This window comes from Carex rostrata, chromosome 32 (assembly GCF_964058835.1).
Source record: "Carex rostrata chromosome 32, lpCarRost1.2, whole genome shotgun sequence".
Lineage (NCBI taxonomy): Eukaryota > Viridiplantae > Streptophyta > Magnoliopsida > Poales > Cyperaceae > Carex > Carex rostrata.
The window spans coordinates 2,165,642-2,236,538 of record NC_135949.1 but is presented as its reverse complement, the minus strand read 5'-3'; the positions used below and the strand labels follow the sequence as shown (position 1 = coordinate 2,236,538).

Genomic DNA, 70,897 nt, shown 5'->3' with positions numbered 1-70,897 from the left:
TTAATATGGAAGAAATCTTCATATAAGGGCACAAGTGTCATTTTAATTTAAATGAAATCATTTCTATTGTATTATGTATATTTTCAATAAAAAATCTGAGAAGATTTTAATTGTTTTTCATTTTTATTCCGATCAACAAAGTTAAATTGGAATTCATTTCTATTGAATTCTACTAAATTCAAATCTATTGAACTCCAACACCTCTATTATTCCGATCAGACCCTTAATTTATACAGATCTGATACCAGTATATAACCTTACCAGTATTATTACTCCAGTACAGATTTATCTGTGCATTTAAATGTTGTTCTCTTATATTGCGATAATTTTTGTTCTTTCTTTATGTTAATTGAGCTTAGGCCTAAAGCCCAATATTCTTGTTATTCATTATTTCTTTTCATAATTCTGGTAATAGAAGATAGTTGGTACCAGAACCTGGTTATTGTTCAGTTTTTTTCTTTTTAATATGTGCCTTTTCATGTTAAGCCTTGCAGTTGCAATTTTTTCTGAGTCTGAGTCTGAGTCACGTCTCTTCAGGATTTTGAGTTGGGACGACATTTTTATTTTAATTCTAAATAATTCTAAATTTTTAGATTTGTATATGCAGGTATACCTTGAAGGAACCCACTTTATGATCCATGGTTTATGAGACCGATAATCTATGACGTGCGGGCCCAACCCTATCTTGTTGAGAGCATTCCTGGTAGCCGTGATCTGCAGATGGTATTTACTCTGATTTATTTCCACTGTTATTTGTTCTAAAACAATTTATTGTGGATCTTATTTAAAAGGGGCCCCGATAACCCATTAATGGCGTGATTCTGATCCATTTGTTTTATATCAGACAAATTCGTCTGGAAAAACAGGGTTTAAGTCATGAATAACATCAGTTATGGACCTGTATTTATTCTTTGTAATTTACTTAATTTTATTTTTATGAAGCGATCTTCATGTATGTAGTAAGTGCTTTGTTACACTAAATTTACTGTCAAATTCATTGCTTACAATTATGAAGGCTATGCTCAGTACAATTGCTTGTGAGAAATACTTGCATGTGTATAAAAGGCCTTTTTTGAGAAATATTTCTTTTGGCCAGCTCTATTTCAATACAATAAAAGTGTCAATTAAATTGGATTAATTACAAGTAGTTGAAAACTTTTTCTTATAATTTAATTTTTTAGCAATAATTTTTTATCAAGCTCTCTTTTCAGAAATAGTTTACTTTTCCAATGTGGTTTCTAATAATGATCACGAACACAACTAAGGCACTTTCTGTCATTAGGATCAGTTGTTTGTAACAACCGATCTTAATGATACTAATCTGGATCAGTTGTTACAAATAATTGATCCAAATTAGTACCCATTAGGTTCGATTATTTGTAACAACCGGTCCTAATAGTACTAATTTGGGTCGATTGTTACATATAATCGATCCTAATTCAAACTTTTAGTATCGGCTGTTTGACTGAACCAGATTAGTTTCGCATTTGTATCACCTGGATCAGGATCTTCTCTAGGTCCGATCCTAATATGCATAAATATGAGTGTTTTTCCACTAGTGACATCATTGACCTTATCGTCCAACTTGTTGACCAACACCCTCGGCTCGTCCTTGTCAGATCGTATGGCCATCTTCGGTGGGTCTTCTGTGGCAGAACCCGGTGCAGTATAATAGGTGGTGGCGGTGAAAGACCCCTTGGGTTGTGCTCCTTGTGCACCTGACATTGATCTTTTTTTTCTTTTTCTTTTTTGTAACCTGCAAAACTGACACTGATGGAAAAATAGAAATAGCAAGTACTGAAACCTCAACTGTTGAACTAGAGTGAGATTTGATTTGTAGAAATCGAACGAAAGAAAATTGGGAAATATTTTATACGAAGCAGCTACTAACTAAGGGATGATTGGGGGCAATCCAACACGTGGGAGAGTTGACTGACACGTGTCTGTCAGATTTAAGGATAAAGAAACGCGTGTGGTTCTAATTGTAATTGTAATAGCAACGCACTCTGTTTGGGCCCTGACGCTTCATCTTGGGCCTATAATAAAAAATGTATTTTGTTTCAATTTTAAAAATTGAGGGCCGACAGAAAAATTTGTGATGATCGTTCCACTTGGTTCAATAGAAAATTATCACATAAAACAGCCAATTACATCTATTCACACAATAGTTAAAATAATATAATTTGTATTATTTAGAAGAAAATATTATATGATAAACAGCGAGTTGGAATAATATAACATTATACGATACTGTGATATAATAACAGTAGTAGTAATGTAATTAATTTGTATCAGTGTGCTCTACTAATTTCAAAAAAGACGGACAAAAGCACACATTTTTAGAGCAAAGCTAAGGTGTGATGTGCTCACCAAAAAAGTTTGGTGAGCACAACTCTAAAAATATATCGGATAGACTTCAAATTTTGAATTCAAACTATTTAAATTCATGTATTTCATGAGTGATGCATATAGATACAAAATTATAAAAGTTTTGAGTTTATTTGTTACAAGATCAATCGGTCAAAAAAATTAATGTTTTATAAGTTGAGTTATAAATTTTTTATAAAAGTGCTCCACATTTCCGCTCCGTTTCTCTCCAACAATTTAGACCACAAATCGGAAATGCATCAAAAATCGAGTCTAAAACGAGACTTTTTTGTTTGGACCCATCTATTTGTCATTGTAAAAATTTGTTTGGTGAAGTTTAGTTAATTTGTCTGATCAGACAATAAGCATCTTTTTTTTTTTTTTTTTTTTTTTTTGAGGTTTAGTGGTAAAACCCACCAAAAGATATATTTAGTATCAGTCATTTAGTGGTAAAACCCACCAAAAAATATATAATATATATATTTAGTATCAGTCATTTATTAAATAGTCGACACTAATATTTATTAGTATCGGTCATTTATTAAATAGTCGACACTAATACTTATTAGTATTGGTCCTTTTTTAAATTAATAGCCGATACTAATAAGTATTATTGTTGGCTATTTAATAATTACCGATACTAATAAGTATTAGTGTTGGCTATTTAAGAAATAGTATCGGCATTTTATTAAAGAGCCGATACTAATAATGCTTTTAGTATTGGCTATTACTTATTAATTGATACTAATGGTAACTTTTAGTATCGACCGAAATGACCGATACTAATCAGTGGACTATTAGTAATAGCCCGATTAATGTCGCCCGAAGTCTGATACGAATACCCATAAACGACCGATACTAATTCCAAGTTCTCCACTAGTAAAAGGTTTCATCAAAATCTATACTTTCTTGTTGAGTATAACCTTGTTCTACTAATCTAGCTTTATAATTCCTAACTACATTATCGTTTTCATCTCTTTTGTTTTTCAAAATCCATTTGGTACCTATAATCATATGATTTTCAGGTTTTTATACTAGTTTTCAAACATTATTATGCTCAAATTGATCAAGTTCCTCTTGTATGACACATATCCAATTTTCTTCATTATTGTCTTCATTATTGTCTTCCTTAAAGTTTCTCTTGCATGGCACATAAAAAAATATTATAATGCAGTACAATCCTAGTGAACTTGCAATCATAATGGTTCTTAAAAACATTTAAATATACAGTTTCCAATCCGATTAACAGTTCCCTTTTCTACCCATCTTTGATCCTTACTTCCAGTGAACACTGATGCATGCACCAACAGCGAATTACCTTTTCATAGATCTTAACTAAAAAATGATAGTAAGATCAACATAATGATGCATCAAGGAGAATTGCAAACAAAAAAGAACAATAACAATGAATAATGACAACTCTAAATCAAACTCTAACCTGTTTGAAAGGCCTCCTGTGATAGGATGCGATCACATGGTAGTCTTCCGATCTGGTGCATCTGATGTAGGGCTGTAAATGAGCCGAGTTTGAGCGAGTTACCCCCAACTCGAACTCGGCTCGTTTAATAAACGAGCGAGCCAACTCGAGTTGAGATGGTAATAACGAGTTGTAGAGCCAACTCGAACTCGGCTCGTTATCAACTCGAGTTGGCTCACAACTCGTTTATAACTCGTTTAACCAGTGATAGTATTACAAAACAAGTTCAAACTCAGCTCGTTATCAACTCGAGTTGGCTCACAACTCATTTATAACTCGTTTAACCAGTGATAGTATTACAACACAAGTTCAAACATATTTTGCACGAATCTCAAAGCACAAATAACAGTCTAGAGATTCGGATTTGATTATTTTGGAATTTATTGTGACCAATAATTTGCAACTCGAGTTATAAATGAGCGAGTTGGGGCCAACTCGAACTCGGCTCATTTATTAAACGAGTTGGCCAACTCGAGTTGTAAATGAGCTGAGCTATAAATGAGCCGAGTTAAACGAGCTGTAAATGAGCGAGTTACGAGCGAGTTACGAGTTCGAGCTTTTTTGCCCAGCCCTAATCTGATGACGTGCTTTCTGAAGTCATCAAGATCGCTTTGATTGGCATGATATGCTTCCACTTTCGCACCGGCACAATGCGCCAAGCATGCAACTTTGCCAAAAGTTGCCAAAAGGATGAAACTTGTGGGTTACTTTGATTTTTTGTATTTGGTTTAACCATACAAACTGAAATTTACTTGATATCTACTTGAATTACTTTGATTTTTTTTCTATATTAGATTCGACTGATATATTTATCTTGATATATATTTCTATTCAGGAAAAGCTCAAGTATCCATATTACTTTATTTGGCATTCTCCATCATCAAGGCAATCACACATCAAATGATATATATATAAAGAAGAAAATATTAGAAAAATATATAGGTATACCTTTCCACTTTCTTCCGGGATCAATGGATAGAGCATTGTGCACAACACACAAACTGGCAAGGCCGCAATATGCAGGCTCTGATTGAGCATTGTGCACAACACACAAATGGTGTGACTGTCAGATGTCAAAATGAGTGTTTAGTACTAAAGCACTATTGGGCAGACCTGTCAAAATGGTTGTTGAATTAAACTTCACTTCAAGTTAATTCAGAAATAATGAAGATTTGTAAGAGATGAAAATAAGTAGTTGTAAATATGTTTGAAAACTATATTCAATCAGAAGAACTAGCAGAAAGCCCCCCGCAATGCTTAATTTATTTTCTCCCCTTTTGCCATTTTGTTAGAAAAGTTAAGTACAATGCCACAATTCTAATTCCATGATAAAAGCTAAAAATTCAAATTAAATAACACACTTCTAAACCCTCGATCTTAAGCAAATTAACAGAAAATTGGAATACAATTGGATAAGAAAACAGCAAGACAACTAATCGAAGGTAGAGGAGAGAGGAGAGAGGAGAGAGGAGAGAGGAGAGAGGAGTTGACCTTGCCATCATCGGAGGCGAACTCGATCGCTGGCGGAGAAGGTAGGATCCTTCTGTACAGACCCGCTACGGCCATTTCTGATTTCTTCTTTTCAATTTCTCTTTCTATTCCGTTCCCGTTCAATAGTGTAACATCCTAGTTTTCGAAAACTCAGGAAAATAATAATTCTCCAACTTGAAGTGAAATGCATTTAAAGATTTCAATATTAATTTTCTAATACATTTATAGACCTTGTATTTTTGTAATTTGAAATCAATATACTATAAATATATATAGTATTACTATCTTGAGACCCTTCGAGCTTGACTTTTATAAAATAATCTGAAATGCTGAGCTTATTTATAAGCTTATGTATTTCAGAAATTTAAAATTTATACATTGTATACACACACACACACGCACACACACACATAGAAATGATAATGTAACATTTTATTTATTTAATTTCTGATCGTAAAAATATAAATCGCTTTGATTCAGATTTTGTTTGTGAGTTTTCGTAAGTTGGAATTATTTTTATATAAAATATGTAAATTACTTTTACTAGGAGTACTAAATAGAGAAGTTAAATGAAAACATAAAAACTCAGCATGACATACAACTTGGGCTCTTGGGCCTTCATTAAAATCTGAAAAGATAAAATAAATTGTCGGCCTTATTTAAATTATCAAATAACTTACTTAGACTTTTTACATAGATAAACGGTGGAGACCGCTTAGGCACAATTTTCCTTCAACTGGAGACCGACTCATTTTTATTTTACTGTTCTCATCCAGTCCGCCTATTCACCTACCTCACTTGCGTTTCTCTCTTGATACTATCTATTTCCCTCTTGATACATTAATTGAAATTTTGGAGTTGTCAAGAAATTGAAAAGGGTTCTAGCTTGGGTAAAGCAAGAGAAAGAAGTGTACTGGTATGTGCTACTACTTGACACTTGATCTTGACTCATGGTAGTCTTTATCTCTCTTGCTCTTTGTCTTTGCTAGAATTATGCTTGGCTGCCATTAATGGTGCATTATTTTCTATTGTGTGTCACAAACTTTAATTGGTGAATGTTTGTGAGTTAAAATGAGGCTTATTGAGAAGAACTTCAAAAGAGTCTTTGAGTTTGAAATAAATCTAGTTTTGGGCAAATTTGTGAAATATGAAAAAGTTTACAAAATACTATTTGCTAACTCCTCTGATGGTTCAAGTATATTATTTTATTTTCATGCAACCTGATTGGAGAACGACTATTACAAAAAGCAAACAATAGCAATTATATCAAGCAAATTTGGTCATACATGAATAAAAAAGCAGTCGGTGTTTCATACAAAATAATTTATTTCTCATAATACACCATAAATATCGATATAAAAACACAGTACAGAATAAGCAGCAGGTGCTACATTACATCCATTTATTTCTCATTACATCATAAAGATATAAAAACACTCAACAGTATATAGCAGGGGGCAACGACTATTACAAAGACCATTAATTAATTATCAAAAATATTATTGCACAAAATAGATATATTTGATAAATACGTATTAGAGTGTGCTGCAATCTATTTTCTCATAGTGAAGGTTGCCGTTGCTGACATCATAAAGAATTTGCATATCAAACTGCATCCAGTATCCGAGGAAGGATATTCCTTCTAAGGGAAGCAACAACAAGCAACCCACCGTTTCATTTGAATTTGTTCCGAAATAGGAATAGTTATATGGATACATATCAGCACCACCATCAAAGTGCAGCGTCAACTGCGGGATTATCACTTGTTGATCAGAAGGGATGGCAAAGCAGAGGTCTAGGCCATATTCAGTCGACCCATTAATTTGTGAGAAAGAACTCATTTCCTCTACAAATGCTTCCCGCAGAGCATGGTATGCCGAAGTTTCCATGTAAGTCAAGGGATAGGTAGAGGTTAAAACCATTCCACCTGTGCCATTTGGCTGGAGAAGGTAGTTATTGGTTGGGATATCTATATACTTTCCCCCAAGGCTTACTCCCGTAAAATTTACATAGTACAACATGGGAAAACGTGGATTATTAAGAAGATATGTTTTGTTACCTGTACTAGTTTTTAATTGAGCATCTGAGCCCAACATGAAGATACCAGTACCAGAGGAGCCCAAGCAGTAAGAGAATTTCCCATAGTTTCCTTGATTTATCAAGGACAAGTTACCCGACCCCAGCCCGAGAAAACCTAAAGAGGACCCATAATTTCCAGTGTTCACATCACCACATCCAAAGACAAATGGAAATTGTGAAGTACCAAATTTTAATGTGTCATTCACTAGGGAACCCTCAGAGCTCACGACAGTGTCATTGTAATTGTATGTGCAATCTCCACCCGAGCAATTTACATACTCTTTTGAAATTGGGCACTCAGAGTTAAGGCAGGTATAATTTGAAAAGGTGTCAGATAAAGAAGGATCATACACAGGCAAATGAGTTGAACAGGAGTCTGTGCATTTCTGGCACAGCATGAATGTGTAATCGAGTGTGATGTCTACAATGAGTGGGACATTTTGAGGAGTAGTGCCCCCTCCAACAGAGACATTAATGATGAATTTGTTAGCACTTACATCTGGCATCGGGTCATCAGTATTAACTGCATAGCTTACAGCAGAACGGGGTGGTGCAAATAAGCTACTGCAGCTATGTCCAGTAATAAGGCCGACCAAACTACAAATATCATTAACTTTCGATATTATATCCCCGAATATCTCCAAACGTCGCCCCAACCCACTAAGTTTCATAGCACCATAGACTGATTGGGAAGGAAAAAACAAGAGAACTAGAAAAAGAAGTAACTTTGTGTTCATGTTATTTGATATTTTCGTCTCTCTCTAGGAATCTTTTTAATGGATAATACGGAGAGTAATAGGAAGATGGGTATTTATAAGAAATAGATGGGGCCTTTTGAATTCTTCAACGCTCGGGCCAGGAAAATATCTTGCAAAAAAGCACGGTAATTACTCGGCAACTTCTATGAAGTTCCTTGGTAGATATTGAAGTATTGAACACTGAAGAAATTTCTCAGGAGATTTGATGAAAACCAAATTTGTAAAAAGCTAATATAGCCCTTAGAAACTAAATTAACAATGCCTATAGCTAATTACCAGTTTAATGATATAGATTCATAGGGGTTTTTGGAGAGTCTGTGACTCAGTATATATCCCTGGTTGATATCTTGTTTAGGGAACTTATCAGCAGTTTAGGTCTCAGTTGGTAAGATAATGTAAGGACACTTTACAAGTTTCTTGAATGGAACGGACAGTATATGACCTCTTTCTAATTGATTGCTGCAGGAAATGATTAATTGATAATGTTTCTAGCTATATTTTTTCACACTTGAAATTAAATATTTTCAATAAGTTCTTCATGATTTCACTTGGTCGTTTTAATTATGAAAAATCAAATGAATAATTAACTACCATTAATATAAAGAATATACATTTTAGTTAAAAAAAGCTATATATCAATGAAGTTTTTTACATATGGCGCTAGGTGACATTTAAAAGTATTAATATCAAATATTGCAAGTATATATACATATGCATTGAAATATTTATTTGTAGAGAACGGTTAAAATGCACCATTGGTTTTGTGCCCCAACCATACCTCGCGTCTCTATCTCCGTTTATAAAGTTCAAATAGTCAATCTGAACTGTTCATCTTGTTCTACATATTAAAATGTGCTTAGAGACCGAATTTTATATTTTTTGGAATTTTTTTACTATTTTTTGAGATAGGTACAAAATCACTGCATCTGGACCATTCAAAAACAGTGATTTTGTACCTATCTAAAAAAATAGTAAAAAAATTCCAAAAAATATAAAATTTGGTCTCTGAGCACATTTTAATATGTAGAACAAGATGAATGGTTCGGATTGACTGTTTGAACTTTATAAACGAAGATAGAGACGTGGGGTATGGTTGGGGCACAAAACCAATGGTGCATTTTAACCCTACTCTTATTTGTATAACTATTGTACAAAGTTTAATTTTCAGACATTCGATCACATCAAATTACACATCAAGTATTAATATCTTATTTTACAAATATTTATACATGAGTATGGCTAATATAACATCAGTGTCATTTCAGTCTATATAACACTAACTCCAAAACCTATCAAATCGAATTCAAATGTATCCAAACCAATCTACTTTATTAGTTGTGCGTTCAGGGGCGGAACTAGAATTTGAGTATAGGGGGTGCTAAATAATATCGTTATTATTTTTTGGAATCTATGCTATAATTTGTAATATGAAATTGTTGTTTTCAATTTAGGAATTGTCTGATTAGTCAGTGCTATAATAAAATACCATTTGTTTATTGCAATTTCTAATTTGGAAATGATTTTATTTTTGCCATCTTCCAATGCGCAAAGATGGAAGGCCTACTAGTCCAAATAGAAATGAATTTAATTATATTTTTTGAAATTTACATTGAAGCACTCTAATTTTGAATAATTTTATAGGGGGGGGGGGGGCTTATACATGTAAAATGAACTATATAATACTATTTTTATAAACTTGGTAATAAAAAAAAATTAAGTTGGGGTGGCTTAGCACCCCCCAGGTACACCTATGTTTCGCCCCTGTGTGCGTTTAAGGAAAAGAAGTTCTACTTGATGTTATAATCTTTTTCTTTATTTCTTCTTGTTTATTTGAATTGAGAAATACGATTTGCTTCGCTTCATTAGAGATTAGACATTTCCTCTATATATATAGAGAGAGATAGGCTAATGTGCTTTCGGTAGCATATGGGCCAAAATACACACGGTCTAAATTTGAAATTTCAAAATTTAAAAAGTCGATCTGAACCGTTCATCTTGTTCTCCATATTAATATGTGCTTGGAGACCAAATTTTACATTTTTCTCAATTTTTTTACTATTTATTAAGCCACTTTGAAAATTGTTGATCCAACGGTGACTTAACAAAACAGTAAAACCGTTGGATTAGCGATTTTCAAAGTGGCTTAATAAATAGTAAAAAAATTCATAAAAATGTAAAATTTGGTCTCCAAGCACATATTAATATGGAGAACAAGATGAACGGTTCAGATCGACTTTTTGGATTTTGAAATTTCAAATTTGGACTTTGTGTATTTCGGTCCATATGCTACCGAAAGCACATTAGCCTATATATATATATATATATATATAGAGAGAGAGAGAGAGAGAGAGTGACTAATATGCTTTCGGTAACATATGGGCCGAAGTGCTACCGGTTTAAATTTGAAATTTCAAAATTGTTCGCACAGAATATATGCTACAAAGTTTCGGTATAGCAAGCTATACCTTTTAAACCTTTGTTATACTCTGTCAAATCAGATAGCAAGTGTACTATCCTATCGATGAGTATGCTCAGGTATTGATCCATAGGGACGGAAGAAAATGACCAAACTTGTCCTAAAATTACTCAAGATTCTAGAAGTGAGAGAAATTATTTTGGTTTAGTTCTAACAATTCTACTGATTTATGACAAGTTTAAAAGACAATAAAAAGAATTAAAGTTGTTTTCAATTGATAAAAAGACGTTTCCAGGGTTCAGATTTCATTTTTGTTCAGCCCCGAGGCATACGACCCGTACAGATTCCCGTACGGTCCGTAGGGGACCCCGAGTTGATACTGCAGCTGCTGTTTTCTGTGTTGATACTAATGTTTAGGGTTTCTATCGACCAGATCTAGATACCTAACCTCAACTTTCGCATTTTGGCCTAGTACCCGATTACCGGACTCAAATACTTCCCTCTTAGATGCGTTAAACCTCAACTTTCGCATTTTGGCCTAATTTATCTAAGTTACTTGTCGGTTTACTAAAAGTATCCAAGGACTTTCGCCTCAAGGAAAGTTTCACCTTTCGGGTACTCCTTGGTTTCACCCTACTTCATATACTTTATTTGGTTGGATTAAATGTCATAAACTTGGCTCCTAACACTTAGATGTGCGCATTCATCTAACGGAATGACTAATCAATTCAAGCAAGCACAAATAAAGCAATCAAAATACTACACAACAAGGTAAAAACAAAGCATTCAACACAAAATCCAAGTAGCATGCAAACAAAGCCAAACTAGAAACTACATCTTAGCCCTAGAAACAAAGTAAATTAGCTACTCATGTTCACAAGATAACACAAATAACAAGAGATGAAAGAGTTCATGCCAAAACAGTGGAAAATCCGAAGATCCGTTGCAAACTCGCATTTTTCACCTCTCTTCCTCTTCTCCTCCTCTTGTCTTTTTCTCCAAGAAAAGTTGTCCAAGTTTCAGTCAATGAATCCCCTTTTTTTGGTGAGTAATATCTCATTTAATGCCCCAGATCACGTCCAAGAGGCTTCCTTTTCGGCCTCCTTAAATTATGCTCATTTCAGATTCCAGCTGGATTTTCCGAATTAGCGTCCTACGGCCCGTAGGGGACCCCGTACGGGCCGTATGCATGTGCTTTGTCTTGGAGACTTTGTGCCTCTGTTGTGGAACCTTTTGTGTGGTTGGGCAGATCTTGTACGGTCCGTATGGAATGTCATACGAACCGTATGAAAAGTAGTCAGATCCAGTTTTTCGCCATTTTTCCTACAAAACACCAAACAAAGCATAGCAGTACCACATTTCATCGAAATACAAGTACAAAGCCCACTTTTATAGGCTTTAAAACACAGGTTTTAGTGTAAATCAGGGCCGTAATTAAGATATAATATTAAGATATCAAAAATCCAAAAAGTCGATCTGAACAGTTCATCCTGTTCTCTATATTAATATGTGCTTGGAGACCAAATTTTACATTTTTATGAATTTTTTTACTATTTATTAAGTATTTTACAAAATTGTTGATCCAACGGTGGCTTAACAAAATAGTAAAATCAGCAGCCACCGTTGGATCAACAATTTTGTAAAATACTTAATAAGTAGTAAAAAAATTCAGAAAAATGTAAAATTTGGTCTCTAAGCACATATTAATATAGAGAACAAGATGAACAGTTCATATCGACTTTTTCGATTTTGAAATTTTAAATTTGGACCAGTAGCATATGAAAGCATATTAGTCACTCTCTCTCTCTATATATATATATATAAATAGAGAGAGAGAGAGAGAGAGGGGGGGGTTGGCTACTCTACTTACATAAGCATATGAGAGTATATGCTTATAATTTATTTTTTCGTTTTCAAAATCTAAAAAGTCGATCTGAACCGTTAGATGTGATCTCTATATTAAAATGTGCTTCGAGACCATATTTAACATTTTTGAATTTTTTTACTATTTATTAAGCCACTTTAAAATTCGTTGATCCAATGGTAGCTTCTGATTTTACTATTTTGTTAAGCCACCGTTGAATCAGCGATTTTTAAAGTAGCTTAATAAATAGTAAAAAAATTCGAAAATGTTAAATCTGGTCTCGAAGCATATTTTAATATAGAGATCACATCTAATGGTTCAGATCGACTTTTTAGATTTTGAAAACGAAAAAATAAATTATAAGCATATACTCTCATATGTTTATGTAAGTAGAGTAGCCAACCCCTCTCTCTCTTTCTCTATTTATATATATATATAGAGAGAGAGATAGTGACTAATATGCTTTCGGTAGCAAATGGGCCGAAGTGCTACCGGTCCAAATTTAAAATTTCAAAATCCAAAAAGTCGATCTGAACTGTACATCTTGTTCTCCATATTAATATGTGCTTAGAGACCAAATTTTACATTTTTCTGAATTTTTTTACTATTTATTAAGTATTTTACAAAATTGTTGATCCAACGGTGGCTTAACAAAACAGTAAAATCAGCAGCCACCGTTAGATCAACAATTTTGTAAAATACTTAATAAATAGTAAAAAAAATTCAGAAAAATGTAAAATTTGGTATCTAAGCACATATTAATATGGAGAACAAGATGAACAGTTCAGATCGACTTTTTGGATTTTGGATTTTGAAATTTTAAATTTGGACCGGTAGCACTTTGGTCCATTTGCTACCGAAAGCATATTAGTCACTCTCTCTCTCTTTATATATATATATATATATAAATTGAGAGAGAGAGAGGGGGGTTGGCTACTCTACTTACATAAGCATATGAGAGTATATGCTTATAATTTATTTTTTCGTTTTCAAAATCTAAAAAGTCGATCTGAACCGTTATATGTGATCTCTATATTAAAATGTGCTTCGAGACCAGATTTAACATTTTCGAATATTTTTACTATTTATTAAGCCACTTTAAAATTCGCTGATCTAATGGTAGCTTCTGATTTTACTATTTTGTTAAGTGACCGTTGGATCAGCGATTTTCAAAGTGGCTTAATAAATAGTAAAAAAATTCAGAAAAAAATGTAAAATTTGGTCTTCAAACACATTTCAATGTAGAGATCACATCTAACGGTTCAAATCGACTTTTTGGATTTTGAAAATGAAAAAATGAGTTATAAGCATATACCCTCATATGCTTATGTAAGTACAGTAGCCAACCTCTCTCTCTCTCTATATATATATATATATAAAGAGAGAGAGAGAGTGACTAATATGCATTCGGTAGCATATGGGACGAAATGCATACGGTCCAAATTTAAAATTTCAAAATCCAAAAAGTTGATCTGAATCGTTAATCTTGTTCTCCATATTAATATGTGCTTGGAGACCAAATTTTACATTTTTCTGAATTTTTTTACTATCTATTAAGCCACTTTGAAAATTGTTGATCCAACGATGGCCTAACAAAACAGTAAAATCAGCAGCCACCGTTGGATCAACAATTTTCAAAGTGGCTTAATATATAGTAAAAAAATTCAGAAAAATGTAAAATTTGGTCTCCAAGTACATATTAATATGGAGAACAAGATGAACGGTTCAGATCGACTTTTTGAATTTTGAAATTTCAAATTTGGACCGTATGCATTTCGGCCCATATGTTACTGAATGCATATTAGTCACTCTCTCTCTTTATATATATATATAGAGAGAGAGAGAGAGTTGGGCTATGGTGCATTGCAATGTATAACCTCTTTTGTACATCGGACTATAAATCACCGGATTTAAAGTCCAAATAACTGATCCAAACCATTCATCTTGTTCTTCATATTAATATGTATTTGGAGATCAAATTTTATATTTTTTGGAAATTTTTTACTATTTTTTTAGATTTATTGAAAATCGCTGTTTTCGGACAAATTTGGACCATAAAAAAACAGCAATTTTCAATAAATCTAAAAAAATAGTAAAAAATTTCCAAAAAATATAAAATTTGGTCTCCAAATACATATTAATATGAATAACAAGATTAACGGTTTAGATCGGTTATTTAAACTTTAAATCTGATGATTTATAATCCAATGTACAAAAAAAAACTATACATTGCAATGCATCATAGTCCAACTCTCTCTTTCCATATCTATATATATATATATATATATATATATAGAGTAAGGCTTGGGTGCTATGGATAGCATAGAGGGCTACGATGCTACGGCCCAATATTCGAGTTTTCAAAATCCTAACGGTCGATCCGAACCGTTCAACTTGTTCTTCATATTAATATGTGTTTGGAGATCAAATTTTACATTTTTTGGAAATTTTATACTATTTTTTTAGCTAGGTAGAAAATCAAATATCTGAATGGTGCAGAATTTTTTAGATCAAGTGATTTTCTACCTAGATAAAAAAATAGTAAAAAATTTCCAAAAAATGTAAAATTTGGTCTCCAAACACATATTAATATGGAGAACAAGATGAACGGTTTGGATCGACCGTTAGGATTTTGAAAACTCGAATATTGAGCCGTAGTACCGTAGTCCTCTATGCTATCCATAGCACCCAAGCCTTACTCTATATATATATATATATATATATATTTCTTGTCTCCTAGCATTAATGAGTATGGCTAATATAACATCAGTGTCATTTCAGTCTATATAACACTAACTCCAAAACCTATCAAATCGAGTTCAAATGGTGAATCCAAACCGTTCAAACTGAGACTTCATTAGTTGTGCGTTTACATGTAAAATTTATAATTTTTTGAGTTTATTTGGTATCAAGTCAAGCGGTCAAATGTGTGAGTTTTTAAGTTAATTTAATACATTCATTTTTCAATTTTTTTGCCGCTTGATTTGATACTAAAATAACTCGAAAATATAAAAAGTTTGCATGTAAACGCATCACTCATAAAGTAAATTGATTTGAACGGTTTGAATTCGCCATTTGAACTCGATTTGATAGGTTTTGGAGTTAGTGTTATATAGACTTAAATGACACTAATGTTATATTAGCCATACTCAACATTAATTCTTTTGTCCCAGGGAATATATGGTTATTGATTGGACCTTGATCATGCTTGTACTCGTTGATATGAATATGATAAATTAAGCTTGAACTATTCAATAGTGTACGTCATGCCGACATGCTAACGTCATATCACTCGGTGCCGTGTCGCACAACAATGAAATGAGCATAACACGGGTACATACATGACACAAACTGGTTACACAAATTTAGACATGTCGGACAGTGCATGCTTACATGTGTTATATTTTATGCCTTTTCGGTAAAATGCGGAAAAATTGCTTAAATATAGTAATAAGTACAAAAATATGGAAAAATGTCTAGAAATTAGATAATAAATTCAAGTAACTCTTTTTGTTTTCAATTCTTTCTTCTTTTTGTTTACAGCTTGTGATTTTTTTTCTGTATTTTTTATGGCTTGGTATAATTCAGGATATTCTATGTAATAAAAACAAAATATGGAAAAGTATCTTAAAATAAGAAATAAGTTCAAGATATTTTTTTTGTAATTATTATATTTTTGTCACTTCATTTTTCCGGCCTATTTTGTTTTGAAATTTATTCCAACAATTTATAACATTCTAGATGTATATATAGTATTTTTGGGTAAAATTTGGGTGTAAATGAACACCGTGTATGTGTCTCAGGCCGTATATTTTAATGCACTAATGAACATCGTTGGATGTATATATCACGGTGGAAAGAAACACTTTTCGTTTATAAATGGGACAAATTAAACTTATTTGTTCAGAAAATTGAGATAATTGAGGAGTTAGATGAATAAATTTTATGTAATTTTATTTTACGACGAATATAATAATAATATTTTTTCTATACAAATTAAAAATTTTAAGGATAAATGAAAATTTTCTAAGACCTTTTTTTTGTTTCCGAACGCTGTCTCGACCCTTGTGACTTTGGTCTAGGGCTGTAAACGAATCAAATCGAATCAAACTTATTCCAGTTTGAGTTTGAATAAGATTTGAATCGAACTAGTTTGCTTTGTTTCGATTCGAACTAATTTTGAATTGATTTAATTGCGAACTACAAATTTTTCGAATCGAAGTCAATCGAATTACGAACTACAATTTTTTTTTTTGATAACCCTAGTTATACCAGTAGTTTATGCAAAATTAAGTTGTTGATAGAAGAGTTGATTGGTTAATATCAACTTCTCAAAAAAATAAGTGGAAGTTGATCACTGGGACATGACCCGCTACACATTTCGTTGTACCACAAAAAATCTGGAGCAGCTGAAGTTGGAATTGTGTGGTGTTCACACTCTGTACTTCGCTCGCCAAAGATTTTTGTTCAAGATTTTGCTTTATAGAAGAGTTCTATTAGTATTTTGTTATTCAAGAATTGTAAATGAAAATAATGTTTTGTCCTTACGAAATAAATTATTAATTCCTTGGAACCACTCGGATGTGCAGTCAATATAGGAGTACAAGAATTCTTCATGTTTATATATATATATATATACACACACTTGTTTTGAATAAAGAATTGTCAAATTATCAGAGTTTCTTCTCACAAAATCAAACACATGTTAGATTCATGGCAAATTGGCAAATTGGCAAGTAGGCAACGACTTAGACCAGCTGGCATATGCGTCAACATTGACCCAACTATTATAATTAACGGGGGTACTTTCACGTATTTCGTCCTCTAAAATTTATAATATCATATTCACCCTTCTAAATTTAAAAAACTCAAAAACTCAACTATTTTAATTGTTGATTTATCTATCAAATATCACTTGAGATTTATATAGTATTCATTTTACTCTTTATTAAAAAATAAAAAAATATCTAGTATATTTAAGAGAAATATTTAATTTTCTAATTTATTGACGTTAAATAGTATCTAACAAACACACTAACTAATCCGATCAATGGAAAAAAAAAAAAAAAATATGTTCATTTTTCTCATCTGAAATCTGTCTCTCAAAATATATTTGGCAGTTTGTAAGGCGGATAGAAATATCTTCTTTGTGGGATATTGTATGTTCGAAAGTCAGATAAGAGCTCCTTTATAAATATTAAATAGAAGTCTTTTGAGTAAAGATTGGAGGTCAAGTCACCCAACTATTTAATACCCTTATAATTATGACAAAGGATTTCTCTAATCTGAGTTTCGAATTAATGACCTCTTACATAGAGACTATGCGTCTTTGTCACCAGATTAAAGACTAGTTCTCAATATTAAATAGAAGTTAAGGGTGTGTTTGGATGAAACAAGGAAGAGAGCTAACTTTTGATTGGGTTCATTTGTTTTTATTTAGTAGAATAGTAGCTAATCCAACTTTTGAGAATAGTGATTGGGTTCATTTGTTTTTATTTAGTAGCTAATCCAATATCAAATTTGAGAATAGTAGCTAATCCAATATCAAATTTGAGAATAGTAGCTAATCCAACTTTTGATTGGGTTCATTTGTTTTTATTTAGTAGAATAGTGAGCTAACCCATATAAGACAAACAAAGAATAATGAATTAGTGTTATTCTTGCTCCATCTAAACATCAAATAGCTCAAAAGAATAGTGTTATTCTCGAATTAGTGCTATTCTTGCTCCATTCAAATGCACCAAAAGACTAGCTGCAACTTTCACTTTTTTACACATGCCGGACGTCTTTTGAGATGAGAAATGAAATGGGCTAAAAATTGGTTGGCTGATTTGGCTTAATTTAATTATGCAGAATTTAATTTCAAATTGTCTTACTAGATCCATTCTCTTGGGCAACACTAAATTCAAATCATATTAAAGAAAAACAAATGCAAATAACTTTCTGTTGGTAATTACATGAAGATATAGATATGGTATTCGTAACTTAGTTTGGTTAACTAGTTTTGCTTGGTTTCTTTTGTACTCTTTTTTTTTTTTTTTCAGTTTCACCTTTGTAGTTTCCTTTATATATATTTTTTGTTTCGTTTTATGTAAAATCTGACATCTTTGGCGTCATTAATCAATAGAATTTGGAAGCTTGATTTTCAGTTTTTTTTTCTCTTAAAAAAACCTATAATCATGTAACAGAAAGAAAAATGTTCCTTCAAAATTTTCTGAAACCGAAAATAAAGTACTAATTTAGTTTCTTTTTCTTAATTTTAATTCTCCTCTTTGTAAATTCCGCGTTGCATATAAGATTATAAGCTATGATATGATATATATGTAAAATAGTGATTTAATTTTTTTTTCAGAAACAAATGATTTAAAAAATTAGTAAAATAGTAAAAAAATTTCCAAAATTGTTACATTTATATTTTGATCATGTTAAATGATTCGGATCAACTTTTTGAACTTCAAATTTAAAACTATAAGTGTAAAATAATACACTCGCTTTAATTACTTCATGAAACACAATAACCAACTCTATATATAAATAAATAAAACATATTAACCGAGACTCTACACACATTATTTTTTGCACTACAATTTAATTAGTACGATGGTTTCTAGATTTTCCACGGACTTGAACTTTTTCAGTATACGTAAGCATGCATCTAGAACTACTGAAAAATCTAATGAAATGAATTGATTATGGGGTTTATCACAATAATTTCTTGCATGAATTTGGGTGTACTGTGTAATATCCAGATATATTATGCAATAGATATGAAATAAATTATAATTTTTGGGTCAATGATATATGCATATGCGCTGGTCTTGGTCGTTGCCAACTTGCCATAAGAAATGGAACATTTCCTTGTGACCTTATATGGTAAAAAAGTCACAAGAAATTAGCAATAACCATAATTTTTATGGAGATGGATAAGCTGAAATACTTTACTCATGCATGCATTTTTTAGCATTATTATTAATGCCTCTCTGTCCTGATAGGAATAGGGAATATATGGTCATGATGGATTGAACCTCGATCGATATATCATTGTACGTAAATTAGGTGGTGCTCTAGAGCAGAGGCGGAGCGAGGAAGGAACAATGGGGTCAATTAACCTTTAATTTTTTTTACAATTTTTATAATTATATATAATTTTTTATATAATTTAGAGTAAAATGGTATGCTATTGCAAAATTAACTCCCGCTATCTATAGAAAAATTTTATATAATTGACTCCCATGTGTTTAACCCCTATAGTTCGAATGTTTGGCTTCACCCAGCTGAAGAGAGTGAAAAATCTGTAAATAAGAGGTTTAAAGAGTCATAATAAGCTTCAGGACGATACATTAGGGACACCATTAAAAATATTATTTGAAGCCAGTGTTCTAAATAGCTAGATATAACGACACTATAGCTTTTTTGGACCATAAACACTAAGCTATGAGATAAAAGTGTGCTAACTCAGCTACGACCGCTATAGCTATAATAGCTGACCGCTATTACCGCTATATGCGACCTGCTATAGCTACCGCTAAGCTACATTGACTCTTTTTTGGAATTTATATAAACTTATGTCCTTCTATTCTTATTTCTAATGCTACATGGTCTTCTACGATAAGTATGCTAAACCAAATTATGTGTTTTTGTTTTTATTTGTGATTTATTCTCTCATTCTAGTTATATCGAGAAATATTCAAATGTTAATTCTTATTCATTTGTAAAATTATTATCGTTCGTTTCAATTATTATTATTATGGGAAAATTCTTGGTGTACCCATCTAAACTTTTGAAATAGCCAATATCCCCATCAAAAATTAAGTTTCTTTCTTCTATCCCCTTTTAATAATTTAATTTTCTATTTAATTATTTAAAAAATCTAAATGATCTATATGCCCCTTATTATTAAACGGAGATATCCAATACTTTTATTTTTCTTCTAATTAATTTTTTTCTTCAAAAATCCTTCTTCACACGCTAGAGAGAAATCTCTTCCTAAATCGCCAGAAGTGGTCTCTGTGCAGCCGTGCCGCCCCTCCTCCGCTGCTCCCTCATCTCGCGAACCGAAACCATCTCACTCCCTGATGCTGCTATGTCCTCCCACTCTCACAATATTGATCTTCCGACATAGTGCCACCTTGCCGGCGAACCTCTAGCACTCGGACCACCTCACACTCACTTGTGCTCGAATTAATTTATTTAATATGCTACATCAGGCCACAACGACACTGTTAGGCACATAGGTACACTGATTGGCATATGCAAATCCGATTGTTCAACAGTTTTCATGACAAAGGTATAATTGTTCAATTTTCTCAATCTCTTAATCTATGTTCAATTTTCCTGATTTATTGAATCATGTCTTGAGTTATGTTACATGTGTACCTATGTAACTGTGTGCATGATTGGCATATATGTACTGATTTGAATATGTGCATGAGTTTGGTATGATTGGCATATAATTAATTTGCACTAAAATTTCCTCCATTAACTGTTATTATAGATGTTCAAAAGGGTGGTTATGTAAATTTCAAAGGGGTTCCGTACTTATTTTATCGGATTTCAGTTATATCCTAATTTGACTTTTTCTAATTGATGCATCTGAAAAAGTTGGAGCAGAGCTATGTGGTATAAGATACTAATTTTTTTAGTTATTTCAATTGAAGATCATAATCTTTCTTTCATGTATCATTAAAAGAAATGAGCATATTTTTTTGTTGTAATTAACACATTAAGATGTTTTCTACCTTACTAAATAGCACTTGTTCCCTCGTGCCAGTCTAGAACTTTACCTCCATATGAGAAGGCACAACTACTAGTTGAGGCATGTTGTCATAACATTAGTTTGTCTTGTGAGATGGATCTTTAGCTTAAACATTTGGATAGAGTCCCTGAATCTTCAGGGGGGTGATGGTTCGAATCCATCAAGATCCTCAATATCCCGTAATGTTTTTTTGTAACCAGTACTTGGTGCAGCCTGTAGAAGAAACTTATAATTTGAAGTTTGTTGGAAAAGATCCTTTGTTGTTAGTTCTGAAAGCATAGAAAGATTTAATTGCAGTGTGCTTCAGTTAATTTAATTGCCTTGCTGTTAAAGGTGGTTTGATTTTGGGCCAAGATCGGTACCGTTCAGTCAGTACCAGATGCAAAATGCATGGTTTTGGATGTAGCTAGCGGTTTGTTGTGGATGCCAAGTTGAGCCCAATTAATTACTTCAGGAAATTCCTCCAGATTCCGTACCCTCCTACATGATACAATAATTATAAACTTGATCAAATAAATTCATAAAATTTATGGTTATATGATATTTTGATGGTTTCTGGGGAAGAAATTGATGGTATTTGGGAAATGAAATGGGAATATGTGAACTCACTTTGATAGTATTATCCATGGAGTCTCAATAAAGTTTCGTGCCTCCTACAACAGATGAAATGATAGTCAGGCGATGACCCAAAAGAGAAGCGGCAGGCTCGAAACAATTTGTTGGTGTAATGTATGATGTATGATATATCTCCTAGATTTTAGATTTTGCATTGGGTAAGGGTGAACGAGATGTGGGGGGTCGGTGGAGGAGGGACGGCATGGACATCTCTTCCGGCGATTTGTGATTGAGGGGTGAGTGAGATAGCTAATCTCAGACTCTCAGTACGAAGAACAAAAAAAAATTGAAAGGACTGGACTCTGTTTAAAAACAAGGGGGTATAATGGTCATTTAAATTTTAAAATAATTAAATACAAAATTAAATTATTAAAAGGGCATGGAAGAAAGAAAAATTATTTTTGATGGGGATATTGGCTATTTCAAAAGTTTAGATGGGTACACTAGAAATTTTTCCTATTATTATATATCAAATGTTTAAATATGTATATTGACTTCATTTAACATATAAAATTAATTGCTCTTTGTCTATTATAATATGTAATATTATGAAGTATGAACTATTAAATAATGTTACTTTTTAGATTTTTTTTTTCCTTCTTATTTACGTAATTGATAAAAAATATAGGCTTAAATTAGTTGTCATTGTTACATCAATTCTCTAATATTGATTATGTTGATAATTAGTATAAATATATAATATAAAATTTGAAAAGAGAAAATCGCTATGTATGATAGCTTTCTCTATAGCTACGCTATTCGCAATAGCTTTTTTTTTTGTCTCCCCGCTATGCCGCTATAATCGCTACTTAGAACCTTGTTTGAAACTAAAGACTATATATATATATTTATCTGGAGTCAATTCCATCTATGTGAGTTGTTGGTCGATATTTTGCTTCCTTATCCTCTGTGCCATGACCCTTATGGACAGCTTAATTTTTATTGGAGACACTAGTACAAAAAACCTCTTTACTGACTGTTAAAAAACCTCTTTACTGACTGTTATTGAGGCGTCAGTGATGGCGCCGCCAGTATAGATACTCAACACTGACGGGTAAAAAACAGTCAGTGTAGATAGCCTACACTGACGGTTTAAAAAACAGTCACTGTAGAAATCCTACACTGACTGTTTTTAAAAAAAAACAGTCACTGTAGGCACCCAACACTGACTTTTTTTTAAAAAAAACAGTCACTGTAGGCACCCAACACTGACTGTTTTAAAAAAAAAACAGTCACTGTAGGCACCCTACACTGACTGTTTTTAAAAAAAACAGTCACTGTAGACACCCTACACTGACTGTTTTTAAAAAAAACAGTCACTGTAGGCACCCTACACTGACTGTTTTTTTAAAAACAGTCACTGTAGGTACCCTACACTGATGGTTAAAAGACAGTCAGTGTTGGCATAAAAAATTTGGCATAATTATGCTTGTATCGGGCTAGCCTCCATATTTTTGCTAGCCATATATAGTACTATACTACATTCATTGACTGTTAAATAGAAGATCATGCAAATAATGTATACAACATAATCAAAAGACAACACAATTTAATAACATAACATATTCATTCACAAAAAAACCACACTATGGTAAAATTTACATAACACATAGTAACAAAATATGCATTTGAAATTAACAACATTGCATTTGTTATAACTAGTTTAGAAGTTGTCCAAGAAAAATGTACACCATTGTCGTGTTATTGCATGAAGTTGCGTCGATGTATATTTTTCTGTCGGAAAATCACGCTGCATTAATACAATTAAGAAGTTAATTTTATCCAAGTTGTATGAAAAATGAATCAAGTTTAATCATAAAATACATACATTAGGAAAAACATTAAATTGCATAATGGCTAGGTTTTGCATAATGGCTCATGACATAAAATCCATACACCTTGCCACCTTTTTGCCTAGGGCTCTGAAATGCTCAATGTAAGTAAAATAATTACCCGAGAGAGCTCAATCACAAAGAAGGCAAAATATTAAGTATCAAATTAAAACTCAAGTGTACAAGTTCACACCTCAATGAATTGCCACACATTGTGTTGATCCCTCCTTGTGCACTCCTTTGGACTCCATATAAGATTCAAAAATACTGAAATTTTATTAAATGTCAATTAGTTAATTAGTCACATACCAACAGTTAGTGATATGCTAGCTATGCTATGATAAAAATTAAATGGAATGAAATATAAAATGGAATGAAAGATACTAATTACTAAGTACTAACTACATGAACCGAAGTACAAACCTTTCCTGTTCCTGGGGGACCAAATAAAAGAAGAAACCCCCTCGATGGTGATAAAAGCCCTGTAAAGTACCTAAGAAATAGTGAAATACACAAAAATATATATCAAGTACCAGTTTTTATATTCATATTCCATATATAGACCCCTGAGAACCTGTTCATGTTTAAATAGATACTTTTACAAAGAATATATACAAAAAAGGACAAACGACGCTATAGATACAATGGATAATAGACCAGTAATGATACCTTTATGTGAGAAAGAATAAAAGTCGGAGCTTACTTGGGATATCTTATGGGCATCTGGATGGCTTCCTTTAAGAGGAGTTTTGAATACCAAGAATTGAAATTTTGGCTGGTGCAGCTGGTAAGTTGTCAGTAAAAGTTACTGGTACAGTATGCAATTTTGAACAGTACCAAAATCAAAAACGTTAGAAAAATAAGTTAGGGTTTTTCTCAAAATTAAAAGAAAAAAAGATTGGAACTAAGAAATTAAAGGGAATATTAGCCTAGCGATGCTTTTTTTGATTCGGTGGAGCAAGGCAGAGGTGTGCTCGGTTCTCAGAGGATTAGGTGGAGTGTGCTCAGTTCGCAGTTCGCCGAGAGAGCAAGATGGCGGAGCTGTGCTCTGATGAGATGGCGGAGGTGTGCTCGGTTCTCGGAGGAAGACGGCTGGGGAATCTCAGAGGAAGACAGTGGAGGTGTGCTCGGTTCACAGTTTGCCGAGAGAGTAGTTCGCGGAGGTGTGCTCGGTGCTGATCGACACAGTTCGCCAAGAGAGCGGGAGAAGAGCAATTCACCGAGAGAAGGAGCAAATGAATTAGAAGGGGGAAATGAAAATTTTGGCGGCTGATCGGCTTCTATTTCGGAACCAACACTTCAAAATTTTTAATTTTCAATTTTTCGTTTTCTGTTTCCCGGCCAAAACAGAGGACATACACTGACTGTTATTCTATAAAAACAGTCAGTGTATGCTACAGACCAACACCGACGGTTTTGTATATTAAACAGTCACTGTATGTAGGAACCTACACCCACGGTTATTAAAGGTGAACCGTCAGTGTTGGTTTTTTTTTTTTCTTTTTTTTTTTTCTTTTTTTCTTTTTTTTTACTTGGTGCTAACTGCTATATAATAAGATGTACATGATTTGAACTAATTTCGTATCATCTATTGTACCTAGCTAGCTAAAATTATGAGTTTGGAATCCAAACTATTCAATCGAAATTTGAACTAATTTAATCCAATTTAAAAATTTTAAGCTTATTTAATATTTATGTCAATACCAATTGAACGATATGAATTTTTTATGTAGTAATGCAAATTTTGAATTACTATAATATTCGTGTCAATACAAATCAAATGATTTGAATTTTTACAACATTAAAAAAATCGATGAAATATCTAGAGAGATAGGCTCACTGATTAAATAAGAAGTTACATGTGGTTTATTAGAATATATATTTGTACATATGACATAAATTTTGTAAAATATTTAATAATTATATTTTTCTTATTTTAATTAAATTTGTACATGTCGTGACTATTTGATGAACAAATTCAATTTATTATGTATTATTAGTTTTTCGCATGAGCTGTGAAATTTACTAATTAATTAAGAAATTTGGCATTTTTTTCGTAAAAAAAATTATTGAAAATTATTATTAGTAAAATTTACAAGATAGTGAATGTTAAAACGTATTTTTACGTCTTAGTAAATGATTTAGACACATAAAATAGCATGTTAGTACATTCATGTTGTCTTAACAACTCATATGCTATATACCTGTCATGCAACAATAACAAGCTTACGGAATATCAAGCCATCAAATGGCTATAATAACAATACGTCAGATCGCAACTTAGCCATAATCAAATTTAAAATCATTTATGTTGTATATGTTAAGGATTCTCCCTTGATCATTTAAAAATTAACTTTGAATCATTTCATGAAAAATTAACCGTCGATTTATAACGGGAAAATGCACGGTCCACATTTAATGACACTATTTTAAGAGGCAAATAATAATGAAATTGTATAAAATTGATATTTGTAAGTATAATTTGTTTAGCTAATATGCGAAATGTAGATTTTTCTTTTTTGGAATTTTGTGCATATAATTTGCTGTGCAATTATTATCTAATTGGCTACTGGGTTAATCAGAGACCTCTGATTTGTGATGAACTGTTCTAATTTAAAAGGAGGCCTCCATTTTAGTAAATGAATTGTGTGGGGATATCTTCTCTTAGGTAACACTGACCCTTTTATTAAAAAAAACAGTCACTGTAGAGTATACTATCAACACTGACCCTTTTATTAAAAAACAGTCACTGTAGGGTGAGGCAACACTGACCCTTTTATTAAAAAAAACAGTCACTGTAGAGCATACTATCAACACTGACCCTTTTATTAAAAAAACAGTCACTGTAGGGTTAGGCAACACTGACCCTTCCTTTAACACAACAGTCAGTGTTGGTGTATAGCTCAACACTGACGGTTTTTGTGAAAAAACAGTCACTGTAGGGTGAAGCAACATTGACGGTTCCCTTAATACAACAGTCAGTGTTGGTGTACAGCTCAACACTGACTGTTTTTTAATAAAAGGGTCGGTGTAGGTTATGATCAACACTGACGGTTAACAAAAAAAAACAGTCAGTGTTGATTCACTGACGGTTGTTTACAATTGAACAGTCAGTGTTGAAATTCTTCTTATTTACAATTTTGCCACGCAGTTTCTACACTGACTGTTACACGTTAAAACCGTCGGTGATTGAGGGTCAGTGAAAGAGTTTTTTGTACTAGTGAGAAGAGCTAGGGATGAATCACAATAAAAGCTATCACTAGCTCTTCTCCAATAAGGATCATGGGAGACACATTTGGTCATAGCACGTTTAGACACATTTGGTCATGCGAGGCATAGCACGTTTAGGCATATTTAGGGAATAGGAGATTAAATGGTGATTGTTGAATAAACTAACTTAAATTATGATTAAATGATTACGCGAGTCACGCAAGTCACATTTGGTCATAACACGTTTAGGCACGGCGTGACTCCCATGTCTTGACCATTCGCATGCCGTGATCATCCCTTGATATTTTAGTCACAGCACGGTACGTGAAAAATTAACTTGGTCACGGCACGACACGAGACTAAAGTCACAGCGTGTTAGTCACGACATGGCACGACACGGCACGTTTTTTCCACTATGGAGAGTTGAGGAAGGAATGGCATGTGAGGAATTAAATGAAATAGAATGGAATAGAAAGAAAGATCAACATATTAATCTCTTCATTGTGAATAATTAATAAATGAATAATTAATAAAGATAATTAAATTTAACTTTTTTTGTCTTAATTTTTTTTTTGGTTAATGAAAAATTTAATGGTTGTATATTTGCAACAAAGAAATTTAGATAATAATTATATAGGTAAGATATAGAGTTAGATATTTGTATTATTATTTATGAAAATATTTGTAACAAACTTTTTTTTTCCCATCTATTGCACTTCAAATTAAGAAAAATCAATTCTATAAATTATAATCATACAAGGTTAAATCTTTTTTCTCTTGTCATTTTTTACTTCCACCATAATTTTATCAACCAAACACAATTTGATAAAAAAATATATATATTTTATTTCTGTTCTCTCCCTTCCCCTACTCCATTCAAACTAGTTGTAAGCAGAAAAATGCTAAATCTCACTAACAGCTCAAACGTTTAAGTCATTTGCACAGTTAAATTATTTCGTATTTGATTATTTAACTGAAATTTAAACTTCTTTAGACTTTAATAAAATATGCTCAAAATTCTTAGGTCCAATAACACCTAATTCGAGCTAAGCTAGAGTGTGTTGTGCACTTGTGCTTACTAAGAGAGTTAAATGAGTAAAACTCCAAAAATATATCGAACTGAATCTGAAAATAAATTCAAACCGTTGAAACTCATCTACTTCATGAGTGATGTGTATATATATAATTTGGAAGTTTCAAATTCATTTAGTACAAATTCTAGTGGTTAAAAAAATAAATTTTTTATAAGTTATTTTATGCATTTTTTTTTCATTATTTTTTTTATCACTTGACTTTGTATTAAATAAATTTGAAATTTTGAAATTTTTATATATACACACACATCACTCGTGAAGTAAATGAGTTTCGACAGTTTAGTTTGTCATCTAAATAATTTTGATATATTTTTGAATTGTTCTCATCAAACTCTCTCTTAATAAACACAACACTCACTAACTTTGCTCAATTGCTCCATCTAATTCATCACCTTACATTATTTTCCAATTTCAGCCTCAAGATTTAGAAGGCCCGTTTACACTTTACAGCCCGTTTACAACTACAATCAACTCACTCAAAAGCCGTAATATAGTAATACTATCCATTTGAAACTTTGGACCAGATAAGCGAAAGCTAAACAAGATAAAGAATTACTGAAAAAACCCTAAACATGTAGAAGAAAAGGGAATAAATCTGCTGCGATTCCAAAGGATCGCAGGATCCCTGAGATTCTAACCCCATCCGTTCATTTATATTGAGATTTGTGCGTAACAACTAACTTGTTTCGAGATTCGTGCATTCCGTTAAATGAATGGTTGAGATTGGAATAGCAGCATCCTGCGATCCTTTGGAATCGCAGCAGATTTGCTCTTAAAAGAAAACCCATAAACCCCCGTCGGGTCGCAGTCCCTTCCCTTCCCTTCCCCTCCGCTCCCCTCCGCTCCATGGCTCTACACCTCAGGCTCAAACCCCATTCTCACCACCCCCCACTTCCCTCTCTCCGCCTCTTCTCCTCCTCCCCTTTCCCTCCCCCTCCCCCTCCCTCCGACGAATCCCCGCCTGAATCCCAATCCCAATCCCAATCCCAATCCAACGTCTCCTCTTACTTCAGAGACATCAAACAGCGTCTCGGTTCTCCCTCTTCACCTCCCCATCGCATCCCTACCGAACCCCTTCCCCCTCCCTCCTTCTTCAAACCTCAATCTCAAAAGCCCGCTGCTTCCCTCGAAGAAATCCGCAAGAGCCTCGCCAATTTCCGCCTCAACTCCCCTTCCTCCTCTTCCTCCTCACCTCCTTCCTCGTTTTCCCCTCCTAAGTTCCAGGATATTTTAAAAACCAATCTCCAAAACAACCCTCCTGGATCCGGTTCACCCCTTTCATTCGAGTCCATTCGTCAGAATCTTCGACAATCCCGCAGTAGCAATGATTCGTTTTTCAACCTCAAGAGTCTCCAGGAGAGCATCAGGAACCGGGGGCCTCAGACGGGAGCACCGCCTGGATCATCTGTTATTGGATCCGACAGTCAGTTACCGGAAGGGATATTTGGGAGAGAAGCGAGGGAGAGGGATGGGGAGGAAGGAGAGAAAGAGAGCAATGAATTTGCTCATTTTACCAAGGAATATACACACCAGGAGCTTGGAGAGAAGCTCGTGAGGCTGAGGCCAGAAGGGGGAGAGAAAAAGAAAGAAGGGTTCTCTTTGAATGAGTTGAACCAGAGGCTTGTCAAGCTGAGAAAATTGGAGGTGGAGGAGGCCAAATTGAACGATAGTCCTTTCTCGTTTATCAAAGAAACTCTTTACAATATACAAAATCAGGATGCTCAAAAGAGTATGAGGCTTTTTCATTTCCATTTCTTCTTACCTGTTATCATTTTTCAAGTAGATTGCAATTGTGACATCTAATGGTTACAGTATATGAAATACAGTACCAACCAGTAAAAGTTTATTCTGTGTTTCTTTAACAGAAACTAATCAGGCATTGGATATGCACAATTATCTTCTATTTGTTCTATAATGTCCTTATTTCCCTTAAAAAAAACTCTGGATAAGCATCGCATAAATATGGAATCATAATTACATTGTCCCTGTATAAAGACTAAATACCAAACTTTTTCTGATTGATTTGGGTAGTTTTATGAAGTGAAGAAGTGAATTGTCAGAATGCATCTAACACTGAAAATTGACTTACCACTTCAACACTTGAGGAGAGGGCAAATGATTTTAAGAGCGATGGTTGGTTGTAACCAGTTACATACTGATCAGCATATACCCTACAAGCCTTTTATGGTATCATCATTTGTATGTGTATATATTATATTTTCACTTCATATTGATTTGTAACGGTCTCCTTAGAAACATTTTTTTTTATATTTTAAGTAGCTCTAAGAGACATTGACTTGAGAGGCTACAGCTACATAAATTATCAGTACTAATCTACAATTAGGGCAGCAGCGCATGCCTATCCTGACAGCTACATTACCAAAATTAGGCAGGGGATTGAATGTGCTTAATAATTTTTTATCTTAATATAAATATTGTTATTATTATTTTTTGGCAATTAGGGGTGCAGCGCACGCCTATCTTGACAAGCTTAGGAGGTTTGGTTACACCAAAATATATGTATGAGGAACCACAGGAGCAATTATTAGAAAAGGTGTGCTAATGTTTTTCATTATTTTATTTTGTATATTTATATATATTTGTGTGCATGATTCGATTGCAACTTGAGGATATTATTTACAACCTGATTTTTTTTTTTTTGTAGTATTTTCATCCTGATCACATGTCCTCAGCTGAGAAGATGAAATTGCAACTCAAGAAAGTCAGAGATGAGTTCAAGATGTCAGAGTCAGATTGTGGCTCTGCACGAGTTCAAGGTGAATTTTCTTTTGAGAATAATTTCATATTTTCCCTGCAAAACATCAAAATATGTTTAGGGGCAAAATAAGAGATATCATGTGTAGCCTTCTAATTCAAGGGAATATCAGTTAGGCCACTGAGCAGCAGTGATGAGGAACAGTAAATTCTCGTTTTTTGTTGAGTCAAATGGGAAAGGGAACATTTGGACCATTTAATGAGATAAATGATTTTTCACTTTTTTGTTGTATATGGGATAATTTGCAGTTTTGCTCGGGTATATATGACATTGGTTATCTACTTGAAAGAATTATTACTCAAAACACTGTACTTATGTTTTGCAGTTGCTCAGCTTACAACAAAAATCAAGCATCTCTCTAGTGTTCTGAACAAAAAGGTAAACCCTAATCTCCAATAGCATTGATGCACCATATACATCAGATGCTATGATTGAGAATTTTTATATTTATGGCGCTGATGCAGGATAAGCACTCGATAAAGGGACTACAAGAGATGGTACAGAGGAGGAAGAAGCTCCTCAAGTACCTAAGAAGAACAGATTGGGATTCGTACTGCCTTGTACTGTCAAAACTGGGTCTTCGTGACATACCAGAGTACAAGGCACCTGATTACAAAACTTTTCACCAGATCAAACCCAAGTCCAAGTCCAAGAACAAGAAGTCCAAGGGCAGGGCTAGGATGAAGGCATAGACTTTTTTTTATTGTATTTTTTGCTCTATTGTTTCTCCTCTGAATTTTGGTTTCTGGTTTTTTTCACAGAGAACATTTTGCCTTCTTGCTGTTATTCTTTCTCTTTTTTTTTCTCATTACAATAATCAGCGACAATGCAATGTGTTCTTGTCTTTGTAGGCTTAGCGCCTTGCATCAGGTACTAATTCTCATGAGGTATGTCCCTTTTGATCTTTGCCTCGGAGACGTGTATACTTTAGACAGAATGATTGTAGAAATACTTGACCTTTTGTTCTTTGAATTGAATTCTTCATTTTTATTTTGTTCTTTATTGGAGGTGGAAACTGAAGTTCTACATTTTTAGTTTTAATTTTTGTGTTGTTCTATCAAAGATTGTGACTTGATTAGTTCTTCAGCTTGAGGGAAATACATATAATAATATACCAAACGCACAATGGCTGTTAGCATTATGCACTTGAAAGTAAACTTGTAGTTTATAAGATTATATTGTACCATATTTGGGTCCATCTAGATTAAACTTGATTTGTGTGTTTGCTCTTACCATCGAATCGGCAATTGAAGGTTCAGATATGCCTAAATTGATTAAATAAAACCAGTGACAAATGAATTATTCGGGTTCGGTGAGGTGAGGTTAAAATTTTGTGATTCAAGAATAATTCAGGTATAATTCGGGAATGATTTGGAATTATCCGGATCAAAGATCTCGGTCCTACAAGAGAGCAAAAAATTTGTAAAATTTGTGAATTATTCAGGTTTAATTTGGTCAAAATTCGGTCAATTGAATAATTGAGTGTTTGGTTCGGCATCACAAAAAAACGAATTATTTGGATTTAATTCAGATTTAATTCGTGAATTTTGTGATTATGCTACTGATATGTGTACATAGATTATTTTTGCATATCGTCCCATATTATTTGCTTTTGTCATATTTTATCAGTGTCCGTAGAATTATTTTTGCACATTGTCAAATATTATTTGTTTATTAACGGAATACCAAAATATATATAATAGATGTCATATATTATTTTATCAGTATTTTTTTTTTTTGTGATTGTAGGTTTTATAAACGCTATACTTGTCAGTGTATTTTTTTCAATTGAGAAAATTCTATGAATTTTTTGTTGGACGATTTCTGCACTATAACTAATTAAAAATATTGGACGGTAAAGAATAAGTTATTTATTATTATTTTTTTCTCTTTCATTCTTCTTCTTCTTTGAAGTCTTTATTTCCAAATAAGTTGGAATAGATTAGAAATGAAACTCAAGCGGAATCAGCAACACGGGGACTTTTCAGGAGGTCATCTATCCTGTGTAATTTCTACACAATATGTCCTAAGCTAGAAAAAAGGAGGGTTCGTGATAAGCTTGGCGGGATTCAAATCTGCTCATTTTCTTAAATTTTCTTAAGAAAATGAGCACCCTCCTATTCTTTCATCTGAACCGTTTAAAATTGATCACACAGTTTTAATTATTTTTTTTCTCTTATATCAATATAATCTATTAAAACGAATCAGATGTAATTGAAGCCGTGTAATCGATTTTGAACGATTCAGATGAAAGAATAGAAGGGTGTTCCTTTTCTTCAGAAAAAGAAGATATTTGAATCCGGCTTGGCGAGCTAAAAACAGCCTCTTTTTTCTCTTTCATTGGTTATATATATTTTTTTAACAATTTTAACTTAATAAATATCACGATTTAATCATTTATCATTGTTTCTTTAATCGACCAACAACTCGTAACCATCCATATTTCATTTGATTCGTTGCCACCCCTATTCCACACCAACAGCTGCTATTTTCAGACAGCACAGGTTATGGACTGAGTCTCTGAGTGAGAGGATGTCAACTCAATAATACTCTTTGTATTATTTATTAATTTAATCGGTTAAATACATAAATCTCTATGAACACTTTTGGGAAGACTTCATAGAAAAATCTAGCCTTTTGAAGTCAATAAATGTTAGGTGGACGTGTTCTTTCGTAGAAACATTTTTTCTTTTATTTAAATTGAGAAAAAATAATTTAATAGTTGACTTTTATTTAAAATCCGTTTGGAAAACCACTGGTTCTCTTCCTCTATTATACAATTAAAAACAGAAGGAAACCAGATCTTATGTTACCAATCCATTGGAAAATACCGGGTATAAGTTGCAATAGAGAGCAGATTACCATTAGCGCTAAGCATAGTGACAAATGAATTATTCGAGTTCTGTTCGGCGAGGTCAAAAATTTGTGATTCGGAAATAATTCGATTATAATTCGGGAATGATTCGGAATTATCCGGATCAGAGATCTCAGTCCTGCAAGAGAGCAAAAAAAAAAAAAACCCAAAAAACAATATGTTCCGAGGAAAATTCGTTGAATAATTCATAAAATTCACGAAATTTTCGGGTTTAATTCAGTCAAAGTTTGGTCATCCGGGTAATTTGGCGTTCGGTTCAACATCACCAAAAAAACGAATTATTCAGGTTTAATTCGCAAATCTTGTGACTATGGCGCTAAGTCCATGCCCACCAATCAGGGATCCGTAACAGATCTATTTATATGAAATGTGAAATAAACGATCCTGGAAATCCTAATTTCACCACCTAATTGACGAGTTCTAATCCTCTAAAGTAACTCCAATTTTGATTTTCTATTATGACCGTCCGATCAGAATCCTGGCCGGATGGAAAGCAAGGGACCTTTTAATATTCGTGCCAAAACAGATCTGACGATTAAGATCTGAAATCAAAATTTGCGTTACTTTAGGTGAATTCACAGTTGATTGGTTTCCGTACTGGCGTACTCCTTATCGAATTCGAATCCTCTGCATTAACTCAAAAGGGAATCTTTTGAGTTAGTGCATCTGAACCATTTCATCTGCTTTAAATTCGTGCAGACTAGATCCGCACTAATATTTAAGAGTTCCTGTTTTAAAATCAGACGGTTGGATTGGTTCTATTTAAAATCAGACGGTCAAGATGTATTAACTCCAAAGATTCCCTTTTGAGTTAATGCAGAGGATACATGTTCCTTCTTGTCTCCAGTCTGGCAGTCTCTACTTGGTGGTGCCGTGGTGGTGGTGGTTGGATAGTGGATTCTCTCTTCTGGCTTTCTCTTCTCATATCAGAAATTATTCACAAAGTACATGAGATTAGATTACGATATTCGTTCTGATCTGAAATACAACGAGAAATAACTAGCAATGCGATTACTCTCCTATAAGAACGCCACCATCGCTCTGTGCTTCTTCAACCTCCTCGCAACTGTCTTCCTCCTCCTGCGCGGCAACGCCTCGCTCTCACACCGCCACATCTCCGCCTCCTCATCCCGCCGCCTCAGCTCCGGTCAGATCTCACTTTCCTCTTTCCTCTTCCATTTTTTGTTACAGTTTGAGGAGTTAAATCAGTATGGTCTTGTTGATTGCTGGAAGTTTCTTTTGCGGAATTTAGAAAATCTATCTGGTTAAAATTAAGCATAACTGTTGAGTTATAGGATATGGAGATACAAAATAAGAAACTACTGATGTCTTTTTTTTTTCCTTTTTTGGCAAGTTAATCACACCAATTTCCTTTTGCATCTCTAGGATTATTTGCAATAAATGGAAGGAATCAGTCAAAATTGGAATATTATTGAACTCACTAAACTTATTCTACAATAATGTATGGATTTTAGGCATTTACATATACATAATACTATCCAGAAATTTACTTAGCTTCTGATATGATTCCATCCTGATTGTATATACCAATATCAAAGGAGAAATAGTTGGAAAAGACTGTTATTAAACTAAGCAATACAATAAAAGTAGTTGGAAAAGAAAAAACCAAGGTTTTGCAAGCTGAGATTCAACCAGTACAGATCTGGTACCAGTGCCCAACCTTACCAGCATTGTTACTCTAGTACAGTAACCATTGATTTATCTGTGCATTTAAATGTTAGTTAGTATTAGGTGTCACTTTAGATCCATTGTCTACTATGTCAAATCTGTGTTATACAGGTGTGGAGAAGCATCTAAATTTGTTTTGTTGCTTTATGTAGCACAACTTAAATATATATGGGAATCAGAGGAACTACGCCGTGTCATGGAGCCTGTGGATTTAATAAAGAGAGTAAGTTAAATATTCCAATTAATTAGATAATTTTGTTATTTGCCAAGTATTACTAGTGATCTATCTTCATTGGGTTTATCCAGACGTTATCTCTGCTTTTTTTTTGTCTGATTTATGCAAAAATTCCATGTTTAGCCGTTCTATTTTCATAAATGAAGTAGATAAAGGAAATTGAGCAAGAAGCTTTTGCGGATTCAGAAGTGGAAACAGAGAATGCAGAGAAGCAGACAGCTGCTGTTGACCTGTCAAAGCGGTTGCAAGATATGAGAGCAGTAAATGAAGCTAATAGCCAAAAAGGTTAAGTTTATATACATTGTTCTATTTGTTTATATCTTAAAGGTTGAAATCACTAGTCAAATATCAGTTGGGATGGTGGTACCCTCAACTCTATGTTTGTGCAATGCACTTCAATTTTACTTTAAATTAATCCTTTTTTACCTCAAAAGCTGCCTGAGTTACTGAAATTAAGCGGCAATTGCACTAAGAGAATGATAAACACATGAATGATTAAAAAATGCTGCTGAATTTTAAAGGAAATTTCTGATGTTATCATGCTCATAAGGGTCTAAATGAATTGTACTGTATCGGCAATAGTCAGCATGTGCTTCTATCCAACCTGACTGGTATAGGGATAAAACCAGAGACAGAGACAGATCTTTATTCTTGTGCCTCACCTCATTTATTTCAGTACTATGTAGGGCACACTTGTACCAACTTTTACCAGTCTAGCATCGCATTTCCCCACTTCAACTATTGTTTTGTTTTTCATTTTATTTCCTGGATTAGATGTCTAGTAAAATCATTTTTCTGTTCATAACCTCCCTTGAAAAAAATGAACTTGCATGCTGATTTTCTTTTTCCCTAAATGCATTACATGCCTGAAAATTTCAGCTGTGGAGGAATGGCGGAAGCGCAAAATTGAGCGGGCCAGGCAGAGAGAAATTGGGAAGAATGGGACAGCATCAGGTTTAAAATCGTGAGATACTGAGATTAGTAGCAACTATGTAGAGGAATCCAAGATGTAGAAGTTATGTGATGGCATTTCAGAAATTTAATTAACTATAATCGAAACAATGCAGTTATTCACAATGTCCTTCCTAGTTCATCATCTAACTTTTTCAATGTACCAGACATGCCAATTCCTTCTTTTTTTCTTTTCGTATTTGGCAATTTAGCGAAACCTTAGATAAAATTGCTACGTAAAGCATCGTGGAGCCATTATTTTCATGGAATCAGCATCATTATGCATTTGCATTATTTCATGGATTAGCTGAGTGTGTGTGTGTGAGGGGGTGCGGGGGTATAAAAAACAAAAGGGCCTGAACCTTGGTTTATCTCCAAAAAAAAAAAATCTAAATTATGGTCGTGATTTACTTTTTAAGTGAATCTCGATCATTTACAAAATTAACACCAAATCTGACAGTTTTATTTGTTTTACCTTCATGCATTATTTGAGAGACTATAAGAGGCTTCAAATCATAGAACTTGATATTCACAAATAAAACCAAGGATTCTGCTTATTTAACCTTGATTGAAGTTCCACAGCACAAATGGAATATGTAACATAAGAAAAATGAAAAGCGAATGCAACTAAGATTCTGTTAACCTTTTGCCAAATTGATATCTTATCAACTGAATAAATGAAAAGAATGAATTCAGATTACTGACACCAGGCTCAGTTTAGAATTTGACTACAGGATTGAATATACCATAGAAAATAATCAGCATTAAACTGCTGTTCTTTTCATTGTAAATATTGTGATGTACTGCCATTGTAAATAGTTTTTGTTTCTTTAATACAAATTTTATTACTAGGAAAATGCCTGCTACCTCAAAAAGAAGATGGCTGTTCTTTTCCCTAGTTATTGTACCTCTGCAATTCTAATATGAATTATGGCACAGTTGAGCCTCCTATTTGGCTTAAATAGGTTCTTTCTAGTTTTTACAGCCTATTAGAGGCTTTGACCAGTGTGTAGGTATCAGTCGGGTTACAACTGTACCTATATTAGGCATCAAATAGAAAACAAGGAACAATAGGCTTACAACTTTTACCTGATGGTTTTTTTTCTTATCCAGTCAAGAGATTAACTTTACACCCATAACCATACTCAATGAGAGAAATTATTGTGAAATGTCAGAACAGAGAGTTCATCTCTTTTGGGCCACAGGTTGTTGATAATACCTCCAAATCCAATTTGCTGGAAATTGAAAGAGATGTTTCAGTTAGTATCAGTTAAGGGGTGTGTAGTCTTTACAAATGTGTGTGCTCCCGTAGCACAGTGGTTGTTGCGTTTGCTTAGTAAGCAAAAGGTCGCGAGTTCAATCCTCGCCGGGAGCTTCTTTTTTTTTTCAATCTTATTATTGGTTTTCTACATTTTGGAGAGAGAGATATGAGATAATGTTTGTGTGGTTAAGTTTTGTTTCTTACTCCATGATATATTAAATAACTAAGAAGCATATATACAATCTGTCTCTCCATGTGAAATATATTTGGTTGTATTCAACAGTGAATGAGTTTCTCATACAATGGCATATTTGGTTGTTTTTATTGAACTTGACTTCCAGAATTCATAACCAAGAATATTGTTTCATATTAGCCCTGATAAAAGTTTTACAGATGAAAAATGGAAGTGACTGCAACTATAAAGGTTTAGTTAACATTTTGCCAAATTGATATCAAATTAACTGAACAAATGGAAAGAATGAATCTTAGAGTATGCGACATTTATGTTACTAACAGCAGGCTCAGTTTTGACTTTTGAGTATGTAATGCCAGATATATGATATGCAACAGATAACCTTGATTAGAGTTTATATAACCCTTAGTCTCTTTATAATAACCATAAACACATACTAAATAAACATATATTTTAGGATCTTCAATATCCTTATTTTGTTCAAAGAAAAAAAGAAGTCAAAAGGATAGCCTATTATACCTTGTGTCACATAAAAAATTATTATACCTTGTGCCACACAAAAATTTGAATAGAAAACACAAAAATTCTAGCTCACTTTCTCTTCTAAGGCAATTTTTTTTGTCACCAATGTAGCAATCCTTCCCCAATGTTTCATATTCTATTAACAACACAGCTGGGATTGCTAGATCTTGATCACAGTTAAATATGTTTCAGTGAATCCATAATGTACAATACTACCAGATGGGGTTTTCCAGTCAAGAGGTTTCCTTTACACTTGTAAAATTATCCACCACACTCAATGCCAGAGAAATTGTTATGAAATGTCAGAACAAAGTTCATCTATTTTGGGCCACAGGCAGGGACAGATGGTAGTGAATTCATATCCAACACAGTACCAGAATATGGAGAATGAGATCTGAGTTGTCTGTTTTATTCTGGTACGAATCTCAAAGCAGACTCTCATATTCAAAATAGGCTCCAAAATGATTTTGGCTTGGCTGAGAATATTTTGCGCGGTCCGGTACTGTATACGATACTCACTTGATGGTAGTGAGGGGAAAAGGGGGTTAATTTTTGTATGCATTAATACTTTTCAACCCCCTTTATAAAATGAAATTACATTGCACTATATTTTTCAGCCCCTTCAATCTCAATTTTCTTGTTTTGCTCCTGGCCACAGGCTGTTGATAATACATCCAAATACAATTTGCTGGAAATTGAAAGAGATGTTTCAGTTAGTATCAGTTAAGGTGTGTGTAGTCTTTACAAATGTGGGTGCTCCCGTAGCACAGTGGTTGTTGCGTTTGCTTAGTAAGCAAAAGGTCGCGAGTTCAATCCTCGCCGGGAGCTCTTTTTTTTCAAACTTTTTCTTGGTTTTCCACATTTTGGAGAGATATATATGAGATAATGTTTGTGCGGTTCATTTTTGTTTTCTGAACCCATGATATATTAAATAACTAAGAAGTATATATACAATCTGTCTCTCCATGTGAAATATATTTGGTTGTATTATAAAGTGAATGAGTTTCTCATACAATGGCAGATCTTAATCTTTTGAGTAATGGCTGGATAAATCAAATAAATTGTGTAAAATATTCATACATAGAAAATAGTTCGTGTGTTGTGTAACTCTTTTTCTTTTTCTTTAAGGATGGAATAAATGAAATGAGACTGCAAGGTTGACAACCTTGCACATTTCTAATGATCTCAATTCAAATCGCTAGATATTAAGAACTTTGTTCTGAAGTATCACCAAGGAATATGAGTGTATGATGCATCCCATACGAATCGGACGGTTTAGATGACGTGTTATGATTGATAGTAATCAATAATGATACCAAATGCAGATCCAATATGACGATCAAGAGGAGGAATAAAAACCAACAAAAGGAGAGAAGATATAAGCACACTTCAAATCCATTAAAACCAACAAAACTACAAAAATCTAGGAACAAAATTTGCACTCATTGGCTCGTTGCCATCCTTCTTTCCAAATTATGGTCGAGATTTTCATCTTAGGCGAATCCCTATCGTTCGTTTACAAAATAAATATTTTTTATCTGCATGCATTATTCGAGAGACGATAAGAGGCTTCAGATCATGGAATTTGACATTCACAAGTCATAACCAAGAATCTTGTTTCATTTTAGCCCTGAATAAAGTTTCACAGCACATATTGAATATGTAACAAATGAAAAATAAAGTGACTGTAACTAAAAAGGTTGAGTTAATCTTTTTCCAAATTGATATCAAATTAACTGAACAAATGAAAAGAATGAATCTCAGAGCATTCTAACATTCAGATTTCTAACACCAGGCACAGTTCTGAGTATGTAATGCCAGACATCTGACAAATAAACATTTATTTTAAGATCTTCAATATTATTTTGTTCAAAGAAAAATAAAAAGACAAAAAGGCTAGCCTATTATACCTTGTATTACACAAAAATTTGAAATGTAAACACACAAATTCTGACTCTGCTTCATTATTATGCAAATATTTTTTCACCAATGTAGCAATCCTTTCCCCATGTTTCATATTCTATTAACAATACAGCTGGGATTGCTAAATCTTGATCATAGTTCAAATATGTTTCAGTGAATCCATTAAGTACAATATTACCAGATGGGTTTTTCCAGTCAAGAGGTTTATTTTACACTTGTAAACATATACTTCAGTAGAGGCCATCCGCCACGCTCAATGACAAAGAAATTGTTGTGAAATGTCAGAACAGAGTTCATATCTTTTGAGCCACATGCAAGGGCTAATCTCTCTTTATAAATTGAAAGTTTGTGTTTTTTTGTATTCATTAATATTTTTCTGCCTTCTTATAAAATAAAATTACACTATACTATAATTTTCAGCCCCTCCAATCTCAATTTTCTATGACCACAGGTTGTTGATAATACCTCCAAATCCAATTTTCTGGTAATTGAAAGAGATGTTTCAGTTAGTATCAGTTAATGTGGTTGCTCCTGTAGCACAGTGGTTGTTGCGTTTGCTTAGTAAGCAAAAGGTTGCGAGTTCAATCCTCGCCGGGAGCTAATTTTTTTCAAACTTTTTTCTTGGTTTTCCACATTTTGGAGACATGCATATGAGATAATGCTTGTGAGGTTCAGTTTTGTTTCTTCCATGATATATTAAATAATCAAGAAGCACATATACAATCTGTCTCTCCATGTGAAATATATTTGGTTGTATTCACTATTCAAAAATGAATTGGTTCTCATACAATGAAAGATCTTAATCTTTCAAGAAGTGGCTATCTTGAAAGAAACAAATAAATTGTGTAAATTATTCATACTGAAATAATTCATGTGTTGTGTAACAGCTTTGGTTCTTCAATTAATCTTTTCTCTGTTTTCCTTTTCTTTACTTCAGTTCGATCTCCTATTAAAACAACATCCATTTCCAATCGTTCAGAAGTTGATACATTTACAAGCACACTTTGATGCTGATTCAAACTTCAAACAAACATAAATTTGTGAGTGTGAAACACTGTGGGTGCAAAAACCGACTCCAACTGGGGCGTTAACAAAAGGACCGAACATAACCATTCCTTATCTCAACAAAATGGAATCTAAATTGTGATCATGATTTACATTTTAAGCGACTCTCAATCAATTACAATATGAACACCAAATTTGACAAACTTTTTTTTACAATTAGCCTTGATTAAAGTCCCAATGCACATATGGAATATATAACAGAGTAAAATGAAAAGCTACTGCAAGTAGAAATGTTTAGTTAACATTTTGCCAAATTGGTATCAAATCAAAATGAACAAATGAAAAGAATGAATCTCAGAGCTATCCAATGTTCAGATTACAGTACACCTGAGCTCTCTAAAACCAGGCCTAGTTCAGAGCATGCAATGCCAGACATCTGACATATGCAACATATCATTTTGATTCTAGTTTTCTATAACTAAGTATCTTAGAATATCCATAAACCCATGCCAAATGAATATATATATATAAACAAAAGGACAAACAAGTAGCATCTGTGGGGGTCATCCACCATGCTCAATCCTCTTTTGGGCCACAGGCTGTTGATAATAGATAATACCTCCAAATCTAATTTCCTGGAAATTGAAAGAGATGTTTCAGCTAGTACCAATTAAGGGGTGTGTAGTCTTTACAAATGTCGATGCTCCCGTAGCACAGTGGTTGTTGCGTTTGCTTAGTAAGCAAAAGGTCGCGAGTTCAATCCTCGCCGGGAGCTTATTTTTTTATTTGATTTTTCCTTGAATTTCTACATTTTTGAGAAATATATGAGAGTAATGTTTGTGTGGTTCAGTTTTGTTTTCTCATGTAATGGGTATGTGGAGGGTACATTTTTCTTTCTTATGCATGTCAATTTAGATATCTGAGTGTGAAATATATTTGGTTATAATCAACAGTGAATGAGTTTCCAGATCTTAACCTTTATTCTTATTTGGCAGCATAAATATATAATAAAGTACTTATTCCGCAAGTTATGCCAAAAACAAACAAGGTGCATGAGTAGTGTCTGGATAAACCAATAAAATTGTTTACAATATTCATACATTGAGAATAGTTCTGGTTATGAAAAATTATACTTGACAGTTGCTGTCAAGATTTTCAGAAAAAGAAGAGAATAATTCTGGTTTGTTTACCATCCTGCCATCAGCTAGGTCTAAGCACATCTCTTGTTAAAATTATTCTTATACAATATACTCATTATATAAGGACTGAACTGTAAAAGATCCTCCAATATCCCTTCTCTATAAACATCTATCTGGGAAATTGTTTAATGTGACAGCAAAGTTAACTTTCATTTATAGATTACCAGTTGGGGTATCTTCTAGAAGTTAAATAGCTTGAGTATTACTAGAAAAACATGAGCTACAGTGACATTAGGAGAATCGCATGAATAATTTTGACATGCATGCATTACTCTATAAGAGATACAGATTGTAGAACTTGACAATCACAAGTCATAACCGAGGAGATTCTTCATTTAGCTTTGATTATAGTTCCACAGCACATAAGAAATTTGTAACAAAAGAAGAATGGAAAGTGACCACAACTACAAAGGTTTAGTTAACCTTTTGCCAAATTAATATCATCAACAGAACAAAAAAGAAAAAATCTCAGCTATCCAAAATTCAGATTACAGTACACCCAAGCTCTCTAACACTAGGCTCAGATGTGAGCATGCAATGCCAGACATCATGACATATGTGACAGATCACCTTGATTCTAGCTTTATATAACTCTATAGTCTCTTTAGACCCGTAAACGCATGACCAATGGATATATATGTTAGGAGATTCTATATCCTTATTTAAAAGAAAAACACTATTCTACCTTGTATTACATTAAAATTTGTAAAAAAAAAAAAAAAAAATCTGACTTGTCTTCTCTTCCAAGGCAATGTAGCAACCTGTTCCGCATGTAAATCTAGATCACAATTAAAATATGTTTCGGTAATTCACAACTTACACACTATCTGATTCCTGCCGCCACCATGGGGCTCCAGCCTTGTAAGAGAACTCGCCATCACCCCATGAGATGTGTGAAGCTTTGAGGCCGATTGCCAAGTTTGGTTCCTTCCCGTGAGTTGCAATCCACGCTTCAATTGCTTCGTCGTCAGCAACACCGCCGTCATGCTGCCCTCTCCATCTGCCAAAAGGGTTGATGGCAGGGTTGGCCAACTCAGCGGCGGCTGCCGGCATGTACATTGCATCTCCTATAATTGGTGCACCTATAGCAGCAAACTGTGCCCTGATCTGAAACAAGTGCTTTTGATTTAATCATTAAATTTGAACCCAATATTTAGGATTTGAGTATGGACGGGATTGTATAGCACAGCAAAACAAAGTATAAAATTTTTGCCCTTCTTTTTTTTTTTTTGTTATTGTACCTCCGGAATTCTAAAATGAATTAGGGCACTGTTGAGTTTTCTATTTGGCTTATATAATTTCCTCCTACTTTTGAGAGCCTATTTGAGGCTTCTGTACCAGTCGGGTTGGGAAACAACAACATGCAATACTTATGCGCATGTACCTATATTAACCATAGAAGAGTGAGGCTATGGTACTTTGCAAAGCATGGATCGGTCCGTGCTATGGATCCATATCTTAGTTTTCAATGTCTAAATAGTCGATCCGGATTGCTCAACATGATCTCTATATGAATATATACTTGGAGGCCAAATTTTACATTTTTTTTTTGTAGATTTTTTTACTTTCAGATGGTTCAAAAATTTTAGATCTGGTGATTTCCTACCTATCTAAAAAAAAATAAAAAAATTCTAAAAAATATAAATAAATTGGTCTCCAAATACATTTTTATATGGAGATCATTTGAACAGTCGGATCAAATGTTTAAACTTTTTAAATGGAGATATTGATCCATAGCATGGACCATTCCGAGCTTTGCAAAGTACCATAGCCTCACTCTTAAACATAAAAATAAGACAAGGAATGATAGACATACAATAATACCTGATGGGTTTTTCCGGTCAAGAGGTTAACTTTACACTCATAAGCATATTTTTTTAAGGGCCATCCACAATCGTCAATGCCATAAGCTTCTCTTATATTAGCACTTGGCCATGGCACCTCGTTACACTCCAGTACTTCCAACTGGCACAAATGCCATCTTTCCTGTTTTTCTGTTTACACAGGTCACAATATCATTCCTCAGTAGAAGAGAAAAAGGACATTACACAATGAACATGAGACGGCACATGTGATAAGGTTCAAATTAAACTATGGTACAAAGTCATTTATGAATTATTAGAACTAAGTTCCATATTGAGTCTGGCTGGTACAGAAAAGAGCCTGCAGTTGTTTAGGTTTACTCTTGTTCTTTTTTGTTCCATCTGGATTCATTAAATTGTCTCTTTTAACCATGTCATTGTATAGGCCTTTTGGGACAGTTTTTGTTACTCAATAGGAAAACAGTTTTACCACATGCTAATAAGTAGATACCGAAAAGTTTGTAAAATGATACCTCTGGCATAATGTAAACCTAAATGGTTTAGGGGATATATGTTAAACAACATAGACAAGCCCATCAATCCATGCAAAGAATAATAGGAAGGGAGAAAAAGAAGCAAAGATCCTAGTAGTAACCTTCACAAACTAATCTTGGGGCAACGTTAACCGGACGCATGTAATGCGAGATAATTCCAGTTGACACGGGAGCAGAGGCAAGGGCAAGGTAAAGCTTTTTAATTTGTTTTTCCTGTATTATAAAATGTAAATTCAAAACAGGATTCTCTGGTGCTAAAATCATTATTGACAAAAAATGATGCAATAACTAATTGTAATGGCATACCCTCATCAATCCATGGAAATAGGAACAAAATTCTTTTGTTCTGGAAAATACGACACTGCAGAAATGATACCAAAATTCAACAAGTTAAATCACCTGTAAAGATTAAAAGTAAGGAATCAAGAAAGGAAACAAGGAAAAATGGAAAACAAACCAGCCTTCAGTGCAGTTGTCTATTTGGTGCGTAGTTATTAATGGGGCTTCAAAACCCAAGGCACGAGAAGCAAATGTCGCACAGCATTCTTCAATGTTATCTGTTGTGCCTCCCACCTGAAATTGAACAAACAAGTTCAATTATACGAGTAAGAATAAAAGACTTTAAAACATGAACAAAAAAAAAAAAAAACAGAGAGAATTAGAAGCTCTGGAAAAAAGATGAAAACGGAGACAAACTTGTATTAACCAGCTTGTTTCCTCAATTAAGATTAAATAAAGAAAAATCAAACAAAAAGGAAAAAAAAAAAAAATCACGCAAAAAAAGAGCAAACAATTACCTGTCTCACTGGTAGAATACAAATAATTAGAACTACAAACTTTTATCTAATAAAACCAGAGCATATTGATCAAAGTAAATAAAAGAGATGCATACTGAGGTTCCGGCCGGTTTGTCAAGGACCACATACGAATCAGTTATATCTACTACTCTGCTCTTCCAGTCTACTTCATAGCACCTGGTAAAATGGTAAAAGACATTAAAACAAGGAAGGTGCACAATAAAAAATAGCCAAGAGAACTTAATTTTTCAATTTATCACTATAACTTCTCAAGACGGTTTAAGTAGGGGTGTCAATTTGAACTGATCAATTTCAACCAAAATCTCCGGTCAGTTCCAGCTTATGGATCACTACCAACCCATTTAGTACTTTTGCAGTTTAGTTCACATGATTTTAGTTACTCCAATGCCCAATCCAGTTAACATCAGGTGAATGTGAAACTCAATAGTTAAGCACCACAATCTGACCCCAAGTTAGATTGATCCATCAGATTCATGGGTCCGCTATGTACTTCTTGTCAACTGGTGGGCCAGGTCTATGTATTAAAATTGGCAAGTTCACTGACTTGAACCTTTATGAATAATTCATTTTCATACCGTGGGAAGCGTTTTGGGTGACAATGGACCCTCAAATACGTGCCTTCTTCGAGAAATTGGCTTGGATCAGTTACTTTAAATGTCTTCTGTGCTTCTCTGACAGTTTTTCCTTTAATAGATGATCTTTTCTTCAATACTGCAGGGTCTGTTACCTCTTTAAATAGGCGAACTTCTTCAGGTGTTGCAGTTGGAGGAGGCTGTGGGCAAACCAAGGCATAATATACAGCTCCGAAATGTATAAGATCTACAACATACCTTGAAACATAGAACAACTCAATTACTACCCCCAAAGGAAACCTCATAAGCAATCATACAGTGCTTTGGACTAGCAAGCGTGACTTGACCCGAAATGGCCTAACCCAATTAAAGCCCAAAAGAAACTCGATTGTAGTTATTTTGTACAAAAAGGTCTGAACTTCCAATTAGCCTAATATATATCTGAAAAGTCTCCAAAACCTACCAATTTTTATGATTTATTTTTTAAACAAATGAGTCCAAGTCTTGAAAATCAACTTGTGCTAGGTTGTTCAGACCTGATCAGGCTTAGTATAAGTCCTTTCTGAATACTTTATAACTTGGAGGTATGTTCAACCAAATACAGTGACTTAATAGGGAACACCGAAAGTGAAGAGTGGTATCATGTACTTACAAGGGAGGGAGATTCAGAGATTTACTGATAACATCAACAACATTTCCTTCTTTCTTGGCAACCATATGCTCAACCCTCGGAGCCATATTTTCAGAAGGGCACGGCATCAATCTATCATAATCTGGATACCTGCAGAGACACCAGACTTCAAAAAGTTGCAGAATACAGTAATTCAAAGCTAATTGCATGACCCAAACACAAATTGAATCAGTGGTTTCTACTAAACACAAACTGGTACCAGTCATTGGAAGGACCGAGTTGTGTGACAACGACATCTGCAATGGCAGATTTGAGAGGAGCAGCGGCGCTCTTTCTAGCAGCTGCTCTGGAGCATTCCTTCTCGAAACGGCGGCTCTTGAGAAGAGACCGCGTGGAAAGAGAGCGAGAAAGGGATGCACCTCCGCTGGTTCTTGCGCAAGTTACCGCGCGGCGACACGGTGGCAGTAGAGCTGCGCTTAGATAGGAAGCTAGTGAGACTGGGAGCTTCGGCATGGCCACTGCTCTCAGTGAGAGCATTGCTCCAGATTTTTAGCAGATATCACAAAAACTCTGTCATGTAAAGAGGCTGTCGGATCAAAAATCGGGGATCCGTATCCTCCCAGGTACCTGACTCAACACAATTGAAATGGACAGTTCAGAATTACTCTCAGCCGGTCGGGATTCGGGATGACAGAGGGGGCATTCTTTGTGCTTTGAGATGTGTGCCAATCCATTTTCAGACCGTTCGATTCAATTCTACTCAATCAGGTAACCTGAGGGGATGTAGCGATCGGATTGAAAAATCTCATTCAAAATATCGAATACATATACTCTGCATTAACGTACTGTTTGAGTTAATGTTTTCAGCTGTGTGATCAGAATTCAGGCCAATCCGGCGTGTGCCTATACGGCACTAGGCCCTTTAATATTAGTGCGGATTTAAATCTTATGGTGCAGATCTTAACACAAAATTTGAGTTAACTCAGAGAATACGAATTCCAAAAGATCAGTGATCAGAGTGCAGTGTCCAAGGTTCATTTTCCCTAAAGTAACTCAAATTTTGAGATTAAATTGGACCGTCCGATCATAATTACAGACAATCCGACCGTAGTGAAATACACTAGGCCATTAATATTCGTGCCAGAATAGATCAGACGGTGAAGATCTAAAGAAAAAAATTGAGTTACTTTAGAGATCGAATTCATTGTCCAACGGGTGAGGACTGAGGAGACCATGTGGGCCTTTTTTCCGTTGCTATTTGTTTACTCTAACTTTGGGCCGTAATACCCATGTCATGTAATATAATATGTATAAAGTGGATATAAATATAAAAAAGATTGTTATTTAAATGAATAATATTTTTACTATATTTTTTAAATTAGATTATATAAGTTCTCAATTCATTCAATAATTATTCATTGTTTGTTCATTATCTACTAACATTAACGGATAATGTTAGAGTTTAAATAAATATAGAATATAAATAAGTTTTAAATGAGTCCGAATATAAAAATGTTTTCATGCGATTTGTATCATATCATGGACACCCCAGTTTTATAAAAAGAAATTTCTTTGCGGTGCAGAACCGGAGAAGTGAGTTTTATCGTCCGATAAAGCCTCAACAATATTGTCAACTCAATAATTCCGAAAAGATTTAGTAGGTTTAAAAAATTGTGGTTAAGAAATGATGTTAATATAATTTAGAAATAATTTGAAATTATACATTTAGTTCAGATCGCAGATCTTAGTTTCACAATAAGACAAAACAAATATCTACTAAGAAATTGTTTTGTCCAAAAAATAATTCATGTATATAATTCATAAATAATTCAAATATACTGAATAATACACATATTTATTCAACGAGTGGCTCGGAGCTAATATGGTAGTTAGGAGTGTTAGTACAAAATATTTCAAGAATTTCAGAATTTTGTTGTCATTTTTTGTGATTAATTTTATTAGATCAATGACGTATTTTTATTACCAAATAATAATATTATTCTTATTCTCATTTTTGTCGAATAAGAGCCAAATCACTAGCAGTGCATTATTTAGATGAATCGTCAGCAAGACACGTGTTAATTCGATTTCTATCATGCGTAAATTTAAGTGTGATTCATGTATAATATTTGTCAAGTGTAAATTTTATAAAAATTTCATTTTATTCATAATGAAAAAATATTTAGTTAGATTAACCAATAATCATATTTAGTGAACAGTTAGTAACAGGTCAAGATTTTAACAGAGTAGTTTTGACTTCATGCAGCACACATACTATATAATCAGAACATAGTTCGTGTGCTGTACGACGTCAAAACCACTCTGTTAAAACCATTACCCGTTAGACTGCCGGGAAGGGAGCTTGTATTATTAGTAAAACCTCGCGGGTAGGAATCCATATCACTCCATGTACATGAGGTGCAATTGGTGAATCTGGACCGTTCATTTCACTTAGCACGAATCTCAAAGCAGCGCCCCCACAACCTCAACAGCCACTGGATTGAGTTTGACCTGAATGGGATTAATCTGAACGGTCCATTTTTCTCAATTGCACCTCAAGTACCTGGGGTCACACGGAATCCGCGGGTAGGGCACGGATTACTCCAAAAGGTAAAATCGGAAACCCGAAAGGATCCGCATCCGCATTATCCGAAAAACGGATGAGAAAAGGAGGCACAAAAAACCTCCAAAATCTCCTCTCCTATCTTCTTGTCTCAAGCTCTCACACAGCCAGCCATGGCGACCATATCTTACTCTTCCCCTTCTTCTCTCTTCTTCAACCTCGTTAGAACCTCGACTCATTCCACTACTCCTCCCCCCTCCCTCTCTTTCCCTTCTTTTCACTTCCCCCGATCTGTCTCTTTGTCGCACAGATACAGCTCGAAGCCTACCAAAGCTTCTCGAATGGTCGTGAACGCTGTGACAGAGGAAGAAGTTGGTTTAGTTTCGGAAGGAGGAGGAGAAGGGATTGCGCAAGACCCGAGCGAAGATACTGTTTCCGTACCGATCTCTCCTTCTGACGTGCTTGTAATGTACTTCAAGGTACCGCCTTTTGTTAATTTCACTAAATTTTTGTTTCTCCTTCTTCTTTTCTTAGTGTTTAGTTTAATCTGATTTGTGGTGCTTTGTAGGCAGAAGGAGCAATGAGCGATGACGCAGTTCCTAAAGTTAGAGAAAGATTAGAGGTTAGTTTTAATTATTCCTTTTTTCACTTAATATGTGTAAACTTTATTCATTTTTTGTCTTTTAGGCTTTTAGCCTACTAATGAACCAGTAGCGGTGTTCATCGGTTCGGCTCGGTTGAAACTGAACCGAACTAGGCAAACTAAAGTTATAATTCGGTTTCAAAAATAGGACCGAACAGAACCAATTTAGCATTGCAACCGAACCAAACCAAAGTTTTATTTCGGTTTTTTTCGGTTTGTTCGGTTCAAACCGAAATATATTAATTTTTTTTATTTAAAGCAATTGATTTATAATAAACCGAAGTATATTAAGAAATAAACCGGGTATTAAGAAATAAAGTGGGATATTAAGAAATAAACCGAAGTATTTAAAGCAATTGATTAAGAAATAAACTGGGTATTATGAAATAAACCGGTATGGTCCGGACCAAATTCATAATATATAAAAGTTTGGTTGGTTTGGTTATTTCAGTTTTGAAAATTTTCAAACCGAACTAAACCAAAGTTATAATTTAGTTTCATAAAGCAAACCGAACCGAACCATTAAAACGAACCATTTGGTCCAAATTAATTCGGTTCGGTTCAAAACCGACTAAACCGGACCCAATGAACACCCCTATGAACCAGTATTCAATATTAGTGTAGTATGCTTGGATTGCCTTAATTGAACCGATGTATACACCAATTAAACAAAATAAAAAATAACAAATGCAATAGTTCTTTTTGCACTATTTTTGGTTATCTTAGCTTTTTTATTTTGTTTTTGGGGTGTAGGGACAGGAAGGTATTTTTGATTTGGAGGTCACTAATGCAGAGGGTGTTGCTTCTATTGTAGTAAGATTAATAATATCTATCTCGCTATTTCTTTTCTGAAACCGTACCAATTGGCGTATCAAGGGCTTTACATACCAGTACCAATGTCATGGGATAAATTCCTTTATGTACCAGTACCAATTTCTGGTACAGCAATCATTGTGAATTTAACCTGTTTAAGGATAATATGCAAAGTACACCCCCTATTATGCCATATTGGTATAGCAAATATTTCCTAACATTTATTTGATCTTAGATAGTGTATAAAATACCTGGGCAATGCAAATAACATGAAAGTGTCAATGAAGGTCAAGTAATTATTGTAGAAAATGATTATCTTGTCCGTAACATTTCCGCATTTTTTTACCAAAGTTGTTTGACATCATGAACCAGAAAACCAAAAACGTCACTAGTTTTAGATCATAACAATTTGATGGTTCTTATCTTATGATAATAAAGACCTTGACAGAAATAGGCAAATTTTTCAGTGTATAGTGAACACTGAAAATTTGAGAAAATTCCGAATTTGCAAAACCTCATTAGTTTAATGCATACCAACTTTTCTTCAGTTAACAAAAGTGACATCAGTACAAGCAACAGGAGTGGCATCACAATTGGTAGATACATTACAATCTTCAGGGTTCAAATTGCATACTTTGAGCTTAAGCTTTCAAGATGAAGAAGACGAAATTGAGGATGCTTCGATTGAGTTCAAATCGGAGGAGGATTAGATACTCTTTTCCTTTTCCCTTTTTTTCTCTAGATCAATTGGTTTCTGGTTTTTCTTCACTGTACTTTGAATGTGTATTTAATATTTTAATTTCAACATGCAGCTGTCTTTTAGAAATTTTTTGTACTGAGATGTGAAACTTTTTGAGTCCAAAATCATGAAATGGTTTTCTCTTTCACATCAGTTATTGGATTTGGTTGTTTCATTAATGTAATTTGTAAACATGTACTTGCAGTGCACATATAATTTCCTACAATAATAGACAAAATAATTTGGTCACTTTTTTTTATCAATTAAATTTGTAGATACAAATTTTATACTGTGCAAAATGGCTTTCTCTGCAAATTTTTTTAGAAACCATAAATAAAAAAAATAGATTTTATCAAACCAACTTGATTGCTTTGTTTTTTACAAAAACCATAAGAATTGAGATGTCATTTCGGTTCCAGTCGTTTTCACAAATTTCGAAAAAAAAATATGTTAAAAAAATATGAAAATGCCTTGGACTGAATTGCCATTTCGGTCCTGAAAGGAAAAAAAAAAAAAAAAGAATTCGAACTGAAATGGTATTTTAGTTCTTATGTTTTTTGTAAAAAAAAAATAATCATGTTAGTTTCATAAATTTTTTTTTTAATTATGGTTTATAAAAAAAATTCGTCCTTGGCGGCTGTGTTGATTGCTGATGTAATTAAAGAAATATTCTGGTTTTATGTTGAAATTATATGATTTGAAAGTAAGATAAATGAAATTAGAGGAAAAAGAACTCATAAGAGAATATTAGTATTGTTCATACAATAAGAATATATATATGGATTTGTTTATGTTTTAGAAATTAATAAATTCAATTTACAAAAAGGAATTTATTTATTTTTCTTAGAAAAATAGATGAAACCACATCAATAGTACAGTTCTAGTCGGTGCAAATTTCTGGACCACATATTTGTCAGAAAATTGCTGAAACCACACTATTGGTACGATTTCAGTAGTCTTTCCTTAGTAAAACTGCACCATTCATTTATTTCTCGAAAAAAATATAAATCCCTTTACTGAAGATCTGAATTTTTAATTTCTAAAAAAAAAAAATCTAAAACAAAAGTCCAAGGTTTTATTCCGATTGCTGCAAAGGACAAATTCAAATTGTATGTATGCTAAATTTGTTAATTTCAAATTTTATTTAGTGTAAAGTTAACGGTAAAAAAAAAGATTGAAAAAAATTGCAAGATAACTTGTACACTTTTATATTTTTACAACTTGACTTTACAAAGAAAAAATTCAAAAATTTATAAATTGAAATATTATTATCTAATGAATAAAATCTGTTTCATTTAATAAATTTTAGAGTTAATGTCATCAATTACCTTTTTTAGATTAAGGACACACTAGCATTATTTAAAGAAAAAAAAAATTTTGCGAAAAGAACTACGAGTAAAAGATTATGGAATTTATCTGTCAATGGATCGGGTCTAGGGGTGAAAACGGAGCCGGATTATCCGGCGGATATCCGCTCCGTATCCGGATATAATCCGAATCCGGATAATCCGGATTCGGATAATTCCCGGATACGGATTCGGATAATTTTCGGAAATCCATAAAAGATCCGGATACGGATACGGATTCGGAGTCCTAAACGGAGCGGATATCCGGATTATCCGGATTCGGATAATTTGACCAAACCCATATAAAAGAGGAATAAATATTTGCTATAGGTGGGATTTGAACCCATGTCCTCCCATCTCAATGCCTTAAGACCAAGCTTTAAACCACTACACCACAACATCTTTTGTTACCATACACTTATTTGATATATATATATATTATATGAATAGATTATCTTTCATCTCTTATAAGTTCATTAATATTTATATTTAATGTTTTAATTAATATTTGTATTTTAGAAGTTCATATATCTTAATTATCCGACCATTATTCGTTTTATATCCGTATTCGAATCCGTATCCGTGGACTATCCGTTCCGTATCCGTATCCGTTTAAGGCGGATTTGGTTTTGAATTTTGATATCCGTTTACTATCCGTATCCGTATCCGTATCCGCTCATTATCCGACAGATGCGGATATGGTATTAGCATTATCCGCTCCGTATCCGCTCCGTTTTCACCCCTAATCGGGTCGAATTTTAATCAAATCGACATTATTTAGCTTAAAAGTTAAAACGGATTTGACCCGCTCTGACCCAAAACGGGTAAAGAATACTATGAAGTCAATATTACCCGACCCATTTAAGCCTGGAATTACATTATTAATGGATCAAAGCGGATCAAGATAAGGCCCAACATACCTAAATTTAACCCCAAAAAAAAGAAAAATTAAATTGTTGAGAGTGGGATTTGAACCCACGCCCTTTCGGACCAGAACCTTAATCTGGCGCCTTAGACCAACTCGGCCATCTCAACATTTTGTTCATTTATTTGCGAGTTTTCTATAAAATGTTTTTCAGAGATGGTAAACATTATTTTGTCGGATTATTAGTCCCCTAACGTGGTAAGTATTTCTCACATGAAGTGTCTAATCCCAGTTTTATTTTTCTAAATTATAAATAATTTATTCATGAAAAGTTTGAAATTTTCAAAGCTGAAAAAATACATAAAACATGCCATTTTCCGATATCCAAAAAAAAAAAAAGAAGTGTATTTCTGTTTTAGCTTAAAAACCCAACAATTTGACAAATTTAGTTTCAGTCTGTACAGTTTGAATTTGAAATTAATGGAGTGATCAATCCAAAAAAAACATAAAAAAAAAATATTACGGTGATTTTGGAGGAATAAATCAAACTAAATTAAGTGACCAACTTAAAACAAAAATCATATTTGCAATTGAAATAATTACTTTTAGGTTCTTAAGCAGAATTACTAATTTTTGGTGGAGCACAAAGCACCTCTCTCTGTTCATTATTTTGGGTAACTGATTTACACTTTTTGTTGCTTTTTTCTCCTTCTATTTCTGGTTTTGAGTTGAGAGTGCTCGATTAACTTTTTTTTTTTTTTACGAATATTTTTCAATAATTTATTCGGCAATATAATTACAACATAGAAAGATCAATCAACTTCAATAGATTATTATATTATAAAAGATCAATCAGCATGATTATGATTTTCTTTCTTCACTAGAAAAAAATGTTATAATTAGACATGTCATGTCATGGTACGTATAACAATCACGTAATGTGATTCGTGTCACATGACGTGTCGTATCACGTAATGTAATTTTTCTCAATTGAAAATGACATATTATAATATGTCACACAAATTAGTCTTGAGACATATATCTTTCATCTTCTAATAATCTTTGACTTGATATTTTAGTCACTTCTATAATCGTGTCACAAAAACAACAATTTTGAATTATTTTGGTAAGAAGTCGCTTAATGACTATCACGATCCGGATAAAATAATTTTGATTTGATTTATTTTAATTAATTTTGTTTAGTTTCTCATAGTCACAAAATTTGCGGATTATTCACGAATTAAATCCAAATAATTCATTTTTTTGGTGATATCAAACCGAATGCCGAATTATTCAGTTGACCGAACTTTGACTGAATTAAACCTGAATAATTTGCAAATTTTACGAATTATTCGCAAAATTTGGGCTTAGAATGAAATATTCAGCAGTTCGGGCAATTTTTGAGAGCTGATATCTCACGATCTGTTCGGAGATTTTGTATGAAACTTTACAGTCCTGTTCTACGATGTCAAGACTGCATGTCGGTCAATTTTCACGATTTTTGAAGGTGTTTTGCTATGTTAACCAGATATGCAAATTTAATTTGCAAAAAAAAAAAAAAAAAAAAATTCTCGGACCGCCGATAAATTAGGCGGTTCTGAGCTAAAAAAAAAAAAATCTCGGATCGCTTGAAAAATAGGCGGTTTGGAATAAAAATTCCGGACCGCCGAATTTTGAGGCGGTTTGGGCATTTTTAAAATTTTTCCAAAAATCTGGTTATTATTAATAATTTTTTTTTCTTTTTGGGTATTTTTAAAAATGTCGGGCGAATAACAAATGCTAAATTTGAATATTTCATGAAACAAAATATGGAGGCACTTTAGTAATAAATTGTAGAAATTTTTTTAGTTATTTTACATGGAAGTGAGTGGTTTCTATTGTATTTTTTAGTCAAATTCCCAAAAGTGTATGTCCCTATTTAAGAATTTTAATCAGTATAGGTTCTCCTTTTGTTTAATCTTATATTTACTTAGATAGGACACCACCTGTTTGATGAAATGCCAAACTGAGAAGAACCCCATATTTTTCTTTATGGTGTGTGGTCAATGTGTTCATAGTAGTTTACACATGGAGATGCTCTTTACCTCATAGTAGTTTAGTTAGATATGACACCACCTGTTTGATGAAATGCCAAACTGAGAAGAACCCTGTATTTTTCTTTATGCTGTCTGGTCAATTTGTTCATAGTAGTTTACACATGGAGATGCTCTTTACCTCATACCAATGTGTTGCCAATATTCAATTTTTTTTGTATTTTGACCCTAATCAACGTCCCTATATTCATCTTTGATATTTCCCCCTCCATCTTTGGCTTTTTTTGGAATTATATCTTAAGAGTTTCATACCACCATTATCTTTTATGTGCAGGTTTCTATTTGTGCTACTCTCATACTTGATCAAATGCCCCAGTGACAAAAACCTTGCAATTCACCGTACCAACCATTGAGACAACTCCACGTTCTTAGATAATCAAATAACCACCTATAACTAGCCAACTATTTCAGGATGAACTTGCCAAACAATGACAACCCCGACAAAGATGGAACATTTATCAACATGGAAGTAGCATCGGGGACGTACCAGTTTAAATTTCAATACTCCAAAACTAAAAACATCCCCTATAATGATTTCGTCACCTCTCCCATCTTCAAAGTGAATGGTCATGAGTTCAAAATTCTTTACTTCCCTCCAGGCTCTGAACGGATCATACGGATAACGTTGGCAATGCATTACAAATCAGAGAAAGTGCCTGTTACTTTCACGTTCGGACTGTTGGATAAGAATGGCCGGCCTTCTTCTAAGGCATGCACAGGTGTTATAACTCATACCTTTGATCACTTTTTGGATGAATGTGATTTCCCAGATTTCATGAAACGGTCCGAGCTGGAGGCGGACTTTATAAGAGATGGTTGTTTCACACTTGTCTGCAGTATAACTATCTTCAACGAGTTCTACAAGGAAGTGCCGAAGCGGTTTGTTCACGGCATCATGCCGTTTAGCATAGACGAACATTTTGTTCAGCTGTTAGATAGGAAGGAGACTGCTGATGTGAGATTTGAGGTGGAAGGGGAAATCTTCACTGCTCATAGATTGGTACTCGCTGCCCGGTCACCAGTATTCAATGCGGGGCTCTTCGGGATGATGGCTGAGAGAAAAACTGAGATCATATCAATTAAAGATATAAAGCCAGCAGTTTTCAATGCCATGCTCCATTTCATCTACACTGATTCGCTTCCTGATATGTCCAATGAAAATACTCCACATGTTACAATGATTCAGCATTTGTTGGTAGCTGCTGACAGATATGCATTGGATGGGTTGAAGATGTTGTGTGAAGATAGTTTAACGAGGGATATCTCGATTGATTCAGCTCTAAGTACCTTAACACTGGCAGAGGAGCTGGACCTACAAGAACTTAGGGAAATGTGCGTAAGTTTTGTTTGTGACCGAAAAAACCTTGTCATGTTGTCGGTAACCAATGATTATGTGCAGTTGATGGTCCATTATCCGTCCCTGTTGGAGGTAATTAGTTATTGGGTTAGAGGCTAATTTGTGAATTGCAAACCTTGTCCCTCCCTGAAAAAGGTAATTTTTCTGTTCAGTTACATTTTTAAATTTCTGTTTTGTAGCGTTAGTATGTCATCCTACTGTTGGCGTACAAGAAAAGAGAAGATATTTTTAATTAAAATTTAGTGTTAATCACATTGAAAATACTTTTTAATGTTATGAAAGTTAAACAACCAAAGAAATTAACATCATTTACACAAGTAAAAAATTAATTTATTTGAGATGCATCATGCAAACATAATAAAACTTTTGAAATAATTGTGATACAATACATTTTACTTTTGAATGTTCTTCATATATACTTTTTTTTTTTAAAAAGCTTATTATTTAATTTATTACAAGAGTTGGAGAGATTAAACCATTTTGAGTGAAGATGTGTTATCTCTAAATTCTAATAGTCCAGTTTGGGTCCGATGCCCATCGAAAGCAAATCTGGGTTTGATGGGCATAAGAGCCGTCCGATGCTCTCTAAGATTTGTGCGCACAAATCTTAGAATGGTGCACACACGAATATTAAAGCGCATCCGATGGCTATGATGCCCATTGGACCCAAATTTACTTCCGATGGACATCGGACCCAAACTTTTCTCGATCTCTAAAGCTTATTATTTAATTTAATAAAACATAGTCTGGCGCAAGGGATGACAGTAATCCCCTATTCTCTGTTTGAATTGATTTTATTTTGGATTTTATTTTGTTTATTGGGAATCTAGGGATGCTAATTGTCTTTTGGAATGTTGCTGTCAGGGCTGGATCTACATTAGAGTTGTTTAGCACTTTGCTCTCATTTCCTTTGGTGTGCTTTTCTTTTTAGACCTCCTTATTCCTACCTTTTTTTTTGTATGATCAAAACTGATACATGATCTTGATCAGACATTACTTATAGTTCTGAACTGTATTCCTTGATCTTGTTAAATTTTGAGTACATTCTAATTCATAAACTATAACTTAATGTTAGGCTTTAAATACATTAGAGCATCTACATCTCTGATATTATGAGAGTTTCTAATCTGATGTGACAGTTTTTAATCTAGTTTCTAATCTTATTTACAAACTATGTATGAAAGTTTATTATTAAGAAACTGTTTATAAACTCTATGTTGGCTAAATGATTGGCTCAAATTATTTCTCCTTTTTAATTTATTGCTAATGTGCCTTAATAGAAACTCTAAAATTAACTTTAGAGATATGAGAGTTAAAGACTTTAGAGATTTTAATTTCTAAAAGGTGGTTAACAGTTATTTAGAAACTCTTTTGAGTTATTGGGATGTAGATGCTCTTATATGCTGGCGCTGTGTGTCTAATCATATCCTAATATTTTGTTCATATGATGTTGAAATATGCAGTGCACAATGGTTAATCAATATTATCTTTATTTTATTTAGCCTGATTTGTTGATTCAAACTTGTATGATATTTTTGACTAATGATTCCTTTCTATTGAAAAAAAAAATCATTCTCCTTTTCTCCTTGTTTATTCTTAGATAAGAGGAAGAGGAGATCAGGAGGTATGTTATAAATAAGGGAAAGTTCCAATAAAATTTCAATGACTATTTTTCTTCCTTTTTTTCATTCCAAATTGATGGAATAAAAAAAAATAAGTCAGAGCTATTTTTTTTTTAAATGCAGCTCAATTAATAGTATTTGTTGTTATATTAAAATGAATCCAGAATATTTGATAAACAACATTCAGTATTACAAAATTAGAAATAATAAATACTTGTATTTTATTTTAAACAATTTAAGCTTCAGTAAAAATCAATTTGCTAATTTAATTTTTAATTGATTTATACAGTGATTATTTACAAAAAAAATAATCAAGTGACAAAAAAAATCCAAAAAATAAAGAATTCTGAGATCTTTATGTTTAAACTGGTCATATTCTCATAGAATGCATAGTTACTAGACCAGGTATCTAGCATATTTTATCATTATCAAAACACTGGGAAGACACAATATCAAGATTCCTGATTTGTTTTACAATAATCTCTTTAGGCAAACAATCCCCAAATGTAGAACTGCATATCATTTTGTTATTGTTTTACAATAATCTCTTTACAGCATTTAATTAGGAATTTTATAGGATTGGAGTCAAATAACAGTTTTACAAGATATATGTTGTTTTTTTTAAAATGTTATGTATATCATTTTGTAGTATAAATGGATTTGATGTACAGTATAGGTGACACATTTTACAGTATAAATGTACTATTTTTATATGCACTTTTTATTATTTTTTGTGAGATGTATATGTTACATTTTATATTAAGTTACAGTATATAAGATATACAAATACAGTGTTATGAAGATATTTTTATATATATGATAATATATTTTCTGTTTGTGTCTTACATTTTATATTATTAATGTTTACACTTTTGCCACAATTAATTGATTTTGATTTGAATAAAGATTTGACAAGTGATAATTCTACCATGAATGATGCTGTAGTAAGTAGGGTTGTAGAAATTGATTTAAATACCGAATCAGATTTTGTGATAGATTGAGGAAGTGAAGAATTAGCACAGTCAATAATTGGGGCATTGGTTGTAGAAATTGTTTTTGTACCATTTTTTCTTTGTATTTAATTTTCTCTGATCTCTTAAAAAGAATTTAAAATATTCAAAAATTATTTATATTAAATAGTATTTAAACTATATGTTTAAAGATTTTTGTTGCTTTTTTTTTTCTATGCCTATCCTGACAAAACTACTATATACTTATTTATTTCGAGACTTTTTTTTTCTTAGTTTAAACGATGATTCCAAGGTTGTTATTATATGATTGTTATTATCACCATTTATACTCAAGAATTTTTTTTTCTCTGACACCTTTTCTATCTATGAAATAACAAAAACATGAAAAAGCATGCATCCAAAATGATGGCAAAGCATGCAACTCAAATGATGACACTAGCTATGTGCGAAACAATGAAGGAAATAATATTGTTTTTATGAATGTGCAATTGTGATACTATTTTTATTTGAATTTAATTAGTTTTTTAATTACATGTAATTGCAAGTGAAAATTTTAATTTATATAAATAAAATAAAAGAAGAAACTTTAGTGCCACTTTCAATAAGCTTCTGAGTGTTAGAAATAACCTTGTACACTTCAAAACTAACAAAAAATAAAAAATAAATGTCAGTCTTTAATCTTTATCCACCTTTAATATGGTTTAGTAAGCATTTTTTTTGAAAGCTTCGTAGGGCTACCAAGGGGGGGGGGGGGGGGGGGGGGGGGGTTAATTTAGTTTTAAAAAATGATCACAGATTAGTCTATTTTAAGAGCGATTCCTGACAAAAATATTAAGAGTGCTTTAAGATTCGTTCCAGATTAAAACCAACGTCTACAGTGTGCTGATACTTGAATGTTACAGTGTGTTGCAAATGAAATAAAATAGCATTGTAGTGTCTGGAATGACTGGATGCCGAAATTTTTAAATATATCATTGAAAATATAAAGATAAACCAAATAAGTACGATTTAATCAGAATTTCATTTTTAACACGGGCACAACTTGACGTTACAGATATAAATTGAGTGTCTGCAACGTCAGATGACGGACACATGCATGCATTTTTTTTTTTTTTGTTTGCTGAAAAGTTTGATTTACACGGCTTTGATCAATATGTTATGGTTTTCATGCTTTGATTATTGGTTGATTATACTTCATCAAGTTTTGATTGCTTAAAAAGCTTGCGGGACCCACAAAATTAATGCAAACAGCTTTGCTCATAAAAAAGAAGAATGTGTGTGTTATTTAATATTGCGGACAGTAATCAATTTCCTTTATTTCCGTGTACAGATGATTGGAGTCAGATTTGAGAAAGACACCCCTATTGCTGATATTTATTTAGGCAACAGTACAAATTGGGCGGGAACTGAACCATTTTTTAAATATTGTTCCTCCGTAGAATTCAGGCCAAAACGAGGTTCTCGAGACACCTGTCATCAGCAGCCCATCAAAGCTTAAATGAAAATCTGCGCGCAGCGTGAATCCTAAAGTCTATCTGGAGCGCATCTGATGCTCCAAGCATGAATCGTGGAGCGCCAATTTAAATTTTCCGTGTACAATTACAGAGAATATTTCCCTGTTGAAGGTACGGCAATAAAGTGAAGTAACTTTACATACTTTAAAGATGAATTGTTTCTAATTCTTTTGTTTTCATTTAGTAATGTCAAATACAAGCTAGGACATGATACCAGAGATATCCAATACCAGAGATATCTAAAACATTGTAGGCAGTGACTTTTTACTATCAAAAGGAAAAGCTAATGATATATAATTCCAACTTTTGAGAAGTGTGAATATGACAACACCCTCAGGATTAACTGATTAAGCAGTGTCTGCATAATTATCTTCAATGATGGTCCGAACAGCAATTGGAATCCGTACCGAGTGCTTCAAGCTGTCAGACCAATTCAAGCTTCCAAATGTGTAATCTCCTTGCACCTTGCGATTAGCCACAAAAGTCACCTTAAATGTCTCTACTTTCTTACTGCTATCAAAACAAATCAAATCCGGCACAACAAATACAGTGACTCCAGCCGGAGGCTGTACAAAAGCCTTGTAAGTCGAGTCAGTGGGCCCCACATTGGTAACAGTTCGAAAAACAGAAGTGATATCCTTAAGATCCGGTACAGCAATTGATGGGACATTTAGTTGGTACAGTTGACCTATGGATGTGCTACAGTCGTCAGATGGGCCGAGAGTGCATTTGAAGAAATTGGTGTAATCTTTTGGGTGCATGTCATAGACTAGACCAGGATCAGCCGCCTTGTTAGGGTCAATGTGACCGCCACCATAGTCAAATGGATCAGAAAGTTTCCTCGGAATAGCCTCGGCTTCTATTGGTACACCATATGCATCAGCAACAGATGCTGAAAAACACATTAAATTACAAGTTAGTTTATACTAATAACAGGTTTGATAAATTGGTGGACTCAAAATTGAAGTTAATACTCAATAGTTGGTCCATTGAATCAAGAAAAGTAATGCAAGTGTTCAAAATTGGTGATATTAATTAATCTATGAGGTTTTTGAACTGTTAGGTTTGCTACAGGTCTCTTTTGTGCAAAACAAGCATAACCCCCAAAGAGGTGTCACTTTTGAACAATGAAAATACAGAGATTTAAAAACTTTGAACTGACCTGTGGTGACAATTGCAGATTTTATAGCAGATGGCGACCAATGACGATGCACAGATTTGAGAAGTGCAACAATACCACTCACATGTGGACATGCCTGGGAGGTACCAGACAGAAACTCATAACTTCCAAGTACTGCAGCCAGGATGCTCACTCCAGGTGCTGCGATATCAGGCTGTACATCCCATTAAAAAAATATTTTAATTCAACTCACAAGCTGTGTGTGTGTATTTGTGTGGGAGACAACTTCTACATCACATACCTTGAGGATACCGGGAAATGTCGGGTTCGGGCCTCTTGATGAGAATGCTGCAATTTTTGGTGCCAGCACTTGTTCTCCTTCTATACTATATGCAGGAGAGATTTTCACCAGTGGGTTCCTGCTTTCAAATTAAACAATTACACAATTGGTTAAACTGAAATTTTCAAGCATGATTGGAAAAAAAATATATATATATATTGAATTCATGTAGAATTTTTTTTTTCCTCTTCCGCATTTACCTTGTGGAATTTACATAGGAGACGATTTTCTTTGCAATTTCAATATCTACTAGAGCGTACGGGAATCCATCCAATGGTGGAAGACGATTTAATGTGTATTGAGGATATATGACACCAATACCCCCAGCATTAGATACATTTTGCGCTGCTATCACAAGGTTTAACTGAGGTGAAGTTTGTGCATCTGCAGTTGGATCATAGCACAGCACAATCATACCGGTTACATCTAGCTCGGTTAATGTAGTGCTGTCACAACTGCAAAGAAGAAAGAAAAAAACTCAATTCTTACTTTGCTTGATGGAAAAAAAAATTATTCCTTTTGACTTGAATATAATTTTGATTATTGTATAATCAAATCCTATGCAAGATTTTTTAATACCTCCCTCCAATAATAAGATTGTTGAAATTGTTATGTTTAGATTTCCCACTTGAATAAAAGACTGACTGACCCTGCAAATGAAAACAATAAACAGATAAATGATCAACATATCTCTGAAAAAAACTTTTCTGAAATTAATTAAGAAATAATACCACAAATTTCTGCTCATTTCCTAGCGTGATATCCGTTGGGAAAGACCGATCCATTGTGCTAGCAGCGACAGATATCACCCAAGGAGAATTATTCTCTACACTCCTAGGTGCGGGACCAGAATTTCCAGCTGCGAAAACTACACTAATCCCTTTTGCAACAGCATGCAATGTTCCTATAACCTCGTAGGATGAATCTCCAAGAGACAGAGATAAGACATCGACACCATCATGTACCGCATCATCTACAGCTGCGACAATCCCTGCATGACTGCATGAGGATCCTGCACCCCAGCACACCTTGTAAACGGCTATCCTGGCACGTGGGGCTCCTCCCCTGACAGATCCAGCTGCCAAGCCGTGGAAGCTCGCATGTGATACTACATTACCTGTAACAAGCAATGAAGATTGAGCCATCCAATTAAATTTAAAATTTCTTGTGGCTTATAATAATTTTCTTTTTTTCGATAATATGTTTGCTATATCCTGATAGGTTTTCCGGATGACTGTATCTTGGTATCTAATTTACAAATTTCAGTAGGGCTGATCAAATAGCTTACAAAGTACTCAATAAAGATGATGTCATATCAAATTAATTTAATTTAGATGAAATACCATAATTGACATCGAATATTAATAAGTATGCATCCAAACGTTAGGAATAATTGGAAGAGTAATATACAGAGTACAAGTTGTACATCTATATAGAGTCTAAAGAGAAAACACTTGCCTGCAGCTATAGAGGCACAGTGGGTCCCGTGACCGTGGTCGTCTCTAGGTGACAAGTAAGCCCCTTTGAGTTCACTGGAAGTCATATCTTTGGTGTACCAACGTGCACCGATAATTTTATTGTTGCAGTTCTTGGCATCAAATGAGGCACCAGTTTGACATATGCCTCTCCACCGTTTCGGTGCGGTTCCAAACCCGGTAGCATCAAAGCTTTTTGATTCGGGCCATATGCCTGTTGAAATTTGAGAGGCACCCTTATTAAATAGTCTAATAATGAGTTTCTTTCCATTTCCATAGTATTTTTCTGAGGAAGCTGTTTAATTTGGACAATAGTTTCCGGAGAACAGAACAGCAGCTGCATGCCTATGTTATTAATTTGTAGCTTTGAACACAGAATCACATGAGGAAAAAAACATTTTTCAAGTAAAATTCTCAAATACTTCTGAACTGAACAATTTATATTGTAAGGAGTATTTCTTTTTATGAGCATCTATGTAATATGGGTTGTACATACAATTTAATTTTTTTTTTATTATCTTACGGAATAGTCTATTTCATTTTAAAATCAGATATATTTTAATTTATAAGTGATTACATACAAATTTTATTGTTATCCGTCCAAATTTAATGATTATGAGCGTTATCAATATTTAAATAGTTAATTATCGTAGATTGAAAAATTTGAAGAATGGTTATAATAGTGAATTATCTTAGTGTAACTTTCATTTTAACATAATTATTTATCAAATTACTTTTTTAAGTACAAAATAAGGTTCCGCCAAAAAAATCCGAGTTTCCGATCCGATTCAACCGATTCTGGCCAATTCTTCCGATTCCAATTTTACGGTCAAGTATCCGATTCTGATTCCGATTCCGATTCCGAGTTTCAGAACCTTGGGATTGCAACTGCTTAAAAATTAAAATGTAACCTGTGTCTATTACTCCAATTATTATATCTTCTCCATAGTTGGCCTTCTGAAGTAGAGTATTGTCTTTGGAGTTATAATTGAGCCCAAGAAAGTCCCAGCTGTGTGTTGTGTGTACTGTAAACATGCGATTGGGTGTCACGCTAGTCACATCTGGCATTTCTGTTAAAAGTGATAGAAAATATTTTAAAGAAGAAAAAGTGACGGAAAAATAATTTGTATTCTCTGATTTTGGCAATAAGCTGGCTTAATTACTAACTGTAACTATGCACACTATGCACTTCAATTAACCTGTTGGGGACGGAAAGCTTGCAACAAAATTTATTAGTAGAAATTTACCTGAAAGTATTTGTGCTTGAGACTCATTTAGCAATGCGGCAAAACCTGAGAATGCATGCTTATAGCTGTACACAATTGAATTCACTGCTTCCTCCTTGCTGTTTCACATATTTGAGATATTAATGCATTATATAGTAAACCATATATGTAGCTGGAAATTGGAATATAAATGAAGATCAAAGCTTTTGTAGAAGAGAAGGGGAAATAATCCGGACACGGACCTCAGCCATTGTGTTCAGATAAATGTGCAATTGGATACAAATACTTTTATATCGGATGAAAATGCTTAGTGAAATTAGTTAGGTCTGCATCAAGTTATTTTAATTTTTATGTACCATGGGTTTTGTTTAGGTGAGCTTTAATTGATTGAGCTATTGTAATATGAACATTCTTATTTAATAGATGCCCAATGGCTTTTCATAAGAAAGAAAGTGAACTTCTCTTATTTGTGTAATTGTAACTTTTGTAAAACATGAATGTTGTTGTGAAACTTTTAATTTTGCAATGTATGATTGTTCAATCCTTTTTAGTGATGTTTTGTCAAAAAAGTAAACTAAAACCTTTCAAAAAGAGGAGTTAGCATTTTATGGTGCGAGGCTGTTACAAGCTTCGGATCATTGTGCCTTATTTCTCCCAGGTACACAATATAGAGCTGAAATTAACAGGAAGTTTAGTGGAAAATTATGATATAAATGGATGTATCATTGATTGGCATGCTACTTACTTTGCTTGATGCATCAGATCCATATACTGTTAATTGAATGCAGAGAATTGCTGCCAGTATGATAGAAGATAAAGGCCTGGAGTTCATTTTTGTTAATTTATGCAGAGATGTATTGGTATCTGTTCTCTATATATAACAACTCAATACTCGGAGAACTGATAAGCCTTCTTACTTCTTTCTTTTTGGGGGAATTTCATTCATGTCCTTCAAAAATCTCGATATTTTGCATTTCCCCTCTGAAATTCATAATATCATATTTACCCCTCTAAATTCCAAGAACTCAGAAATTTACCCAACACAAATTTAATATATATAAAATATACCCATTGATCAGGTAAGCCTTCTTACTTTTTCCTTTTTGGGGGAATTTCATTTATGCCCTTCAAAAACCTCGATATTTTGCATTTCTCCTCTAAATTTCATAATATCATATTTACCCCTCTAAATTTCAAGAATACAAATTTAATATATATCAAATATACGCATTGATCAGGTTAGTCATGTTTAACACAAACCCAAAGAGGTAAGCTAACAAATAGTTTTTGAGTTCAAACCCTCAGCTGTGGTTGCAGACCAGCCTAGAGTTGAGGTTGGTGCTACCCGAGTACCAAAGCTGGTATGCGATCCTTAAGCATACTCTTCTAACAAAGAAAGGACGCAAAACTTGATTCTTGAAGTAAAGATACATAGTATAACAATAAATCATAAGTTTCATTTCCAAGAAGGTAACCAACGCTAGGGTGGGGAAAATCATGGGGAGCATCTCCATTTTTCCTAATACTTGATTTTCTGAAATCAAGCAAAAAGCAGTAAGCTTTCTCCCTTCACTACTACAGAAATGGTCATTGTACACTGCACATTGTACACAGATTTGACAATTTTATATAAAAACCGTGTAGAAATTGTAATTTTTTGGAAGCCCGAAATATCTGTGGGATCTCTAGACGGATATTTATTAAAGAATCAGTGTAGGAAGCCGTGAGAGAGCTACACGGACGTTTATTAGGAAATGTGCACGGCTTATTGTTTAAATAGCAGTGTAGAAAGCCATGAGAGAGCTACACGGATATTTAATTAAAGAACCGTGAAGAAAGGTAGGCATTGTATACGGATGTTTGTTTAAATAACAGTGTAGAAAGCTTGAGAGAGCTACACGGACGTTTAATAAAGAGCCGTGTAGAAAGATAGAAATTGTACACTGTTTTTTGTTTAAATAACAGTGTAGAAAGCCTTGAGAGAGCTACACGGACATTTAATAAAGAGCCGTGTAGAAATGTTATTTTAGGGTTTTGATTATATAAATTTCGCGCCTCCTCTTCGAAAATTTCCAAAATTTTCATAAGTCACGTGCCCCTTTGTCTTTGGTGCTTGGAACCCTAAACCTCCTCGTCTCCTCCTCGGTGTTAATTTCCGGTGTCTCTCGGTGCTTGTGAGTATTTTTGGTGTCTCTCGGTGCTAATTTGGTGCTTGGAACCGGCCATTTGCCTAATTCGAGTAATTCTTGAAATGCTCGTTTATTCGATTGGATTTTTGCCTTATCGGGTTGCTTTGACTTGTTGAGATTGCTTCCCGGGTTGTTGATTTTCCCAGAAGCAATGATTTGGTGCTGCATTTTTCTGGTGCATTGTTGAGATGTTGGATGATGTGCTTGCGAGAGGCAGCCTTGTGCAGTCTGTTCTGTTGTGGTTGTACCAGACTTTGAACTGGCAGGGACCATATTGCAATTAAATTATTATTAGTTATAAAAATGGACTTCACAATTGGGTAGAGCATTCAAAAACACACAACTTAGACATACATTTCATATTTTTCTGAATTTTATATATTTAGTTATGAATTTTTGAAGTTCAGATTTTAAAAATTCAAAATACAGAAAGAGGAATGCTAAACTTTCATTTTTGCTTATTTTTTATATTTCAAAGGCTAAACTTCCAAATTTCATAATAAATTGAAATAAAATTCAAATAATATGAAATTGGTGTTCATTTTGATTGGAGATGCAATGTTGTTGGAGACCTTTAACCAAGAGGCATCATGTGCATGGATCACATGCACACTCCTTTTTTTGATATGTTTGATCTAATACAACTTAGTATGTATGAAATTTTGGTCCAAACTAGATCATAACCATGAGTTTTGGCAATATGAGCTCAACTTTACGAATTTTGGGCCAAAGCATGATCACATGGTTACCAAGTGATAAGGACATAACTTCTATACAAATATTGTATTAGATCCTGAGGAGTATATGTTATGTTTTATCACATAGGATTGCATGTGTACAAAATGCAATATGTATATATGTTGCATGAATTGAAATATGTTATGGTTTTATATGAATTCATATATAATAATCGGGCCAACGGAAGTTTATTGTATATTTTTCATATAAATAATTTAAACCATATAACATTATTTTTTTTATCAACTTAAATTGTAACTGCCACTTTGTAATAGCAATTGATATTTACAATTGATACTTGCTTGTATGTGTGCCTTGACTTATCTTTTCTTGTTACTAACTAATACCAAATTATAATTGTAGTATCGACCAAAGCAAAAATGTTACTCCAACGAGCAGATCGACAATGTTAGATGTATGTGTGCAAGGTGGTTTTAATTCGAATTTTGTAATGCTAAATATGGATTTGTATAATTTAGTGTACATGAATTTTGTATAGTTTTGGAATTCTGATTTTAAATGTATGCCTCTGTTTTGGAAATTCTATTTTGGTGAATTTTGATTTTAAATGGCTAGCAAAACTGGAGGCTAGCAAAAAAAAATTTGAAAAAAAAGACAATTTTACACGGATATTTAACTAAAGTCCGTGTAGAAATGTATTTAAACATAAAATAATAATATAAGAGAGCTACACGGCTGTTTATGTAATAATCCGTGTAGAAATAGTAATTGTACACGGATATTTAGCTAAACGTCAGTGTAGAAAGAGTAATCGTACACGGCTGTTTATGTAATAATCTGTGTAGCTCGATAATGGAGAGCGCCACTGACAAGGAATCGTACATGGCTGTTTAGCTAAATATCCGTGTAGCTCGGTAAGGAATTATACACGGCTGTTTATAATGATTTCTACACCCTCACAGCGTACATGGTAGAAAATCCGTGTATAAATTTCATTTATGTCCGTGTGCAATCTCCTTTTTTGTAGTAGTGCTTTTGGATTAAATATTTCCAAAAGAGCCTTATGAGCAGTAAGTAGAAGACTCTCCAATGAGCATTCACCACTTCTTCCATGGGAAGAGCGACTATAGCAACCTTACAACCTTCTTTCTGAATCTACTCTTCCTTCGTAACATCCTCGGAAGTCATGAATGGCGATACTTTCTGATCGGAAGATGGTACTTCTCTTTCCACTATGGCTTTTAGTGGTAAATGGTAAATCTATGTCTAGTAACTAATATAGTAGGACCCAGAAAAGAAGGGGCAAATTAGTCTACGTATTATTTATTACTTATTAATTATGTCATTAATTATATTTTATGGTATATTACACATGATTAACTTGAGTTTTTGTTAAATTGTATAAATTTGTGGTTTTTGGAATTTGGAGGGGTAAATATGATATTTTGAATTTTAGAAGGGCAAATACGTAATTTCGAGATTTTTGAGGGATACACATGAAATTGTCCCTTCCTTTTGTTGTATGTTGTGGTTTTCAAGTAGCCGCAGTCGATAACATTTTGGATTGCATGCATTTTTTCGCTCCAAACTTTGTATTGGAAAAAACCCTCCGATCTTTCTATAAATCTAACAACTAGGTACTCTTTCTCTTTTTCCCTATTATATTTTTAATAATTTCTATGAATAAAAGATTCCGTTTATTCAATACATGTGCAAGGAAACGTCGTTTCAGAATATATAGAAAAGTATTATTCCATGTTATAATACCACTAACTTTAATTAAGTGCATGATCATTTCACTTTCAAAATAGAAAACCATTCTCCCATGAATAGATACCCCTGATTTTTAGGGCATTTCACTTTTTTAGTGTATTCAAAAAGTTGGAGTTGCATGATTTCACGTTTTAAATACTGACGTATTTCATTTTGTTGATCGACACGTAGCCTTACTAAAAGAGAAATGTTATGGCCCCCCCAAGCCATCATACATGAGTGCCTCACCAACTATTTTAACAGAAAAAACCTTTCAATTTTGTCTAACTTCCATTTTTTACGCTTATATTCAATTTTTTTAAGTTTTGTTTATAACATTTTAAAATGCAAGCAACTAATTTTTTTTACTCGCAAGCATTTAAACCTCTATCGGCAAGCAACTAAATTTCTAAATCCGTGTAGTTTTCACTCCTAAGTACTTTTGTATTCAAGCCAAAAAAATAAATATTACTTTTACCCACTTTTTATTTATTATTCTCTATTCATTCTCGTCCATTTTTCCAACGATCCATGATGGATTTTATGAATATAAAAATACGAACGTTTTCTAATCGATTTTTCTCTTTCAAATGAGATCTATGAAGA

The 70,897-nt window shown here is 33.6% G+C and overlaps 7 protein-coding genes and 5 non-coding genes across 13 annotated transcripts; 8 read left to right on the top strand and 4 right to left on the bottom strand.

Annotated features, from left to right (window-relative positions):
- Nucleotides 1-6,870: 6,870 nt before the first annotated feature.
- Nucleotides 6,871-8,151, bottom strand: LOC144547787 (aspartic proteinase nepenthesin-1-like). Its single transcript, XM_078296479.1, has one exon. It carries the CDS (start codon nt 8,149-8,151, stop codon nt 6,871-6,873), a length of 1,281 nt encoding a protein of 426 aa, XP_078152605.1.
- A 20,587-nt stretch (nt 8,152-28,738) lies between these two features.
- On the top strand, nt 28,739-31,860 carry LOC144548117 (uncharacterized). The gene is made up of 5 exons (XM_078296811.1): nt 28,739-29,687; nt 30,421-30,512; nt 30,624-30,735; nt 31,060-31,112; nt 31,199-31,860. The coding sequence occupies exons 1-5, from the start codon at nt 28,805-28,807 to the stop codon at nt 31,424-31,426; spliced, it is 1,368 nt and encodes a 455-aa protein (XP_078152937.1). The 5' UTR covers nt 28,739-28,804; the 3' UTR covers nt 31,427-31,860.
- A 2,582-nt stretch (nt 31,861-34,442) lies between these two features.
- LOC144548120 (uncharacterized) lies at nt 34,443-36,607 on the top strand. Its single transcript, XM_078296813.1, has 4 exons — nt 34,443-34,756; nt 35,451-35,521; nt 35,683-35,818; nt 36,413-36,607. The coding sequence occupies exons 1-4, from the start codon at nt 34,615-34,617 to the stop codon at nt 36,499-36,501; spliced, it is 438 nt and encodes a 145-aa protein (XP_078152939.1). The 5' UTR covers nt 34,443-34,614; the 3' UTR covers nt 36,502-36,607.
- Nucleotides 36,608-37,786: 1,179 nt separating this feature from the next.
- Nucleotides 37,787-37,859, top strand: TRNAT-AGU (transfer RNA threonine (anticodon AGU)). Its single transcript has one exon. It is a non-coding gene; the product is annotated as a tRNA-Thr (tRNA).
- Nucleotides 37,860-39,215: 1,356 nt separating this feature from the next.
- On the top strand, nt 39,216-39,288 carry TRNAT-AGU (transfer RNA threonine (anticodon AGU)). The gene has a single exon. It is a non-coding gene; the product is annotated as a tRNA-Thr (tRNA).
- Nucleotides 39,289-40,910: 1,622 nt separating this feature from the next.
- TRNAT-AGU (transfer RNA threonine (anticodon AGU)) lies at nt 40,911-40,983 on the top strand. The gene has a single exon. It is a non-coding gene; the product is annotated as a tRNA-Thr (tRNA).
- A 1,107-nt stretch (nt 40,984-42,090) lies between these two features.
- TRNAT-AGU (transfer RNA threonine (anticodon AGU)) lies at nt 42,091-42,163 on the top strand. The gene has a single exon. It is a non-coding gene; the product is annotated as a tRNA-Thr (tRNA).
- An 835-nt stretch (nt 42,164-42,998) lies between these two features.
- On the bottom strand, nt 42,999-47,511 carry LOC144548038 (Pseudouridine synthase family protein). The gene is made up of 9 exons (XM_078296722.1): nt 47,224-47,511; nt 46,986-47,114; nt 46,337-46,591; nt 45,836-45,917; nt 45,401-45,516; nt 45,250-45,304; nt 45,045-45,156; nt 44,412-44,581; nt 42,999-43,694 (listed from the first exon to the last, which is right to left on the bottom strand). Exons 1-9 carry the CDS (start codon nt 47,499-47,501, stop codon nt 43,404-43,406), a joined length of 1,488 nt encoding a protein of 495 aa, XP_078152848.1. The 5' UTR covers nt 47,502-47,511; the 3' UTR covers nt 42,999-43,403.
- Nucleotides 47,512-49,638: 2,127 nt separating this feature from the next.
- On the top strand, nt 49,639-51,875 carry LOC144548006 (Heavy metal transport/detoxification superfamily protein). Its single transcript, XM_078296696.1, has 4 exons — nt 49,639-50,006; nt 50,096-50,149; nt 50,924-50,983; nt 51,532-51,875. The coding sequence occupies exons 1-4, from the start codon at nt 49,701-49,703 to the stop codon at nt 51,691-51,693; spliced, it is 582 nt and encodes a 193-aa protein (XP_078152822.1). The 5' UTR covers nt 49,639-49,700; the 3' UTR covers nt 51,694-51,875.
- Nucleotides 51,876-54,022: 2,147 nt separating this feature from the next.
- Nucleotides 54,023-54,103, bottom strand: TRNAL-AAG (transfer RNA leucine (anticodon AAG)). Its single transcript has one exon. It is a non-coding gene; the product is annotated as a tRNA-Leu (tRNA).
- A 2,178-nt stretch (nt 54,104-56,281) lies between these two features.
- Nucleotides 56,282-57,623, top strand: LOC144548012 (BTB/POZ and MATH domain-containing protein 1-like). Its single transcript, XM_078296700.1, has one exon. The coding sequence runs from the start codon at nt 56,439-56,441 to the stop codon at nt 57,480-57,482; it is 1,044 nt and encodes a 347-aa protein (XP_078152826.1). The 5' UTR covers nt 56,282-56,438; the 3' UTR covers nt 57,483-57,623.
- A 4,022-nt stretch (nt 57,624-61,645) lies between these two features.
- Nucleotides 61,646-66,542, bottom strand: LOC144548220 (subtilisin-like protease SBT3.6). 2 transcript variants are annotated; one of them, XM_078296926.1, is made up of 11 exons: nt 66,397-66,542; nt 66,233-66,324; nt 65,673-65,770; nt 65,337-65,495; nt 64,409-64,639; nt 63,682-64,067; nt 63,530-63,600; nt 63,151-63,405; nt 62,912-63,029; nt 62,653-62,824; nt 61,646-62,382 (listed from the first exon to the last, which is right to left on the bottom strand). In XM_078296926.1, the coding sequence occupies exons 1-11, from the start codon at nt 66,481-66,483 to the stop codon at nt 61,838-61,840; spliced, it is 2,214 nt and encodes a 737-aa protein (XP_078153052.1). In that variant the 5' UTR covers nt 66,484-66,542; the 3' UTR covers nt 61,646-61,837. The 2 variants fall into 2 exon arrangements, with proteins under 2 accessions (XP_078153052.1, XP_078153053.1); XM_078296927.1 differs by lacking the exon at nt 66,233-66,324 and having other exon boundaries at nt 66,397-66,538.
- Between the last annotated feature and the right edge of the window lie 4,355 nt (nt 66,543-70,897).

What these genes read in the sequence shown, in the direction of transcription:
- LOC144547787 (XM_078296479.1), bottom strand. Translation starts at nt 8,151, where the DNA reads ATGAACACAAAGTTACTTCTTTTTCTAGTTCTCTTGTTTTTTCCTTCC.
- LOC144548117 (XM_078296811.1), top strand. Translation starts at nt 28,805, where the DNA reads ATGGCTCTACACCTCAGGCTCAAACCCCATTCTCACCACCCCCCACTT. An exon ending in AAATCAGGATGCTCAAAAGA is followed by an intron (nt 29,688 to 30,420) that starts GTATGAGGCTTT and finishes TTTGGCAATTAG; the next exon opens with GGGTGCAGCGCACGCCTATC. An exon ending in TGGCTCTGCACGAGTTCAAG is followed by an intron (nt 30,736 to 31,059) that starts GTGAATTTTCTT and finishes TATGTTTTGCAG; the next exon opens with TTGCTCAGCTTACAACAAAA.
- LOC144548120 (XM_078296813.1), top strand. Translation starts at nt 34,615, where the DNA reads ATGCGATTACTCTCCTATAAGAACGCCACCATCGCTCTGTGCTTCTTC. An exon ending in CTGTGGATTTAATAAAGAGA is followed by an intron (nt 35,522 to 35,682) that starts GTAAGTTAAATA and finishes TAAATGAAGTAG; the next exon opens with ATAAAGGAAATTGAGCAAGA. An exon ending in TGAAGCTAATAGCCAAAAAG is followed by an intron (nt 35,819 to 36,412) that starts GTTAAGTTTATA and finishes TGAAAATTTCAG; the next exon opens with CTGTGGAGGAATGGCGGAAG.
- LOC144548038 (XM_078296722.1), bottom strand. Translation starts at nt 47,501, where the DNA reads ATGCTCTCACTGAGAGCAGTGGCCATGCCGAAGCTCCCAGTCTCACTA. An exon ending in CTCGGTCCTTCCAATGACTG is followed by an intron (nt 47,115 to 47,223) that starts GTACCAGTTTGT and finishes GTGTCTCTGCAG; the next exon opens with GTATCCAGATTATGATAGAT. An exon ending in TCTCTGAATCTCCCTCCCTT is followed by an intron (nt 46,592 to 46,985) that starts GTAAGTACATGA and finishes CTATGTTTCAAG; the next exon opens with GTATGTTGTAGATCTTATAC.
- LOC144548006 (XM_078296696.1), top strand. Translation starts at nt 49,701, where the DNA reads ATGGCGACCATATCTTACTCTTCCCCTTCTTCTCTCTTCTTCAACCTC. An exon ending in AAGTTAGAGAAAGATTAGAG is followed by an intron (nt 50,150 to 50,923) that starts GTTAGTTTTAAT and finishes TTTGGGGTGTAG; the next exon opens with GGACAGGAAGGTATTTTTGA. An exon ending in AGGGTGTTGCTTCTATTGTA is followed by an intron (nt 50,984 to 51,531) that starts GTAAGATTAATA and finishes ACTTTTCTTCAG; the next exon opens with TTAACAAAAGTGACATCAGT.
- LOC144548012 (XM_078296700.1), top strand. Translation starts at nt 56,439, where the DNA reads ATGAACTTGCCAAACAATGACAACCCCGACAAAGATGGAACATTTATC.
- LOC144548220 (XM_078296926.1), bottom strand. Translation starts at nt 66,483, where the DNA reads ATGAACTCCAGGCCTTTATCTTCTATCATACTGGCAGCAATTCTCTGC. An exon ending in GATCTGATGCATCAAGCAAA is followed by an intron (nt 66,325 to 66,396) that starts GTAAGTAGCATG and finishes TGTTAATTTCAG; the next exon opens with CTCTATATTGTGTACCTGGG. An exon ending in CTAACTCCTCTTTTTGAAAG is followed by an intron (nt 65,771 to 66,232) that starts GTTTTAGTTTAC and finishes TATGTGAAACAG; the next exon opens with CAAGGAGGAAGCAGTGAATT.